We start from the raw sequence: 72,089 nt of genomic DNA, 5'->3' as shown, positions 1-72,089 counted from the left end.
CATGTTTTGTTGAAACTACTACTGAGCGGCTGACAAAAAAAACTTTAAACCAGACCATTTCAGGGTCCCAAAGCCTGAGAAAACCACCTGGTCAAAGTCAAGCCCGTTTAATTTACAAAAAGCCGGAGGAAACGCAAGTTTCTACATATTTCTGTTTCTGAGAAATTAGATTTCAAAATAAGCCTTGCAAATGATAGTATTTTTAGTATCTTTAACGGATCTCCATCTGTTCCAAAAATGCAATGCAACTATGAGTATCGCACACGGTTGGAAATTGAATGTATATTGAATCATTTTTTTTTAATTTTCCATAAATCAAAAAACTGTGTTGTAAAAAGAAACAATTGACAAATAAAATAAAAGTTACAAAACTATTATTATATTCTCCATATAACTCGTATAGTTTTCCAATAACACTGGGGTATTTAGTTAATTTTTATTCAATAAACTGAGCATGTTCTAGCCAGCAACAATGGGCCGATTTTGCTGGGTTTCAGCTTTTAAGCGTTTGTAAAGCCCTATTTATATAAGCCACACCTTTTTCGCATCCAGCTTGATGGACCGGATTTTATTTTCGTTAAAACAGAATGCATTATACGCTCTCGACATTTTCAAACGAAACTAAAACGGATTAATGTGTCGATGCGTTGAGTTAGAGTTACTCTGATATTCCACGTTCCTCGGTTGATCATTCCACTTTCCTCTTCACCACTCATTCGATATGTATCTTTTAAAGTGTGCACACTAATCTCAAATCACGGCAGCCCCCTGATTTAGCCACCATGTCGAAACAGAACTGCCGCTCACTTGTCCACATGCTGATCGATCATCCATCAAAACAATCATGAAATTTCATATTTAAACTGTGGCCGAACGATTCGATAAACCATTCAACCAGCCTGATCTATGTAAGTTTATGTCAACAAACCGATATTTGGATTACATTAAACGGCCAAAGATGTTTGAGCTCCACATCGAAGATCCCCAATAAATTTATTCCGGATGTTTTTCAACTGCAATTCCAGTGTGTTGGCACTTGGAGTTTGCTTTAGATTAGATTATCTAAAGGACCTTCAATATCAAGACAAGTCGAAAAATATTCTACTGTATTTATCATTTTCATTTTTGGAAATTTCAGGCTTTGTCTAAATCTGCTGTGTTTGCATGTAATAAGATTTATGCATTGACATACATTTGCTGCATTTTAAGTATATTTTTTCTTGGTCATTGTTCATGAAACATCAGGTAAAGCCGAGGGTAAAGAGAATAGTTCGGAACTATTTCACATTTCAAATTCCATTCAACAGTGGCATATGTCGATGCTCCCTTATGGTTAACGAACATTGCCTTATGGAAAAGCCAAAGCGATCCTTTAAATACACACTTTAAACTCATTTTCCGTCGTCCGTTATTTGCGGCCAGCTAACACTAAACCCTTTTGTTGGGTTTCCGGCCAATTGTTTCTCCCGCATGGGATATCGTAATGTTTTCGCCGGATTAAACCTGTCTGTTCGTTTTTTTATGGCTCTCGATCCGTTCAAAGCCGTTCTTATAAATTTTTCCGCCCATTGACAGAACGAGATTTGGTCACATCGAAAATATACTGGACAACGGGACAAAAACTGCAGATTTCCAGCCGGGAACAATTGATTCCCGATTGTTTAATTGAATGACGACAATTTTTATGACCGAAGGGCTGCAAGGATTTTATTCGATAATATCTCGCACTTCCCATATTCACTTAATTTCTGGTTATAGATTAAAACGATTTTGTTCTCTTGGTCAGACTGTTCGATGCGTTTTCCTGTTTCTTGATCAGCACTTCGATCTGTTGACAAAGCTTGCATGTTAATCGGTTTTTAATTCGCATGGAAAGAAGAATTATCTATGTATTAAGGAAATTGTGTACATGTAAGTTTCACATAATCAAGTTTTGGGCTTCCAGATGTAATTGTTATATTCACTGTTTTCACCTAATGGAATATTAGTCAAGGGTTAATGAGCAAGCTGCAAAACAGGTATTTGGATTCGGAATTTATTGAGCGATAAATAAATATTGCAGCATTGCGAAAGCGAGGAACGGGAATTCGAAATGAACAAATCGTTAAAACTTTTCACCCACTTGGAAAAGGTAAATTTCACGTAATATCCAGACCAGAAAATTATAAAAATAAACGTCGGACTATGACTGAACATATCCGAGGAAATTCTGCAATATTTTAAATTATTTTTGCATATTGTATCATTTGCAACATAGTATCAATCTTTGCGTATCAAAGTATTTGTCGTTAGCGCAAAAGATTGGTTTTCATTCATTTTTTGTGTTGCTCCGATTGTCTCCATTCCATTCTATTATACGTTATTTACATTGTCCTCATTTATCTAGGTGTGCAACAGCTTATTTATTATCCTTCTCACCATCTTTCTTTGCATTATTCTTCTTATACTTCAAAATATGGTTCTGTAATCCCGATGTTTACGTTAAAGCTCGCCCTTTCATGAACGATTTGATTTGATTTCTAAAGGTTGTAGATAAATAAAAGGAGCACAATAGGATGTAACGAAAGCTAAAAAAAAACAGCAAGACAATATGATAAACGCTGTAATGGAACACAATATAATTCAAGGATTTAAAAAAAGTGAGCGAAACTGATTTATTTCTGAAGTTCCAACCTATGAACTCAAGCGAATATAAACGGGAACAATAAACGGTAAACAGCCCGGTAATAGTAAAATAATACGTGCACTAAATGTTAAACAAATTAAATATTTGCGTTGGTAAAGTGTATATTATTAAGCAAACAGTTTGTATTTAGTTAGCGACCCATATTGCACTGGAGCAGCATTTAGATCAAATTGATGCTAATGCTTTAAAGACTATAAATCTATTGCGCTTGAAATTATGCATTCAAAAACAGGGTAATTTAATCTTTTAAATTGGGCTAAAATCCCTAAAACCGCAACAATATCTTGCGCGAGCTTTCAAATTCGAAGTTTCTGACCTCATTGACCCGAACATCCGTTATTTTGACTGCAGTAAAATGACAAACGTTAGGGATAATTCCGGAGTTAGAGAAAACATTATATCATTCTCTTACCGATGGTAATTGTGCGGGCAGTTTTGGGGGTAAGTTTGTGCAAGTTGAAATAAATCAGCCCGGTTGCGATTGAGATAATATTTGAAAATGCTGGCACGAACACGTGCAACTTGCGGAAGTTCGGTCTGCAATGCTTCGATCCATTTGTTTGCTGGTTTTTCTATTGCTTTGCCCCCCAAATTTCCGGACCGCAATTTAATAAAACCATAACGTCAATTTCGATTATCAAAGCTCCAAAACTTTGCAGGCTAAATCTATTTGGCGGTTAGATAAAATTACAATACAAAACACTGTCCTGACCTTCTCTAAGCAGTTTAGCTCGCGGTAACTTAATTAAGGTTCCTGTTTGCCATAAAATCCGTCTTCGAATTTTAGTGTTCCAACTCTCCTTTTTGTACATTAAGTCCCTAACTTTGTTTCATCTTAAAAGCGCCTTATTTATTATCAAGCTTAATGCGGTTGGTCTTTTACTAAGGTATTTTACTCTTCGGAGTTTGAGAAATTGTTTGTCTAGACCGTTTTCTTTTGTCTACTTGCGCAAAAGCCTTGTTTCACTGTTTTTCCCGTCAAGCAAGATATGAGATGATTAAAAGCAAGTATTTGTGTTATTAACATTAAGTTCTTCGGGCCCTCTGATACTTTAAACACTTTTTAGGTGTGTCCTTTACCCGCTTTAAACTCCCATGAAATTAACCGCCTATGTGCATTCAAATTTTCTTACAACAAAAAAAATAAACTGGTTAAAATGTCGTTTTTCATACAACAAAAAGGTATTAGGTCCAAATTTTTTGTGGATTATGGTCAAAAAACTGTGCAATTTTACATTAGGGCCGCCACTGCATAACGGCTCATTTAATTACCGAAGAAACAAAAGGTATGGTGTCGATGCAATGGTTTTGCCAGTAAGGGATTAAATCGGTTCTGAAAGGGCATTGTGCGCCCTTTGAGGTTTATCTGGTTACCGGCTTTTGGAAATTCAGCGGTGCCTGCCCCATTTATAGGTCGCCGTTAATTTTCCTCTTAACTGGAATGTATCGACCTGAATTCATCAGTAACATGTTGAAGAAATGAAGTCAGCGAGTGTATTTTTACTAGAACTTTTCGCGCAAAAAAATCAACTTTTTCCGCATCTTGCCCCATCCCATGTCTGATCGACTGGCAACTAATTAATCCGCAGGTAAAAACAGATTCATCAATTCGGTCAGGCAACAAGGAAAAGTCAATAGCATCCCTTTATCAACTGAAAAAATCTCCATTTCAGCACTCGATCAGTTTTCCGCTAATTAGATTTTCTTTGGCTTGCAGACAATAAATCAAACACTCGTAAATAAGTCATTCGTCGACGGCCAAAAACTAGATCAGGATCGTTTCATCTAGGAATAATAGAATAGAATGAAATCGATCTAGGTATGATATGGATTTGGATTTTTACGTGATTGATGATATGTCGTTCCATTAAATACGCATTTGGAACGTTTGTATACAGATTCTGTCAGTATTACCTGCACTTTCCAATATATCATTATTTCTCATGGTTGGCTTCCCAATCTCAATCAATTAAATGCATGTTGCTTGTAATAGAAAAACGTCTTTTACTAAGCGTCTCAATTAATTGTTTGGTCTGTACATTCTCTCTTTTTAAGTGGTAATCACGAACAAATAGTTCCCTATTCGATTTTAAAGGCTTCGCTATGGAGTATGTCAAAGCTAAAACAATCAGGGGATTTTTAAACGTTCAGTGGTGTAACATGAGCCGATACCTTAGTTTAGGTTCAAGTCTTTTATCTCTCTGTTCTCTGTTAAAAATAGAAGGATTGTAGAAGCGTTTTGTGCGACTGACAATATTTTTCTTGTTAACGTTAGCACTCTAGGAGGTGAAAAAACGCACCTGAAAATTAGATTTTTGGGTGCAAAATCCGAAGATACCTGCTTTTGATTTCTGTTGCAAAATTTGCAAACCGTTTGAAACACATCAACGTCCATACCAGTTTGATCATAAAGAAGCGAGGATTTCTACCACCTGAAAATTAGAGACCCCAGGTCCTTCTGATGGAAAATAACTCAAAATTATTCACTATTGTCACCTGTTTTATTTGAAACCGTCAATGCCCCTCATTTTCTAAACTAAACACCCTATACAATCAAATTCAGATGTTTCTTAAGTGAAAAATCATGGATTAAGCTAAAAAACTCATATGTGAAAAGTGGATATTTGGCCGAAATGTTAAAGCGCAACCTTCTTGTCTTCATTTCTATAGTCGATAAATAATCGTCATGATTCAACGACAAAAGAAAAATGCCTTAGTGTTTGCACCCGGATTTTGTGCTTTTGTTCAGGCCCAGAAAAGCTTTAATCAATAAGCTAACGCTGTTAAGCAACATTTTACATCTTTTGTGCACCATCCATCATCTTTCTTTACCCCTTTTAATATAAATTGATTGCCCAAAGGTAACAAAATGCTTGGATTTCAGCACCGTAAATTGAAGCTGGTTTAAGTGCGTAAACCAACAGCTTACAACTAAAATTGCTACTTTTTTCGAACATTCCTGAACTATTTCTGGAACAATTTGAGCTAAAACATCTATTATTAAAAGATGTACTCGAAAACCCTAATATGATAATACTCACACGCATTAAGAACATCTAAATGAAAAGCTGTCCTTGATTTACTGTTAATGAAATGCTTAAAGTACGCCAATGTCATAATCCCGACCGTTACAACAGGAAAAGGTGTTGAAAGGGCCTTTTCATTCCTTTCCGAGCATCCGAATAATAAAAAGAGGTTTTTGTTTTTCAATCCGCCAAGTCACGGAAACAGATTACGAGAGTACGAACTACCATGAATATTTAGATGTATGACCGAACGAAAAAAACATCAGGGGGGACAATGGATTATGGGCAACAGTCGGGACTCTTTATGATTTGCTCAAGTCATTGTACTGCCCCAAGACCAAAGAAGAGTGGGAATTGTATTTTTCAATATTTGCCTCATTTGAGAAGCACTGAGCCAATGGCAATTTTGTTTAAATCTAAAATGCTTGTAGATTTTATTGTGCACTAACCAAAAGGCGAGTGGTCATTCTAAAAGGTTTAAATGACTTTCACCTTCCGGTTATCAGTTAAACTACGGCTAAATGCTTTTCTGCTATATAAGACAATGATGCCAGGTGGCGGTCTTGTAAACCACTCAAGCCCATACAACCCGGAAAGGTTTTAAATGCCGTGAAAACTACGGTCTCTTCTAGCCTAAGAATTGTATCAGATACCTGTATTTTCAGGAATCGTAGCGTAGACAATATAATTCTTTATTCAATGATATTTTGCACGGTTTTTCTTGTGTTGAATACATTTATTAAGTTAGGAGGGAAATCGCTAATAATTGCACCAAGAATTAATTAATAATGCATTACCCATAGATATTATGCGTCTTTTCTGCTTTCAGAACGTTTGTTTTTTTGTAATATCTCAAGCTGCTGGCGCCAATCGTTGACGTGCGACATACTTTTAGATTCTTTGCATTCGAAGCCACAGTTTCTTTTATTGTTATCAGGGAATTTACATCGATTTCTCAACAATTGCGGCCTTGTGTGCTCAGTTCTGTGAAGGTCCTCTTAAATGGATTCCAAGATAGATTTATTAAACTGATGTTTACTTCCGAAAAATCTGCATTTGAGAAGATTCATTTATATATAAGGAAACTTTGATTATTATTTTATGATTATTTGAATCATTGGTGAAAAACTTCGGACTTTTTTAGAAAATCTCAATTTTTCACGTGTTCCTTATAATGTTAAAAAGTACATCAATCAAAAGTTCAATATCCTGGACTCTTAATATCCTTAAAGTTTCGATTTAATGTCTTCTCTAAAGAAAAATATATCTCTTTGCTACTCACGTTATAGCGCCAAGTTTTTTTCACTCATAATATGAATTTTGACGTGTCCAGGACGTAATCAAAATATCTGTTTCTACATGAGTACTTAATGGAAGATATAAGTCTCTGGCCGTCTAGTTCTAAGGAGCGCACTAAAGTTTTTTAATAAAATAGTTAATTTGTTAAAGCTTTGAATGGAGAACAGTGAGCTCTTTAGAATGAACTTGTACTTTCAGACATCGGACCTTTTGCTGGGAAAATAAGAACATTTTTAAGAAATTACAAACATTCACACACAAAATAACGCCGTATTTCATCAAAAAATTTAATCTATTATAAATGGAGTTTTTACGTAAAACATGTGGTAGAAGGAATGTCTTGCAAATAGTAAATGCAAATGTTTAGGATCAAGTCGTAAATATATTTAACGAAATATCACGCAAGTAATTGAATTTCACACCCCCTCGAAAATCTGCGTTTTTCTTCCAAACCTCGAATCGATTACGCATTCCATATATATCTAGGGCCCGTTAAAGTTTCAATTAATCATTTTGGTCGACCAGTGAATCATTACCTAAGTGCCCTTTTTCCGAAAATCATATGATAAATGATTGTCTGATTATACAGGAGTAGCACGGAAAATTATGAAACTTGTTCTTGTGCGATGCGTTGAGTGGCGATCGTATCAGGAGGAAATACGAACCTGCAATGATCGAGATGCTGCATTTCAAATTGCATAGAATTATGACCGTGCTGATCTGCGATTACTGTCCATGGCAATTTATATCACATTTTTAACTGCAATGCGTATAATACTAATTTCCATATACTTAGAGCTCAATTGTTTTGTCTCTTTGGCTTGAATGGTGAAAAACACGTTTCAAAAACCTCGAAATAAGACACGTCATAAACGGGAGACGAGCCTGCCAGTCGCAGCACAAAGAGGGTGATAAAATTAATGCGGATCTTTTAATAAATAATGAACGCAATCATAAATCTGTGGATTAATCTTAATCTACTATATAATTCAACATTTTCTTATCGCAGGGACGCGGAAAAACCCTCAAAAACGGAGCAGAGTTCAAACGGGACGCGCTAAAAGGGATCTTGATATTTTTAATTTTTGAAATGTTTTTCAACGTTTATAAAAATATGAACAAAGTGGTTCTTCATGGTTAAGGCTTGCGCTACAACGAAATGAGCTCAGATCCTTACTTAGGTGGAACCTGAAAGTTACAAGTTCATGTATTGAAATTTTGAAGCTGTTAAGTTTCTCAGCTCAATCACCATTAGAATTTCCATTGCAGGTCCTTTAAAATTGTTCTTTAATACGCGCCGATGGAAAATTTCAACGTAACTTGGAAGGTGTGTAAGGCAGATTGTGCCTAATTAAAATTTGAGCTTATCTTTCATGGCTTTTTGCTAACGATTTACTGTAGCTGCAATTTCAATCAATCAGCTCCTCAATTATCCACAATTTCCCGAGCGCAAGCGTTTAAAACTATACAACACTGTCTTAAACAAAATATGTTGTTATTTATTTAAAAAAACCGATAATTTGTCGTTGACATCAAGAATTTATCCAACGAAAAACAAAACATCAACATTCACCGAACGTAAAACTGGGAAATTGCAAAGCAGAGAAATTTTGCGACACTCGTAAAACTTATACGGGCCAGCAGGAAAATCAATTTTTATTTTAGTCGATTAGCAGATATATAAAATGTTTTACGATCCACGATATGTTGGTTATTGGATGATTCCGACACTTACATTGTGAGCAGGAACATTGCGAAAATAACCCGGTTTAATTTTCTTGGGGTTTTATCAGTTGAACAAGAACAGGTCGAAATAAATACAATATTCGAGGTTCGCGTTCCCTAAAAATAGCTAGATGGAATGAAACTGATTTAAACATTAAAACAACATAAAACAATGGATCATTGGACAAATAATCTGATCAATATTTCAGCCCATTTTCGTATATTATTGCACACTGTTTGTCATCCTAATTTATCCAGATTCCGAGCAGACGCATATTTCCTTTTCCTTGCTTTGGCTTTGCCAGATGGAAAAACAGTGAAGACGCCATACAATCGACGTTCCTTTTGATCAAGATTCCCAGAAACGCATTGCCGCTGCCCGCATGTAAAATTTTAATTTAATATTGTAGGGAAATTCAGCGTTTTTTCTCTGACACCTATTGAATGCAAAAATATCCCGATAAAATGGTATTTTGTTCACTGTCATTGTACGAGGGAAATTTATGGAAGATAGACCGAGTTCGGAATAAATTGGATTCTTTGGTGCTTTAACTGTTTTCAAAGCCCTGCTGTTTTTTGCGGTGAGTAATCTTTGCCATTTTGGCTTGTGGCTTGCAAGCAGCAAACCATGCAAAAATGTATGTGAACAATACTAGAACAATTGAACAGCTAGAATGTCTCAAACCAGATTAATTTCCTTTTATACGAACCAGTTTTTCATTAATGAATGGAAACCTGCACGTTTGCCCAAGGTGGCCACTTGACTGAAAGGCCAGATTAAATATCGTTGGTTACTTTTATCTGTCGAGTTCTCATGTCTCCGGATAACTTATATTTTTAATCTGGTTTTTAATTACGTAAACTGATTAGCGTTTTTTTTCCTTCAACACCGTTCACTCCTTTATAATAAGACGTTTATATTATTCGCACGCACACATTATATTAAATTATTTAAGTGCCTGTGAATTAGTAATCATAAGTCCGTAATTTTGGAGTTAAGGAATGAATCTGCTCGTTCATTGTGCAAGCCCACCTCATGCGTCCTAGAAGAATCTTATTTGCTAACACTTGATATTTTTTGTTTCAGAATTTACATCAGTATCTTGGGGTGGAAAGCTGGTGAGTTTTTACCCATTTATTTATCCAGTTCAATTTGCGTTTTTATTGTAATTTTTGTATATTATTGCAACAACAAGAGTGTTTAAATGTGGACTGCAAAAATGCCAATAAACACTACAAAATGTGCAATAAATATTTCAAAGCTGAATTGTTTGACATTTTATGCTCAGGATTAACATGCTGGTAGTTCAGGTCATTTTGAGCATTTAGTATCGTTGTTTACAAATATCCATTATTACCGCATTGAATTACAGTGGCAAAACCCGAAACACTAAACAATTAAACCCGTTTCGTGGTCAGTACAGGTATTTAACAATGTAGATCAGCAAAGGGGTGATAAAATGAGATCACTCCACAAATGTACCCGAAACATAATTCAACTTAACTGAAACTACTGTGGCATTAAAACAACTATTTCCCCATCTAAATATAAATGTTGGTGGCGATATTTTAAAAACATTAATGTCCGTAAACCCGGGACTGTTAAACAATGCCGGCCGGATTATGTAATTTGACATGCGTTTCGGGAATGGTGACATGTGTTTTGGGAATAGTTCGATAACAATTTTAACTTTTAAATATTATTTTGCGTTGAAAATTCGCAGGAAAACTGCCACTAATTGATCAATTAACCCTTTACTACCCTTTAAGTATTTATAATTTAAAATGAACTTTTTTAGCAATGCACATCAACATAAAATTGCGCCTAAAGGTTTTTGCAATTTCAATAGTTAGGAGTTTAATTAAAAACTCCGACAAACCTACATGATTGTGCGTTGATTAATTTCGGTAGACTTTAAACGTTAATTAACTCTCGCAATTAAAACATCCAATTAGTTTTGGAGTTTTACGGGAAAAAAATTCGAAAATTAGTACTTCCTTTTAAAATTAAATTCTATTGAAACCTGCCCAATGCATAATTCCATCAATCCCGGCCTAATTGGTGATAATCTCTGGGAAAGTTTTGGGTTACAAAATAAGTAATAAATACTTGGAATAAGGGGCATTAGAGTGAAATCGACAAGCGTCTCTCAACTTGAGCAATAAATTAATTAGCCGCCAGCCTTAAGGGCTCTGGGATTGGTCAAATTAAATCTTTTGGGGCTTCCCATGGAAAAAAGGTATTTGTGGTTTATATGCTACTCCACTCTGAGAAATAAAAATTACTTGTTTTTAGTCTAATGCGAGCTTCATTGCCTGTAATTCATACGACTCAGTCAGTCACTTTCTCATCACTCAATAAAAAATTCAACACGTTCCAATATCCCATGGGTGAATTGAAAAATATACCCCACCCTGCCCAAAAAAGTTTATTGAATATCAATTATAAATAATTAAATAACCCTGGAAAGCGAGAGGGGAGTTGGAGAGTTCCCGTAATAAATATCTAATTAGACCGGGAGCCTCTTAAAGCAGGTAGTCTGCTTAATGGTTTTAGTTGCTTACGTTTAATCAATCTGGCATGTTGAGGACGCTAATAAAATCGTCCGGGAAGGATTCTTGCTCTAGAAATTCCACCTGTTGATCGGAGACTTTCATATTCCGAATAGGGCCAACTGAATAATTAGCAAAACAATCAGCAAGTTAAAAAAATATTTTTTTTCACTCAAATCGAGCTCGTTGGAAGCCTTAATATTTAATGTCGTTTTAAGACGAAAAACACCTTGAGAACATTTTATGTACCTTCTCCATACCCTTTTACGTGCTTTTTTACTCTGGAAGCACTAATATTTTAATGCTGCTGTCGTCTGCGTTTCCAGGAATATTCTATAAAGAAAACAGACACGCGGAGAAATATATGGCAAATAAAGGCCAAAATCCGTTTCTTAATTGAAATTAGTGTAACATTGGCATCAAATGAGTGGACTCTACTTGAGATTTAAATGGCTCATTTTGCACATTAATGTTGATTTTATTCGATAATTGACATGGATTTATGCTTCATTTGCATACAATGTATGCTTGTGCAAAAGGTGGACATGGACATGGAATGTAAATATTCACCCAGAAACCGCATATCCAGAAAGAAATGATTCGAAATAAAACGTTGAGGTTTTTTACCTATGTTCTCATTTTTCTACCAAAAAAAATGCTTTTTTGCTTGAAAAATAAAAGTTTTTCTTACTTGGCACTGCCACGTTGCGCGGTGAAAGAAACGAGCAAGTTAAAGAATTCAGCAATTGCGGCCAAAAACATCGGGAAAGCTGCACCAACAAATAGATTTTTTCCATCTTTTATACTACCTGTTATTATCTCCTTTAAGCACAATGTAGCTCGGCCACCGGGTTTTTGACTAGTCTCAAAGCTCACCATTATCCACTAAGAGTATTATTTAGAGTTCGATTTATAGATGCGTTTCGGCTTTCGGGTTAAAATCTTGGCGCCTCCTAAAGTGCTCCAATGCGAATAAACTACGATAGTACATCTATTCTTCGAGAAGGTACAAGAGTTAATAGTGCTCCCTAGGGCGTCGCTATATAAATACATAAGACGGTAGTTTAGTGAGAATAAATGGCGTCTAGGAACTTACATTGTCGCTTTTAAAATTCATCTTTAGAACTTGCTGGTAGTAGGTGAACACTGCTGCGGCCTTCGAATATTTTACCCTTCAACAAACCTTTACATTTTCAAGTCAATCAACTTCTGTTTGATGTGCTTCTCTAAACTAGCCGGGCCAGTAAACATCTGTTATCTCGAAACGAAAGTATCGAGTCAATAGACATCTATTACCGGGAAATAAGGGTATCACCAATTAAAAGTACACTCTCTCGTTAAACATGTTCTTAATTCCAATTTCATGGGACCCTGAATCGAAAAGGGGGCATTAACTTTGTTTTAATGTGGCAGCTTTTACGCTACAACTTGCCTTGGAATGGTTTTTTAGTGCTCAACTGGATAACATTAAGACATTCTTGGATTTCATGCAGGTGGACTGTGGAATATCTCTCTTTGTAACAGTGGAAATTCACTGCTCGAAATTGCTACTTTCTTTCACTTGATCTTGCTTATCTTACTTTAGCCACTCGGTATGAACGGTTTTACCAAATTAGAGCCAATTTGTATAATAAATCAATTTTGTTCTTACTAGAATATTGAAATCCGACTATAATTACAGTCGTTATTCAAGCTGTCCCAACTCCTTAAAACGCGCCTGACTTGCGGTTAAACGGTAATGATATACTTGTTATCATTTATTTCTCTTCTACTGCATTAAAGATATGCGCTGTCAAGATATCTTATACGAGATAAGATATGCGTGCACTGTGCACCGATGGTGTGAAAAATGCAACGGAATTAATTGGTCGTATAATCAATTTATCAGAAGTGTTGTCAGATAAAATGGGGCATTTTCGTTCAATTTTGAATATCAGCACCGCTTTTTAAACTGAATTTGGTGGTGTAGAGCAAATATCAATATCATAATTTCCTTTTAGGCTTGTGAAAACAATATTGCCAATTGCAAATCTACAACTATTAATGTTATTTGATATAAACGGAAATGGCTGATGAGCGCAAATATTAAAATTGGCTTTTACATTATCTCCTAATTATACATACATATAAATTATACGTTTTAAATACTCTTTTGATGCATTAATCCCAGATTAATACCATATTTGCTATTTTATTTCCGAATTAATTTTCGTTTGTGCAAATAGATACTAATATTGGCTCCATTTATATGGGAAATAATTCACTAGCTACATTAAACGGGTTTCAATTACTAAGCGCAATGACTATAAATCAGCAATATTTTTGGCAACAAAGAGATTTTCTAATCAAACATGGAGGCGAACAAAACTGTTTTTAATAGAAACTGAAAAAATACAAGTCTAAAAGCGTGTAAAGTAACACAATTTAAATCAAATAGGCTGTAATAAGATTTCGAACAATAAGATCCATAATTAATCAAGTACCCACTAACTCGCACTTCAAGCCTGTTCGCATAAATCAAAAGCGTAGCACAAAATTGAATATTACATTTCATGAAATTTATATATGGATAAATGGCAAACATCGAAATTCGCATTTATTGATTAATTACCAGTATAAATTATACATTTTTAATGCCCGTTTAATTCATTAATGGGTCATTTGTTTATTCGGGCTTTTACCAGAGTTTATATTAAATTTCAATTATGCAAAACTGAAAAATTGGCGTTGTTGGGTGTTAGGTCCATTGTTAGAGATGGAAAAAAGTATTTTTGTTGCAATTAACAATGTTGTTTATACAACCGTTAATCTTACACAATGTTCGAGAAAATGAAATAGATTCTAAATTAGTCGTTAGCCGAGTTTTGAAACTCGAGAGACTGAAAACCAGTCAATAAAAATGTTAAGAAGCATATAAGCATAACAGCAGGTATATCATAACCAGGAAACTTTCCGGTATCCGACATGGCACAAAGAGAACATTGTTCAAAACTATATTAAAGTAGAAGTCTCAATGGAAATGGAAAATCTCATAGGTGGGCATAACACGTTCATTGCATTTTGTATGATTTGAAGACAAAAGCCCATTGTTGGGGCGTTTCAAGAACTACATATTAAAAATTCGTTCTACAACACAACTAATAGATTGTTGAAAAGGAATTCCGAAATTTTCGAAGAATTTTTGTATATAAATMATTCTGAMTACGCGCCATTTYTTATACTGGTAGAAATTACCGATTTATTGTGTCTCAACGTAAAGCGTWYTTTTTTTATTGTGTTTAAAATGTTGAAAATCTGTGTTGTMTGCAATAAGTTTAGCACATTAATAAAGARAATTAGTCGGTTTGTTAGAGGCGGAGGGAAATAATTTGGCTCGCRTGCTATTATCTAMAAATTRTTAGATGACAAGATAAAACGACAGAACGAAAGTATTGAAATTTATGTTCGTTTTACTGAAATTGCACTAATTTATTGTCAGAAAAATATCCAAGTTTAAAGTCGAGGACGGCCAAGAAGCTGATTGATTGGCACACTTCACTGGTCAATAGATTAGGGAAAAGTTGGTAGTGTAAAACAGGCACTAGAAAAACATTAGATTGAAATTGTATTTTTTTGGCAATATATTAATAGAAACCACGTTTCCAGTTAAAATTGATGTCTATTGATGGTTAGAATTTAAAAAAAAAAACAGATCAATTTGATAWTAAAGTCCATGTTAGTAAACTATCTAGTTGTTAYTAATATAWAMATMCATTAATRTATATAATTTCATCTCMGAAGYGATCCGGCAATTTTTTTAYCACTTAAGTKKCCWACCGGAATTATTTTTAAGGTTGTCGGAAAAYCACATTGGGAAGATGCATTTKCAGAACCAAAATTTTCGAACAGTTTCCTGAATAAAAATTCAGAAAYTTGGAAAAACRARAAWTTTTGAACACCACAARCAACAATTTCMATTAAATTGTTGAACAAAATTAAAATGGYAAACGTTTCATGACCTCTTAAATKAATAGACATTAAAAAAGGRTATTGGAGTCATTAGTTGWTCGTGTAAATTGTGGCGTTTYACAATTTTATTAAAAACCTGATGCTCCWATCTGTMCCTGCCCTGACAAAACTTTTATCCTCCAAACTAAAATCTAATGAAATCGCAGAAGCCGTTTACAAGCTAAAGCCATCAGCATCTCAGTGGGTAATTCGAATATCCAAAAAGAAAATATTCCCCAAGCTTTTCAAACTTTTCGCAAAATTTCCATTTTTTGTTAAATTTGCAAAATTAGCTTCAAGTTTTTTTTAGCGTCTAAACTGCTTGACCAGCGAAATTTTTGCCCTCCATTTGTCTGGACCGCAGCTTTTAAAATACGGGAGAACGCAATTTTGTACCAAACAACCTGTACCAACACGCATTTTTTATTAAATGCTTCCTTTGCGACATCGCAAACACTGTTTTAATGATTTAAAGTTGTGTTAAATGCGTAAACATGAATGCAATATGCGACCAGCTGCAGTTGCACCCGCAACTCCAAAGGCCTATAAATAATAATTAGAAAATGAATAGAAGCTGTAGCTGAAAATGTAGTCGTACCGGGTTCTTCAGAAATTTTCGCTCCAAGCACTAGACAGCCAACACTGATCAACAGAATTGTAACCAGTTCCGCAGACACTATCACCACCTTTGCCATTGTTTCACCGTAGGAATTTAGTCACAGCTGCAAACTGTTGGAAAATTAAGTCATTCACTCACTATTAACTGGCACAGTTTTGCACGCTGATCGAGGAAGAGCAAAGACCAATTTCCCGGTCACGCACAACATGCAAATGACTGCTTCAATTCCTTCGGAGAATGTCAATAGAGCATTTCCGGTATATCCTGATCAGCAATTTAATTAGAACTATCACGTCAGCTTCGCAGCTAAGCTAGAAGCTGAAATCAGCGCTGAAGCTGTCGGGGAAAACCGAACTGAGTTGGCTCGAAGTACGCGCGTAAATTCGAACTTGACGGACCGATAAGTTCCCTCCAACGTGACGAAGACAGCGTACGAATTGCCACTGCCAGGCATGGCGCTAAACGGGAGAAGAGCTGGCGCTTCTGGACCAATAGCTGGCGGCCCGATGCGTACCGAACGCCTACGATTCCTTCGGTGGTGGCTGATGGTACATCTTGGCCACTTCTTGAAGATGGCACGTTGGTAAAGAGCCTGCGGTCTGGTTGGTTAATTTGGCTCGCTTAAAATGAAGTTGTCGGTAAAGAAGCCGGAGACCGAAGAAGAGCTCCGGCTCTCGTGGTTCGGAAGCTTTTCGCCTTGCCGACGTCCTCATCGATAAATATGATTTTATTAAAAGAGCTTGTTGATTGCTTGTTAGCGCGACTAAAAAACAGCTTTTAATTGGCGGCAGCTAGAGATCCCGATTTGGAGCCACTGAAATTGACCTGTCCATAGAAAGCCGATTTTTTACACTCATAACTTAATCCCGACTTGATCATCAATAATTTATCATTGCCTGAGCTTATTTAATTAAGGCGCGAAACATGGAAGAGTTTTTTTGAATACAAACAAGCAATAAGGCAAAAGGAGCCGACTTCAGATCTGTCTTCTGAATTCCGGWGATGSCGTTGTGAAACTTAATGATAGGAGTTTTTTTGAGAAAACGGAGGCTTTTGAATAAGCGAAAGTGGAAGATAARATTTATYTCRKTTTKGATGTTTGCTAGCAGCRGACTGTGATTTTTTCAGAAAAAYGCAATYAAAAAACMCAAYAATTTTATGTGGTATGTKTTTTGATTGCAGYAAATTGGTGACTATTATTTAGTTCTGTTTTTTTTCTTTATTTATATTTTTTTACTATATTTTTTTACTATTATTTTGTTCTGTTTCTGTTTGTTGTTGTTAATTGTTCATTACTTATMGATGATTAATGTAACTAAGAAGAGCTTTTTGAAATTSAAGTTTTACAGGCAATAATTCATAAAGTTACTAATTTGTTTCCAGTTTTGTRAGGTTTTGTTTTTTTAAACAGCCGTTGCTCGCGCGGTATCAAGAAGTTTSAMTTTTGCCAATCGTTATGTTTTCTCCAATTTCTGGAAATKCAGTTTTTCWGTTCATTTCCATCAGTATGCCTTTTTGGCACTAGACAAACATCGCATAGGAATGTCCTCACTTATGTGCGAAAGTGGACACAAATCCCAAATATTTTTTCTTCTCTGGGTGTTGGAGACACTTGGAAAAAGACATTGAATATGAATTTTTAGGTAAAAAGAAAGCAAATTTTTCACGCTACCGTTAAAAAATGCTCACTGTGACACTAATTCGTCTGTTGGAAAATGGTAATATACACATTTAGAAAAACAAAATATAAATGTGAAACCTGGTAATATTCGTATGGATGTTCGGGGGTCTAAAAGACCGGAAGGTTAATATCATCTTGCTATCGAAACTTCGAACGCTTAACGTGAAAATCACGTGAGCAAGGGATACACAGGTCAAAGTACAAATTTACCACGAGAAATCGACATTCTTATCACGGCATTATTTCAAAGTGTAATAATTTAAATAATGCGACATACACGCAAGTCACAAAACATACAAATTGTCACTTTTTAAGTTCCTTAATAACTTGTCACCAAGATGAAAAGCTTCTAAGCCAGTTATGTTTTCCTAGTAGGAAAATCACATTCAACGAAACTTTATCCTCGATAACTCCAGCTTGTCATTTCACGATTCACAAAGCAAAGCAGGAACATGTTTTTATGTTATATATACAATGAACTAGCTAGGGACTAATATGTTTTCCGTTTAATTATTTTGTTTTGTTATTTAAAGCTCGCTCGCATATATGTGCTCGAACGAACTTAATTCCGGACCGGGAATTTGTAATTTTCTAAACTTCTGGATAGTGTTTCAGTTGATTTTTTTTATTCGCAACAACACGAATCAGTTACTCTGTTTCTAGCGCAAAAGCTCGTCAGCTTTCAAGGAAGTTTATCGCCGAATCTATTTGGAATTGCTCTGGGAATACAAAGAATGAGAGAATTTAAAGTTATTATTGCACAAAGACCAAGGCAAGGCACATGGAAGGGATTAAAACAAATGGAATTTTTGGACTAGAATCGAGAAGTTTGTAAACCCTACTAAGAATACCACAGTGATCACTTTAACCACTGAAGGCCCAAAAATAGGTTCAAATACTTGAAGGATTATAGAACACATTAGGAAAAGGTCCAACGTTTGCAAGATTCTGAATAGGTAGGTAGATAAACATTCGGAGACCAACAGGGATATTCGGACACAAAAGGGTAGAAATCGCAGAAGTAAATTGCGGAAATAAACATTTAAAAGCAATTTATTTTCTTCGTAGATAAGTATATGGTGTTGTACATAATGGCCAATCGGTCGGGCTCATTCAATGGTTAAAAAATACTCATAAGAATGTTAGCTATTGTATATTTAAAGGTGTGTATGTAAAAGTCCAACATACGATAAATGCCGGTGCGTTAACGGTAGCAAGTGCAGCCAGTAAGCGCCAGCTAATTCAATTAAGAAAGAAAGTTGTGTAAGAATGCGTGTAAAAATAGAATCAATGGCAGCCAACAACATTCAATAAATTATTTTTATCGCCAAAGGACGACACGCTTGGAATTAACGTTCAGTTTATTGGAAAATGAGTGACATACTTATGGATTTTTATTTTGTCAATGGTGTTCAGTGAGCTCAACGGCATCTGCAGGAACATCAACAAGAAGGTGAAATGTTGGGAAGGTTGCACAAATGAGACATTTTAGCAAGAAAAAATATGAACTTGCCCAATAATCTTTGGAAAGCGATTAAATTATTATTTAAATTATCTTAATTATTAATTTCTTACACATTTCTTTGTTTGAGTTTTTCAGTTTTTATTTGATGAGTGCTTATTTGTTTGCTCATGTTTATAAAACTGCTCCTTTGACGTAATAAATACGAACCGAAAAGGGCCCACGGTGAACCAAACATGGTAATGAAGATATTCACGTAAAAACTGTATTGTTTTTGCACACGAAAGTCGAAACGGAAACCTAAACAAACATCAATCACAACAAGTACATTTGTTTCGTATCTACATAACGACCTTATTTCGGTTAGGGAATTACAAACCCTTCTGAAATTTCACATGTATTTTCCTTCGAAAAGCCATTCAAGTGGATTCATTTACACGGTAGATTTTATTAAAGGTTAAAATTTACGCATTGCTTTGTTTTCAAATAATTATTGCTTTTATTCATCTCATCGGACTGGACTGTTTTTCGTTCATTCAGCGGTCAGCAGCTGATAAAAAACAATTATAGGAAACTGAAAAAAGTCAATATTAATCAACATCTTTTTTGGTTCGTGATACACCAGATGATGGTAATTTATCCCTCAAACATATCCCAGTTTTAATCTGGAAGCCTGCAGGCACTTTTTTCTCTTCAAACATTTACATAGGCACCTTTATGGAGATAATTTCGGGATGATGTGCTTAAATTGAACTTTAATAACACCATGTAGTGCACACGAAACCTTGTCGGCTACTAAATACACCTTTCGAAGACCTGCAATCAACATGAATGGGTTCTAGAGTTTGAAAACGGAATTTTTTTATAGTGTCTTGAACGTGATCAATTCAGAGTGTCTTGATGATTTTAGATCAAAATTGGCCGATTATGCAATCACTGCATGTAGCAGACGTTCTGCTATTCGCCCTCGGAATAACCATTAGTGTTAAGTAGGGAAAATAATAGTTTTTAAATAAATTCTCCTCATCTAGTGATCTCTTGTTGAAGTTGAGATTTTGAACGCTCAACTTTGACAATAACATTAGTTTTAATAGACACTAAAGATTAAATGCCGCATAAGACGAGAGCGAATCATTACACTTAGTTAGATCGACGGCTTAGTTTTGAAGCGATTTGATGTAGTAAGATTTTATGAAAATTAATACTTGATAATATTTTGGCAACTAAAACAAACTTAAGCCGATCATTAAAGTTGCAGGTTCCCGCACACAAATCTCCTGATCCACTTCAATTCTCAAGAGTTTCACAGCTTCACCATCCTTGTCACTAAGATTTTCATAAGCACTTCTCACACGTATTTACTGAAACAACATTTTTCTTGGCCCAGTTGCGCTTAAAGCCAAACCTGCTTAATCACAGATGTTGCAATCGGGTATTTAAAATAAAGTGTTGGGGAACAATAGGGCTCTTCATTCTAGGTCGGTCCTCTGTCATCTTCTGAACTGTGAGTGGTTTAGCACCTAGGCCCTAACGAGATGTTTCGACTAAATGTAAACCATTAGAAAGTTCCTTTTTCACAGCCGACCACCAGCCATATGTGGACCATATTACAAGGAAAACAACGGAAAGTACAGAACCTCCGTGAATTAACACCAATATTTCCATTATATTTGAGTAGCGTTTTGAAATTTTTGCTTTTTTCAGTAACGCTTTATTTTCGTTTGAATAACCCACTTTGATATGACTAGATCCAAACAGACATGTATACTTCACAATCAAAAGTTCCATTAAATCTTGCATTTGAGTATTTGTTATTCCAAACAAGAAAAATTTCCCTAAGAGATAAAATTGCGGTACAGTTGTAAATAACTGGAATGTTTGAAAGTTTTCTAAGTTGAATTAGATTGTCAGAAACGCAGAACAGTCGTAGGAACCGAACTTCCTCTCGCAGATAAGAAAATAAACTTCGGAGGAAGCAGGGATCTTTCCGTCAAATATGCACGACGAATAATAATATTCGGAATATTGTTATGAGACTAGCAATGTCCATGGTAAGTTATTTGGCTAATATGAAAGCGAATATTTTCGGTTTTCTGACTGTATTATGAAGACTTAGAATAACAGGAAGATAAGTTACGTTTTACAACCTAGTCGCTTAAGAATAGTACATTGTTATTGCCTTTATAACGTGAGAAAAAATACTAAATTAAGCACAGAACATAAAGGTACATTTGGATTTAAAACATTCAATTTTTTAAAGTCTCGTTGATATGTTTGTTGCCTCAAACAATCACATAGAATGCATGTGTTGATATCTTCCACACGGCGAATATCGGAGCGTGTTAATGATTTATATCCCTAATTCATGCAACAGGCAACAAATTTATCTGTCAAGGTAAGAAGCCCGTTCCATTTGTTGTAGAAGACAGAATTTAATTAAAACAATTTTCTCAACGCATGTCGCCCCTCATATTGTTTTCCCTTTAGTTCGGCATTAAAGCGTAATTCTATAAAACAAACTTAATGAATATTTGTCGTTCACAAAGAGTAGATTGTCTCCGGCCTTAAAGGTAATGAGAAACCTAATTAAATATGGGGCTAAACGATTCGTTTCGGTCTTTCTCGATATTATTGTTTCAGAACAGCGTTGTTGCTTTGGCTAGCATGTGACGATTTAAGCAAACGGCAGAATTATTAATCTTTTTGATTCAAAACATTCATTGATGATAAGGCATTTAGTTTGCCATGAGTGCCTAATTAAGGTAATCATTCCTTTGGCTTCGCCTTCCCTATATAGCCTGCCATGCTGATTAATTATTCTCGTATCAAGCAGAAAATATGCCATAATATTGCCGCCAGTATGAACTCTTATTTTCTCATACATATTTTATTAATTCATAATTATGCCATGGCTTGCCGAATTAATTATATAGTGCGAGCATGGTGTTGAAAACAGCGGTCTTAAGGTTTCCTTGACCATGTATTTAGAGTGTCTTAACATCAAAAACCCGCAGGATATTTTCAATTAAACGTTATTAATTGAATTTCGTACGCAATATGTCTGTTATAACACACTCTCATATTACATTTCCTCGATATTTCGTGACTTTCATGTTTGCAGTTTTGGAGAAAACACGTCCTGGGTTATTATTTGTGTCTTCTATTCACTTTTTCTAATTTAATTTAATTAAATTATATTTATGTTAAATCTGTAATTGTCATTAATTTTGAACATTTAATTTATTTATATCTATGTATTTGTCAATTAAGGTTCCAGGATTCAGACAAATTGATAACAATGTATACGGGAGAAAACAGCATTAAAGCATCAGTCAATTAAAGGCAAGTTATTGCAATAATAACCAGAAAAAATAATTAGATATTTTGATTTGAGCACATAATGTTCTAATTTTCTTGCAATTTTAGTTTTATTATTTTTAAACTTATAAATGTACTGGAAAACTTATTAATTATAATGAAACTTGCATTTGAATTTTTAGAACATTTGTTGCCTTTCTTGTTTGCGGTTTTTGAGACAGAAAGTTAATTTTGATAAACAATATTAGTTTAAATTCGATAAAAAATATACTCTCCCGGTTTTCTCATCAACAAAAATATTTTCATTTGGTTCTCTTACCCTGATGATATCGGGCTCGTTATAAGCAATAAGAAGCAATAAGATACGCAAAATTAGACAAAATTCGAACGTTTCTGCCCAATAGCCTGATAGTCTGCAGGTTAATTTACACCATAAATAAAGCATTTTCTTTGCTCATTCAGTGCTCTAAAATTCAATGTTGACGCTGTTTTAGTTTTCACGCAGTGATTTTTCTTGCAAGTGGTGTGGGAATTTTGTGTTTTTAAAATTAAACTTCATTTTGATGGTTGTTGCCTTTCAACGTTTAGAGTTGTTGGTTTGTGTTTCTTTACTCGTGCAATAGACAAATATGATACAATCTAAATATTAGAACTGAGGATAAATCCGAGCAAAGGATAAAAACAGATGAAGAAAATAACCACGGTGATTTATATTAGACACAAAATTATTGCCTACCGAAGTGTGCATTGGTTGGAAACTTCTCACCGACAATAATTTGGAGCATTTCCTGGCTGATAGTTTGTTACGCAAATTGCGTTCATTTTATGTGGCAAGAGTAGCAGGAAAGTTGGATTTTAGCGGCGATTGTTTGAAATTGGTAATTGTTCGGGTATTTAGGCCGTTATAAAATCAATTTCTTCCGATGGAAAGAAAGTTATTCCTAAAAAATAATTTCTTTCACCAGTTCAAAAATAGCTTCAAAAGATTCAAATATTTTAAATTTGCCAGTCCAAAATCTCCTATAAATAAATGAATAAAGTTTAATTCCTTTGAATTTTTTGATCCTCATTAATAACTGAACTAATAAGTTAACCAAAAGTGACCAGTGATTATTATCAGGAATCCGGAAGTCGAATATGAAAATCACAAGTCCGATTTGGGTTCTAATCGCCCTTTGATGTCTCTAGCTGTTTAGTAGAGCTGGACTGATCTGTTCAAATTCCCTTGTTTCGCACTTCAGCTAATAAATTAATTAGAGCCAGGTCGAGTAGGGGCATGTAGCAAAAGGACAAGATTGACCCCGGCTCTTAAACAACCGCTAACTTGTCATGTCTCATTGCATCGTATTGAACACCCTGCAAATAGAGCGGAGATGTTCTCATGCTGGTTTGCACACAGTCCAACACACCTTGAACCGTTCGGAAAATGATTAACTTTTAGCTGAATTCTACACACAATTTTGCTAAATTGCCAGTTCAAAAGGAGCTTATTCAATGCAAATTGCTTAATAGCTAGTTGAATTTGAATAAAAATTTTAACTTTGCTGTAAAGATGTGCTTTTCCACAGCAGCATGCCTGTACTTTATGAAAAGGTCTCCATTTCATGAATTATGAAGGAAAGAAATTGCCACTTGCGCTTTGATCTATACAACGTCGGCACGTACGACGTCCCTCTTTCGTGCACGTTTTGCTTCTATGTCATATTAATAAATAATATCATCTCCGAAATGCTCCGAAAATATTCTGGTGGAAAATATATAAATATATTTAATTCCAGTTTGTTTGGGAGCTGAATATTTGCAGTATTTGTTTGATTTTCATTGGAATTAAAAATATATATATATTTCATCTGAAACGGATGCAGCAGCTCACTAGTAGCTTTGTTTGTTGCAACCGAAACAACCAATTCGCGATTTCCATTACAACGTCGGCAAAATTCCAGATTTATAAGTCAGACTTTGATGCCCAGAAAAACAGGCCCTTCATTAAGGCAAATTAATGCCGCTCTTCCATATTTTCCCGCAAGCAGGAGGGCGTTTATTCCCCAGCCATTCTATAATCGGGTTTCACCTCGGAGCCATGATATACTTTCAGTTGTCAAAAATACGTTTTGGTCTTAGACGTATCACATGGCCCAAATTGCCCTTTTTAGCTTGTCAAACAAGACCCATATTGAATTACCGGCAACGTAAACATGGAGAAATTTGGAAAGAAGAAGGCAAAGCGAATTAATTGTTTCTAATAAATGGTCTTTTCTTCTGATCAATTGATGGGTGATTGCCATTGGGGGAAAAAACAACATTTCCTTAGTCATCTATTCGATAAATCCAGCGGCCCGAATCATTCATCATTCATTTTTAACGGTTTCGGACAAATTCATTTTGCTCACAACGTTATCCTCCGCGCGAAGTAAACAGCGGATTCCCAATCCGTCTCTAAATCTTTTTCTGCAGCTCGAGGCTCCTCTAGATGCTGATAGTTATTAAAAGAGCTTTTTTAGTTTCAGCTCACGTTTTTCCTTGTTCCGACCGATGAACCGTTATGAATTACCTTTTTCCGCTCGGTCATGAAATTTAAGACGAAATATTGCACTTTTGGTAATGGCTGATCGATTTCAGGGCATTTGTTTTTTTACTCATTAGTCATAGCTTTTCAACCATTATATGTTTTATCTATTTATATTCTTCTGATGATTTTACTCAATGTGCCTTAAAGTCCTGCAAATTGTTGCCATTCTCGCTTCAATTTTGTGTCTGGACACATTTGCGCGGTTTGGAGCACATATGGAAAGTTATTTTTTGAAGGGGCTAAATTATTTTTCGATTAGTTTTTCCAGCTCAGAATGCCTCAAATACACAATTTTTATGACCTAAAGTGATGAATACAACAAGCCCAACGAAAAACGCTTGAAACTTTTCAGAGACGAAATAGCCGAAAATTATGTCCCGAATTGAGCAAAAATCACCGAATGTTCAACTTTAAAAATTTGGCCGGCTTTAAGATAGCTGATTAACTGTGCAAAGTAAGGAGAATCATGTAAAGAGAGAAACAAAGTTTAAATTGATTCCATCATGTCGAATAGATTTCTAACTAGGATAATTATCAGGGCAGAATGGGTGGCAACTATCCCAGAGGTCTGAACAAACCAAATATAATGATTCTACGAGGATTAATGATTCTATATCAGATTTAGTCCCGGTTGTAGCTGAAGCTCCTGTAAACCTGGGCCATAAAAATAATTGATGGCTACTTTTAAACATGTTTAAGAGTTATTAATCACCTGAATGGGTAATGGCCTTTGTTTGGTTTGTTGAGGCCCATCGGAAAAACTTGCACGTAAAATCCATCGAAGATTTTTATAATTGTGTTGTTTTTCAAACTATTTCAAATATCAAATTCCAGTGACTCCAAGGTTTGAGCATTAACTTAATTAAATTAACTAGACAACTTCCACTGTTATTATTCAATATCGAGTCGTTGAAAGTTCACAAACTCATTAGACAAGCAAGTTTAAAAAGTCTCAGTTCTCATTAAGATTTCGTTTCTGATTCAAATCAAAGTGCAGAAGTTTTGTGAACTTCTACGTTTACATAGTACAAGTTCAATTGCACTAATTCGGTTTTTTTGCAACGAAGCGAGCTTAATTTTCTATATTTTTTTAACTGCGAAGTATCATTTCCGGCGGAAAGTTTAATTACTTCGGAAAAGTTGGTTATCGACGTGCCATTCGATGTCAGATAGCACTCCCACGTGAGTACAAGAAACATCGAGATATTTAATTGGATCTTTTATTTCGATATTTTCTATATTGGATGGTTTTATATGATTTAGGCTTTACGTGGATTCATATATTTTTAAGTGGTGTGGTTTCATTCGGAATGAAAACCATTTACCTTGACTGAATACAGAGCGTGTTGGTTCATTAAATCAAAGTTTCAACTTGTGAAACTTTAGAAAAATTATCAAAAGAGTTGATTTTCGCGACCTTTGCTTGAAACAGATGAATTTTTGGGACTTTTGCGTCAACGTGGAATATAATTTCTTTTTGCTAACAATTTTAAACAATTTTCGAGAATATTTTTTTATGATTTAGCGTAGGTACCACTTTCTCCCAAATACTTCATATATGAACATTGGGAAACTTTTTGGGAGCCAAACAATCCACGGAGATCAGAAGAAACATGCTTGTTGAATTTTGAGTTCTTACCAAAAATTTCATAAAGGGTAGAGGTGTATTTTTTCATAAAGATTCATTTGTCTCAAAGTGCCTCAAATTTTTATCTTACTTTAATCTGACGTTAAAAGCTAGAAATTTGGAATAATGGACATTTTTGGCCCATTTGAAGCAGGTTTTGAGCATTCACATTATGTTCATATTGGGTCTTCTTAGATCGGAACTAACCCGCTGAGCTAAAAAACACACTTGTAAAATTTAGATTTCTGACTGATACGTCGATTTTTAAATTAAAAGTCRATCTCTCAAGATGTCTCAACTTTTACATCATATTCATCTCACGTTAGCGAGGAACACAATGAGATTATTGAAATATACGCTAGAACTGTTAGATCCGAAATAATCGTGKTTTTCTGAAACCGTTTTCTAAATCCGAAAATATCTTCTTTATTGGACAACGAAACTAAAATAYTCGGCAGTTTCTTTAGGTCGGAAACAATCCAATGATTTCAAACAACTTGCATGTAAAATCTTGAATAAGTTTTATTGCAAAAAAAATAATAAATTGATGATCGTGAGAATCGAAACGTACGAACAACGCAATTGAATCGGATGTTGAGTAGAAATTTGAATATTGTAGGCTTTCGTGGGAAATCCCTGATGATGCAACCATCCAAAGGTCCTAAAAAGTAATCAGTTTAGATAAAATTTTATATGGTTATAGTAAAAATTTTTTTACTTCAACTCAATTTGCTGAAAATTGTCACTAAGAAAACCATCTCGCATTAACTAATTAGTTAAACCCAATTGCTCAATTTTGAAGTCGGGCTGAATAAACTTAAAACCTGATATTTCGCGTTGTTGAAATCTGAAGTTTCGAGATCAATTCAATTATTCTCAAACGTTTTGATGCTTAAAACTGGATAATTTTTGCGAAAGTCGGCGCAAAAATCTTATTTATGGATCATAATAGTGTGTTCGACGGTGCTCGAAATCGTTCAATGTTCTGGAATGAAAAGTATTATAATAAAAGATGAGTTTGCGTCCGGTTCAGTGAGTTTTGTTGCGGTCGAACCGGACAACTTCCGCCGTGGATTATATGGATCGTTTGAGAAGTCAAGTGAATATGTTGAAACTTTTTTTTAACCGCGTTTCCATAAGTTACAGATTCCATCTGCCTCATGGGTTGTGGATGGCAAAAGTTGAACACCCGATTAATCCACCCCCTATTCAGGTAGAGCTGAATATTAACCAGTTTGTATTGATTAGGCATTGATTGCACGCATTTTTTCCTCTTTGGCCGTGCACCTGCTCTTGCATACCAAAACGCATTCTCCGGCCCGTTTCAGAAGCAATCAAGTTGTACGGAACTAAAAATAAAAAAACACCGAGAATTTATTGGTGTCTAAGGTTGCCGTCGAGTGGCTTAATTTTGATTATCCGATGGTGCTGTTGGAATGTTCTTTTATTGTGAATTGGACGAGATTTATTAACCTAATGTTATGGTTCCTTAATTGCGACCAGCAGGAGGATTTTTGTTAATGTGCCGGGAGTTTGTGTGTTTTAGTCGAGATTTCTTCGATATGAATGAAGATTAAGGAGTTCTGGGGTCACTCATAAGGAGTCATTTAATTAAACCAAGTACGAAAAGCTGTAGTTGTATAAACTGATGGTATAATTTTGAGTTTATTTAAACGTTTACTTTGTTATATAAACTAGATGGTTTCCTTGAATCATTCCTGTAGACATATTATTATTGTCCTTCTCGTATTGTGCACCGTCAACAATTTTGGAAAGCAAGTTACTTAACTCTAGTACGATAGTGAATTTTTAATACTTTTTACTTGCAGGCGACTAGTGAGTTTAAAATAGTTCGAATTCTGTTTCCTTTCGTAACTAAGGCGCAATTTAAATGCATTAACAGCCAATAAAAAGTCCACTACCGTCAGTAAATGAAGACTTTCTGAAAAATGCCTTCTTTGTTATATTGGCTATTAAATTAAATCCGACGTGCTCTAGCGACAAAATTTACATAGTCAGATAAAAACTATCAAAATTTGATAGCTGCATCGCAAAGCTAAGTGGATTTGGGCCATTTCAAAATAAAACTAATTAATTAAAAGCGCCGGATTGGAATAGCAGTGGCTACCTGAGTAAATCATCCATTATATGAACAACGTCAACTTAATGATTCATATCGTAAATGATAGCCAAGAACATTAATTTGATTTAGTCCAATTGATGTAACTGTTTGGATATTTTCGTTCTCTGATAAATCGATTAGAAAATTTGGGAATTTAATTATTTTTCTCATTAAACCCTACCTTCTATTGGCTACAGAAGTAGGATGTCGTCATTAGATTTTATTGCTTTAGATTTCACCGTAATATGAAGGCATTGAGTAAGCTTTTTCAAAATTAATAAGCAAATAAAATTGAATAGACAGGCGTTTTTTTGTATATAATTTCTCAACAAATGGAGCTTATTTAAGCTCCCGGTCTATCACTGATTTCAACATATAAATGACCAGAAGCTTTCCAGAAAGTTACGCTTTCGGTCCAGTTGATTGAAAGGACATCTAATAATGCAGACGATGTTGTCACTGTGCACAAATTGTCCATCCATGTCAACGGCAGATCGACTACGTAACGACTGCAATAAATTGACCCTCATTTGAAGGATGGTTTGGAATAACGTTTGATTTACGTATTTACTGCATTTGGTAAAATTTTGATTTGTTATGTTCAGTGAGACCGGACTAATAATCACTCAATTAAGCCCATGCAAATTGGGCTCAATTTGGATTTATTGACCAATATTTCCACTCAGGTGTGTTTAATAAGTGAATGAAGTTTGATTGATAACTGTATGGAGAAATGAAGTTTTCTCGGTAGGGATATTGCAAACTTTTCAGCAGGAAAATGACAATCAAAGTTGGTATTAATTTTTTGATTCGTATGGTACAGATCAAAAGTATCAGATATAAAGTTCATTCGAAGTCAACACCAAAATTTCACATTTTATCTGTAAATCATGTAAGGACTATGAGGGGCAGTAGAATTACGTAAAGATGAACTGGATTAGAGAATAAGTGAAAATTAATAGGATTTTGGCAAAAGAAATGTACGGCAAAAGAAAAGTATTTGGAAAAGGCTTCATCATCAAGCTACAAGATGTTTTTTTCATGCGGTATCGGAAATTTTCGGTTTCTTATGTTCAGTTGCTTACCTCAATTTTCAAGTTTTTTGAAAAATAGATCAATGCTGCTGATCCAGGAGCAGTAATTTTTATGTTGATTATTTTCCTCTTAACAGTTGATAAGGCTCAAAAAGAAAAAAATTCCTACTGATGTTCTATTGTGATTCTAGATGATGAAAGAAATGAGCGTCTTAGTACAAATTTTGCCTCAGTTGTGAGGAAAGAGGTAGAGTCATATTTGAAACGATGACATTATCTTGTAGCAAAATGAGCCATTCCTTCTGGCAGAACCGTCAATATATCTGAACTTTAGTTGCATTTGCCAAATGAGTTTTTATCTCTGTATCCAGTGACAAAAAAAGAACGCCAGTGGGTCTAAGGATAAGTCTAGCCAAAAAGGCGACTTTTCCGTTCTGCAAAATTAAGCATATCGCGTAAAACAAAATGTGGAAATGCGGATGTTATGTGAACATTACCAATACTTTTCAAGTGATGTTTACTTTTACAAATCTGCTTTTTTAATCTCTATTTAGCATGGTGTAAAAATGAGAGCGTATGCTCAATTTGTTGCTAAGATATGAGCAAAAAGGTGGAGTCATGTTTAAAACGAGGGCCTTGATATTCCGCTTTCTTTGTGAAAACTGCTAATATTTCCTAACTAATCCTTCACTTGGCTAGTGGGTTCTTCAATACTCTATTGATTGGCAGGATAAACGATAATGTGGCTCAAATGGTTCTTCACATATGTTCAAAAAGGATCACAATTTATCTAAAAACGCCGGACACCTTAGTGTCTAACTAACTATTTTAAAATTTTGTTTTGCCTGTGCAAACTGCCAATATTTTTCAAACGATGTTCCATTTCAAAAATAGTTTCATTCTCTATCCAGTGGTGTATAACCGAGCGCGCTAGCTCATTTTGCTCTGATAAAATGATACAAAAGATGAAGACAGTGTTAAAAAGATTGCTTTTTCTCTTTTTTTTCTCAAATGTTCTTGAAATGTAATAAAAAAGTGACCATGTTCACACCGATGGTTAAATTTTGTCTTTTTGGAAAAAAAATCAACTCAGTTCCATTTGGAAACTTTTCAATGGCTGAATTTATTGACTTTCAATCGATGTACGGAAAAAAAGTTTTAAAGCAGTAAAACTTTTGAGGAACTAGATATTTTGCGATTTTGTAAAAATTCCTGAGACAAAGTGTAATATGGTGGTTTCACTTCGTGAATGACCTTTGAAATTCGTTATTCAGTGCTAAGAAAACGAAAACTGCACCTCAAATGGTTTCTCAGATATGAGATATAAATGAGCAATGGATAAATTTTGCAAATACCGCGTATAACTGAAAATAATGTAATTTTTTTGTGAAAACTGCAGATATTTTTTAAATAACTTTACTTTCGAAAATCCGTTATTTAATGCTCTATCCAGTAGTGTTTAAATCTGGGTGCCATCTCAATATGCTTCTGCGATATGAGCAAAAACGTGATGCCATGTTTAAAGTGATGCAGTTATCTCGTACCTAAATGTATACGGTTCAAATGTCTTTTATTGTACGAAAACTGTTTGCCAATCACTTGCTAAAGAGGTTTTTGTAACAGCGATCGCTCTAGCGCTAATTTTCCTTGAGCTGTAAGTAAAAACTGTTTAAAACTGGTAAAAACCAAAAAAATTCTGTTTGAAACGATTACTTTATCTGGTACCCCTTTGAAAAAAGGTACTTTGTAAAAGACGAATTATGCTCGCTATATACAAGCATCAAACAAGCAACTTTACAGTAAAATCATTTAGTAATCACTTTGAAAATAAAATCGAATTACATGGTCAAAACGGGGGTTTGAGTGTGAAACCCAACAGGAACATTGTAACCCTATTTTCAAGGGCCTTGGCCATTCTACCGTAAACTGGCTAGTTGTACATAGTTTAACTATCTCTGGGCGAGTCCTGTTGTTACGCACACTGGTCAAACTTGCTTCAGCTAATCAATTAATAAGAAAGTGGTGATATTACAACGCTTTGGATGTGCCCAAACTTTAGCTCACAATGAAGAGTTTGTTGAGCTGTCGTCCTTCGGCTTAATGGCTTTATAATACTATTAACTCACGTAAAAAAAACGACTGAAATTTGCTGCTGAATCATTTCATACAACTGATGTAATGCTTTTCATTAAATGAGGGTCGTGATGATATTATAATGGCTGTGTAAACTAGCGTCAGGCGGCGCTTTTCATTTTTAAATAAAAAGTTTCATTTTATTGCCCATTTAATTGTTGTTGGGTAAAAGTGGGACAATAAACTCATTATATTTGTCATTCATTGCAAAGTTCAAAATGCTATTGATTATCCTTTCTAAAATTCACTCTATTGAAACAGCTATTTGTGTCCAGTAAGTTTTCTTTTGAGCTCTCATCGTTGTCCTCTAGAAGCATTATTCCGAAAATTTTTCCATATATTATTAGGGCTTTAACTGAGCTGCCGTCTTATAGGTGAAGAAATAACCCACTTTTATTTTCCCCTAAATCATGCAACATAATCTGAAGGTGATTTTATTCGAAACCCTGCCGCGCTGGTAATTTACACACATGGAGCTGCGTACTGATTTATCGCCATCTCTTTAGAATGTTAAACAATGAGGCTGCCTATTCGCTTACAAAATAATAATGGAACGGTTCAGTCATCTATTCGAAAAATCTAAAGAACCAGCTTAAGAGCGCCCACATACTTTTGTGCATTTTATTAGTGGTGTTGGATTACTCGACGGTTTTTTTCTCGTCATCTATGCCTTTAAAGTGTTTTTTAATATGCTGATAAGCGCTCTTTGTATGCGCGGTTGCGCAAAATCATTAGCAAACCCATAAGAAACTATTATCACCGGAATGTGGAATTGCCGCCCCTTGTTTCGGAAGTATTTGTTATTTGTTCAAGCAGCCGCCACAACTGTTGCATTCAAGATCTTAAAGGTAAATAATTTAAGCAAATATACCAGTGCTGTCCAGGTAACATGAAGAAAATGTGGGCCAAAGTAATTTTCCGGCAGCTAACAAACAGACGTTAGTGAGTTGCGACAATGCCCCATAGTCATTACAAGTACTTTAGCAACTGAACAAGGGATTAACAGCACCAGGAATCCTATTACTCTGGCTTATTTAGCAGTATATTTAATATTCAGAAGTCGTGGACCTATTTTACATCACTGTCCCATCCTTGTTCGGAACTTTAAACGGTAACAGCCAGGACAGATTTAAACTAGTGCTCTTTACAAAATTACCGAGGACGAGAACAAAGTGCCCTTTGAATTTCTGGGGCTTGGACCCCATTATCATGATTAAATCAAGCCACATCTTCCATACTTGACATCAATCTGATCTAATCAGGTTGTTTGCAACAGCGTCCACATAGCTAGGGACTTCCTTCCAATGCAATCGAGGCAATAATTTGTTTCCTTTAGCTCGAACCTGCTATTCAAGCCCGATCTATTTCGATTAAAGTCAACAATTTTTCAGTTTTCAGCCAAAACTAGATACCGTTTCTGAAGCCATTTTGGTGAAAAACTGCAGGATATTTTAAACTTTGCTTATTTAGAAGTCGATTTCCAAAAATAAATTAGCCGTAAAACTGAATATAAAAATTTTATTAGCCACCTTTGCCGCCTATAAATTCCCAGTTTATAATCATAAACGTCTAAAAGTGCCGAACCTAATTAATTTAATTGGCATTAATTTGGCTTTGGAAGGTTTCCGAAATTATTAACCACTTTATTAAAATACGATTCGAGCACTGTGAAATAACTAATGAATAATATATGTGTAATGAAATCCAATAGAAAAATCGTTTAGATATTAATTAGATATATATTGATTTTTAAATGTTCCATATGTATTTAAATAATTTGGAAATTTGTGGTGATTGAACTGATTTGACTGGGTGAATTTAAAGAAAATTTAATGTCGTCTCTTCTCTTCTTCTTCGTTACTTCTCGAACCTTTCCCTCTTTCCACGCTATTGCTTAATTGAAACTTCATAATTTCAAGATTATTCATTGTTTAATTTTSCTCGTCAAATAGTTCTCMCTTTTTCACTGATTATCATTTTTTTGTATCAACATTATGGGCTCTTGTACCCTAGTTCYAAGYCTAAATCCGCTCTGTGATTGTTCTAGGTTTCAGTGTCTGYCCCAAGTTTCTGCAACTATTTGACACAKAAATTTTGCTAGCTTTACTTATCAATATCTCCTATTAYRGTTAGGGCAGTCTTTTTAATGTTTCTTAAGTGGCACTATCAGTGTCATTTTTCATTTGTAKATAAATTCTTYCTGCACTCATGCTTCATTGTACAGATTCTAGCGTTGTGTCTTTCTTTTCTTGTTATGCATTTTTCATCTTTTCTRTTTTYAGTTTATCATATMCTTTGTCTGTTATAWTTGRATTACAAACCATATTTATTCACAATTAACCTTTTGTTCSGCAGAAATAACGAGAASAGGCTACTAGTACCACTAGTACTASTGTGGTCTGTTCTCGTTACTTCTGCAGAAAAACATGTTAATCGTGAATAAATGTTGTGTGTAATCCAGGACAAATAAATTATGATCAAACATTGTAACTAAAAGATTAAATATTTCATCAAACTGTGCAAAAAATGATAGAAGGTAGTCTGCTCTCGTTATTTCTGCAGAAAAAAACATGTTAATCGTGAATAAATGTTGTGTGTGATTCAAGGCAAATAAATTGTGACCAAACAATGTAACTAAAAGATTAAATATTTCATCAAACTGTACAAAAAATGATAACATATTCTGGAAGGTTCCTTGCCTTCTTATGGTCAAACAAATAACACCCTGAGGAAGGAGACAATAAATTGCCGAAMGCTTCGTAGCTGAAAAATTTYMTYGAAAATTGAAAATTGMAAAAATCRCCACTGCCCAAACCGAATTCGCAAGAAAATTAAYCATCTTGCAATTATTCGATATCGGTCAAGAAAYTGAACTTATTTTCTTATTATGGACTAAACACTTTATCTTTGCATATTGGAAAGCTTGGMATATCGGAAAAAATGCGTTAAACTTAYAGATTACATCTGTAAAATTTAAATTTTTGACCGAAAAATATGTGCTGGAGGTGGATTTCTTGAAAAAATATCAAGGCTCTTAAAAGGCCGTATATCTTACGTCATTTACATCTCACGTAATCGACGAATGTAACTAGCTCTTTGAAATACCCCCTAAAATCATCAGATCTAAAATAATCGACATTTTTGGCACATTTTAACGATTTTTGAGCATTTGGGAGCATTAACTGAGGTTACTTTCCTTGCTATAAACCCAAGAATTTCATGTCTGCATATTGGTGCGCTTCTAATATCGGAAACAATCCACATAAATTATTTTCACTTCACGCAGGTGAGGAATGTGCACGCTAAATGCTTTTTAAGAAAGGAAATCATTTTTGGCGCATTTTCACCCTTTTTGTGGGCAGTTACGATTCTTAACTGCGAATATTTATTCTTATTGTAGAACACTTTATAAAAGTACATTGGTGCTTTAGGTTTTTCCTGCACTCTGCGCCTTAGGTTTTAAAGCTAACGCATCTACCAAGTTATATACCTATTGGACTGATGATAATTCATCGTCTAAAATAACATTTGATAATCCCCTTAACTCAATTTTCATGAGCTACAAAATGCCACTTTCAGTGAAGGAAACAAAACCTACTTAAATTTCCTTTATTAAGATATTTTGGAGGCAACGACGTATAACTGTTTGAAATAGCTGAAAAGAATCGAAATTTTGTTCAGGGACCTATAATCGGCTTATGGGTGTAATTCTTGTCAAAATACTTGGCTCTTTATGGAACTGGCACTTACACGGGTAATAATTCCTGCTTTGGAACCGATGATAAATGGGCATCTTGTAACATTTTCATTGTATGTCCTCTGTTCATACATTTTTAGATTGGTTAATATTGTTCTTGAAGCCTCAATGCTCTCCACCTCATTGGGAAAACATCAAAGTTTACTTTTCAAGAATATATCCATCATGATTGCTAAACGATAAAGTGAGCTGTTGCCTAAGCAGCTGACACTGACCGATGGCTTCATCAATGGGGTCGATGTATTTCGAAAATTTTATTCGTATTCTCTACTACTAGTGAAATACTTCTATTACACGTTTTCATGGCTGATTTTTGACCGTTTTACTGGATTAAGAAAAATTGAAAAACTGCCCCCAAGATTCAGCACTAACTTTCAGCTTTGTAAAAATTTCCCTATCCGAAGCGAATTTCGGACTTTTTACCCGACTTTTAGTACACACAGCAGTTCGAGCCATCACTGTTTGAGATCCGCTTCTCAGTGATATTCACTAGGGAGATATAAAACTAGTCAAATAAGTTTTATATCCAGCTAAAATGGTATCAGGAATCAGCTGGATTTTATCCTCTTTGCACTTCAGCCAGCGCAACCTCGATGGCTTCATAAAAAGAATTCAATGGTGCTCAAGTTAAAACGTTTATTCGTTTTCTGCACCGCAGAAAGACACAATGGGAATAAAGTATCTTAAACAAACGGTTTTATTGGGGTCATGGAGGCTTGCTTGAATGGTTATTCCTGGGGGTCGAAATTTGAATGAATTTAAACCGTTCACAGTACCAGCTAAATGGCCTGTTCAAATCCCCGCTTTTGCCTCAGCAAGAGCTCTTATTACTAGCAAAAAGTTTAAAATAAAATGCAATATTGTTCGCTAACTTCTTCCAGATGGTTATGAAATATTAATTTTAAACTGTTAAACTTTCTTATCACAAATTATGCGTTTGGGGTTTTTCTGATGTCTAAATCTAAAATCCACAAACAACTTCGTTCGATAAAACGCGGCATAAAAGTGCAAACCGATATCGTAATAAAAGATCCGTGAAAAGATTCCTATTCAGAGCGTCGTGGAGATTTTAGGTTTTTAATTATCCTCGCGGGCTAGAGAGCAAACAAGTTGTCGCTGGTTTATCGCTTTCCCCCTTTCTGGGCACTGAAATTAAAATCATTGACGGGTCCGCATAAGGCAAAAAGCACGCAATTGAACGAAGCCAACCGCAAAAGAGTGTATTGATTATTTAAAAGTTTATCTAAATTTAAACCATTGGTTGTTTCTAATCAATTAGTGGAATATAAGAGAGCACAATTTTTTTAGGAAATTTTGCGTGGGTTGTTATATTGTTGAATTTCAATGCTTTTTCAATGAAGGTAGTTGAATGTATGGAAAAAAATACATATACATATAGGTAAAGCTTGTTATGTATATTATGGCTCATAAAGCACTATTTTGCCAAGTTCTTACAACTGAATCGTCGAAAACAAGTCGCAAAAGTCACAACATTAAAACGCCCATAAAATTCCTTAATGTATTTGATTTATATCTCGTCCCAGATTAAACTGAGAGATAAGTGATAAGTTTTTTATTCCTTTTTTGGCCCGGAAAAATGAAATTGAAACTCGATTTTATTGGGCTGTTTGTTCCGGCTAACTTCGTCGTAAATAATAAAAAAGTGTCGCTCCATGATAAACAGGGCTTAGCGATCGCGCTAAACTTTACTAGGAGATATTGTTTTTTCTGTCTGAGTTCTGATCTTTTAAATTAGGCAAAGCACAGTGCCATAAAATGGGATAGACTGGATTAATTTATATAAGCGCAAATTGCTTATAATCGCTTGTCTGCATTTATTTTTTAATTCTACCCTCGAGGATTATCATTTAATGGGGTTTTATTTTTAACCACCGAAAAGAGTAGATTTACACATACAACATACAATTAATACTTGGGGGACGACTACATAATCTAGATCCATTTGAGGATTTAACGGCAGCATTATTTGAAAATCACACCGGGCTTTATTAGAAAAATATAGGAATTTTAAATTGACGATACTTTTAACTCTTTAGTTGAAATCATACATAAACAATCATAATGCTTAAACGTTTGCTTCATTCCCATCCATTTATGATCGATCGATCATGCTTTAATTTCGAGTTTGGACCTGAGATGACTTGGAAAGATTAGAAACCTGAGTTAAAACGTAGAATTGATCGAATAGAAGAAATTAAGCGGACCGATTAGGCGAATTAGCAACACTGAGGGCCACAAAAGAAACCGACCTGTAGTGATGATGTTTTTTCATTTCGACTGCTTTTCAAAGGGACCGTTTCGTGCCCGAAGAATCGACCTGCCATTCGTTAGAGTTTATTTAAGCTGGAATTAATGGTGTCTTTGATCGCTGCACAGTGTTAAGGGGGTTCGATTATGCCGTTTTAGTTCTATGTAAATTAGTGGCGGTTTTTTCTCGGTCTGTTGTCTTTTAATAACCCGTTTTTAATTTAGTTTAGTCGTCCTTCATCGAAAATATTCAATGTTACAGTGTTTTAACCAGCACCAGCAATCAACAGTTTGTACACTAAAACCATCATTTTTGAACTGGACGTTAAATGAAGATGCTTGAAGAAACGTGCAGTTCAAGCAGCATGAAGTGGAAAGCGAGCCATTGAAACTCACACTCCATCTGAACACTCAAAGAAACTTTGCTAAAGCATCATCATTTATGACTCGGGAGTTTTTTCCTTCAAAACTTTAGGTCAAACACTTTTATTACACTGGTAAATTGAAGGAATCTGTTAAAAAGGACTGCAAAAACAAAAATTCAGATCAAAACTTCGATTGCTCTAATATGCCTTCTTAATGGATTGATCTTGTTTCAATAAGATTCTTGTAATAATATGCTGAATCCTTTAGAGTCCTGGTCAAGTTTGTGCTGTCAAAGTCCACCTCGACCAATCCAAACTTGGACCTTTAAAGGAAAAATTTGGAAAAAAAATGTACAGTAAATCTCGAATTTTCTTACGTGTAGTAACTGTTCCACTCGAATGAGTCCAGTAAACTCCAGTACATGTATCCAGAAACGTTGACATCATCCAGGCACATAGAAACGCGCACCTGCTGCAGTTGTCCCTAAATTTCAAATATTTCACAGTTTGCAATTTATTAGTATAATTAAATGCTGAACCTGTATGAAACGAATTCTGTCTTGATCGGTCAAATTGCCTTTGTTGGAATATCCGTTTTCCGTTATGATAATTTCCGGATCGTTGTAATTATCCTTGATGTGTTTTAGAATCTTCCTCTGCTAGCTGGTGGATATATCTAAAACATCCTCAAATGCTACTAAAGAAAATAACCAATTTATTCAATTTCTCACCACAAAACCAACATTAGTCACAGGAAGAACGGTGTTTTCGACATATGTGACCTGCCTATCATTCTCCCATGTTAATTCATCACTGGGCTCTGCCAGTGTTACGTTATCAAAGCTGTAATTGTTGAGATAAAACAAGTCAAAAGATCCCCGTAATAGAGTGCGTTCATGAAAAGAAAAGCTCGGCAACCTGGACGAGGAAAAGTTTTGCGCTTTGCTTCTGTTAGCAACAATTTGCTTCATTTCCTCAGGATAGTCGCCAAATACTATGGGGTTCGCAAACCAGCCCAGCTGAAGGAACGATTTAGTTTCATCAGCGCACAAAATGATTGTCGATTATACTCACATCGAATAAATATGCTCTCTCAACTGCCTCAGCATCCTCACTGGAATTGGAGGCAGGTAGCTTTGGAGAGGCACTTATCACCATTCCCATTTTGCCTTTAAGAAAAATAAATCTTAAAATGCGTCCAAACTTTTAAGTGTTCCTACCTTGCTGGGTTTTCTTATACTTGCGTTGGTACAATCGATACGTTTTAGCGTGAGCGAGTAGCACATGATGGCCACAAAGGTACTCAAACACACCGCTAGGTAGTTCTGGAAAAAGCGCATCTCTAATCAGTTCGGGAATTTCCTGGCAAATTGATAAAGGTTCATTGATTGTGCCCCAAAGCTTCACCTGTACCCAGAAAAGTTCCGAATTGGGAAAAATTCACGGATTTATTTCTTAGAGAAAATATTACCCGGTCGCCAAACAGTTCAAAAGCCAAATCTGCGTAGTTGACAAAGTACTCTACTATTTTTGGATTCGTCCAGTCGCCAAGATAACTGAAAACGTATGGTGTATCCCAGTGGAAAAGAGTCACCAAGGGCTCGATTCCAACTTCCACTAGGGCGTCGATTAGATTATTGTAGTAGTCCACTCCAGCTTGATTGATATCATTTGTGAATCCTGCAAAGTAGTAAGTATTGTTCATCTTACAACCTTCGTCGCCTCAGTATCTAGAACCTTTTGGCAGTATCCTGGTCCACGAAATCGAAAATCTATAATGTGTAACTCCAATTTCCGCTAAAGCATCCACATCTTCCTGATACTTGTGATAGGAATCGCATGCAACATTTCCATTTTCCGATAGGTAAGTGTTGGCAAACCAATCCCACCAGCTTCGGCCTTTTCCATCATCTAAATAGCCGCCTTCCACCTGGTAAGCCGAAGAACCGGCTCCAAATTTGAAATCATCTGGAAATGTGGTGAGGTTGCAAGCTGCTGTCGAGTTTTCAGATGACGAACCGAGCCTGAAACGCAAAATACTGAAAGTTTGTTTGATTGGAAGTTTGTATACTGTTTGATTGAAAGATGGATTCATTCAAGTGGGTGTTAGGTGAAAATGCAGAATTGAAGCTATTTGATAAAAATTAATTCGTCATATATATAACGTGAAACGTGAAAATTAAATAATTATTTATCGAATTCGCAAATATTTATTAACCATGTTACAGCAAACCTGTCTTTAGTTCCAATTCTTAATTCGCGTGTCCTCTTTCTGGAAGAATCAGTTCATTTACAACTAGAAGACAAATACTATATTTATTAACGTGCACTGTTGATCAATTTTAGCAGCTTTTGCTCAAAAACTGAGGGAACTAGAAAATAGGAATTACTCTAAAAAGTAAAATAGTGATGAATAACAAACTTGGCTAGTGAGTAGGCGCTGATCGAGCAATTTGCTAAGAGTGTTCAAAATCTTACCCAATACCAGCAGTAAGAATTAAGAAGGTCAGCAACATGTTTCCTATCGTGCGCAGTGAATCGTGCTTTTTCCAGTACTACGCTGAGAACATTTTTTAGCTGCATAATATATAAACTTGAAAATCTGGATGTTTAATTAATTAATCTACTCATAATGTAGAAAAATAATGCTTTGTTCATGATACGTGGTTGGAAAGACTGTCGCGTGTTTGGATAAGACTTTTTATCAATCAAATAACACGCTGTTACTATGGCAAGCTTATGCAAAGAAATCTTATTTGCCCAGATCTCTTTCTGGAAAATGGTCCTCAATATCAAAATATTTATCGGTGGAAAGTGCGTTTGAACTGATTTGAACTTGAACTGAACACATTTACTCAATAGATTCCAACGTGTCCATGGTGAGCATTTATCAAAATCTACAGCACCAAACTATATGTATTGCTGTTGAAAATATTTTGACTATAAGAAGTGCTTTCCCCTTACTGGAGTATCTAGTATATTAATACCAAATGAAGCTATTTTGGAATGATCAGTTTTGAAGAATCAAATGTTTATCTAAAATCGGATACACCGATAAATACTTACGAAAATGACACAGGCTGAAAGATACGAGAGTTCTTTTAGAGAGAGAAAATAGGAAAACGGAACTGTTTGGAACAGAACTGGTAGAAACGCATGAAGTGAAATCCGTTATTATGGTACGATTTCGTTGTTATCATTAGGTATAGATATGAGAATATCGAAGACCAAAACTGCTTTGAACTAATAATAAATGTTTGGTTGAAAATTAAGTTGTGAGGTGCCCAATCGTGGTAAATGCTATTGAAACAAATGTTGGATGATCTGCAGTTGATCCGATCAAGCCAAAATTCGATATTTTGCGGCTCATTTCTATTTATTTTATGTGCTTATTTAAAAAAAAATAAGTCATAAATTGGCCCTTGAAGCCATTGAAGCCATTGATGAAGAATGGTAGCTTCTACTACACCACTAAAACTGTGTCAATTATTTTTTTCTAAAATCTTTTATCTAGACTTACACGACAATAACTTTTTACAGTAGTTGTAAGCCGCTCATTGTAGCACTAGTAATGTAAAGTATTTTTCTTAAAAGGAAAGCAACAGAGAAATTCTGTAAGCAGTTTCGGTTTATAATAGCAGAAAGTGGTGATATAAAGTCACCCAGCGCCTCCACTCTTTGCTTGAAGACAATTCGTCCGTGCGAAACGCATATTCGCATGCTCCCATTTTATAACCTTTTTATCGGTGCATTTGTGCGAACAATGCGCATTTTATAATATTTACTATATTTAAAGAGTTTGTTAATTGATAAGAATGCCGTTTTGATTGTCGTTGCGTAAAATAGTTGGATTGAGGGGATTAAAATTAATGTTTATATGAACAAATGGGTTAGTTAACGTACTAAATATATGCGATAGTGAGTTGTATAAAATGCGCTTATGCTCTCTTACGTATTGTACTTCAAAGTAAATATTTATTTCACACTTTAAGACTCTTATTGAAAACAACTATAAGACAATATAAAATGTGATTATAATAATGAATCCTTTAATAGTGAAATTATGCTCATATTGGGTGTTACAATTTACCCCATCTAGTTACAATCCATCTAAGTGGGTACGACCTGATTCACACTCATCGCTAAAAGAACGCGATTGAAAGGCTTTTATCCAAAACATTAAAAAAATCGCCTACAATCAGATTTCATTTTACTTACTATTCACTTACTGCTTGGCTTTTCTTTCCTATGACCGTTTTGACTCCCCGGTATGTAGAAAAACTGTTATCATTTTCTACTACCTATTTCTAATTGTGTTTATATACTAAATGATCGAAATTTATATTACCGATATTACCACTAGCGTACTATAAAAAGACATAAAGATAAGTAGCATGCATTAACTGATGCTTTTATGGAAAGAACCAATTTAAGTTTTAAATTTTATTTTTTAGATAAATTGGTGGGTGTAAGCATCCCAATAAAAATACGCATTGTCTGATATTCAAAGCAAAATTTAAAAATCTTAGCAGACTTTCTGGCTTTGTTAGTTTCATTGCATTGACTGGGCACCATCCATGTTTTTTATGAGCCCAACTGTACTACTGGGATTAGCAAATTTCTTCTCCAGACTGGCAGAGTGCGTTTGTTCTAGAAGGAAGCGTAAACTCGTTTGGGCGAAATAAGCCGGGCTTTCAGTCTGGTCAATAAAATAAAACATAACTTTCCAAAGTAAGCCTACAAAGGAAAGCAAATTTCATGAAAGGCTTCGGGTCAATCCTTAGATGGTCGCCTATAAATCAGACGAAGGCGAAGTAACGCAGAGCCCTCGCTTCGCCATATATAACACCCCAAACAAATTAAAAAGATATCCGGCAGTTTCGGAAAAGGTTCAAATGTGGGGATAAATAAGAATTTGTTGGTGTATAAGACGCATAAAAATTCACTCGGCAAAAAATATAAATATATTTGTGCCAGGCTGTATTTCGAAACCCGCCCCAAGGGAAATGCACATCTATTCTATGGGATTGGGTCGTTTAGTTGATCTGCTGGAATTTAGTAACTGAGGGTGGTAAATCGCATTTAGTTCCGTACATTTTTGCGGCTTTTTGCGCTTAAAAGAGTATGCTGGCGGTACTGACAGTTAATTTTTATACTATTGTACTTTAGCCTTCAAACCGATGGCCGATTTTGAATGGGACATTTATAGAACAAAACGTATTTTGCTTAGTCACGCGTATAGGCCGCTGAAATTTGTTTAAATCGCAGATCTTTATGATTATGTTTTCATTTAATAAACGTAATCCTTCTAAATCACATTTTACGATATTCTGCTAATAAAAAAATCTCATTGTTAGATCATTGCATTTCTGTCTCATTTATTAAACAACAATGAGCTTAGTGAATGCTTGCTAGCCATGGTGAAAATTTTCGTTGTATTGCTACTAATTTTCGAAATACGGTAAGACAAACATACATCCAAATAAATTGTGCAGTTTTGTTGGCCATTCAAGGTTTAGTCAGAGTTTATCTTTCAGACATTCAGAAGCCGAAAATTCCTCCACATGTTCTCTTACATCGTTTCCTGCAGATTTTAAATTTGCCACCGCATCCTCTGCTTACCAGGTGGAAGGTGGTTACTTGGATGATGGAAAAGGGCGTAATTGGTGGGACTGGTTTGCCAACATTTACCTAAAGGCAAATGGAAACAACGCCAGCAATTCCTATCATAAATATCTGGATGATGTGAATGCGTTAAAGGATATTGGAGTGGACTATTACAGGTTTTCTTTGTCTTGGACCAGAATATTGCCCAAGGGTTGTGGCTGACTAGGAAATGTTTCCAGGCTGAATAACACCAAAGTTTTTAGGATTTCGATATGAAGTCAATGAGGCCGGAGTGGAATATTACAATAATCTCATCAATGCCCTATTGGAAGCCGGAATTGAGCCCTTGGTGACAATTTTTCACTGGGACACGCCCTACACATTCAGTTATGTTGGAGAGTGGGCTAATCCCAAAATAGTGGACTACTTTGTCGATTTTGCTGATTTGGCTTTCGAATTGTTTGGAGACAGGGTATATTAGTTGTCTTGAATAGTATTGATCCCTCTTGATTCTGAACGTTTTGTGATTTCCCTCTCAAGGTGAAACTTTGGGCTACAATTAATGAACCGAGAACGTTTTGCCAGGATGTTCCCAATACAATAACAGAATATTTTTTCACTGAACTTCCACTGGGAATCTACGAATATCTTTGTGGTCATCACGTGCTACTGGCTCATGCCAAAACTTACCGACTGTATGAAAGTAAATACCAGAAAATGCAAAATGGTAAATATATATACAATGTGTTGAGTGGCTTTTTGAAAAAGCTTTTAGGAAAGATAGGGATTGTGCTAAATTTGGACGAAAATGTGCCATACTCCAATTCTACGGAGGATGATGAGGCTGCCGAAAGAGCGAATTTATTCGATGTAAGTTGCGGCAAAATTGACTGGCCATTCATTCTATCACCAATCAAAATTTTCAAATTGAACATTACATCAAATTCAGAACATTTTAGTTGAAATAATGGGTAATCTTCTAATTAAACAAACATTGTTATCTATCATCGCTGGTGATTAGAATTACCACCTATTTTGCTGGAAACTTGTTGGAAAACGCCCGAATTTTCTATACTACATTCGAGAATATATTTCACCTGGATCCCTTTTGCAAAATCAGCTATTTTTCTTTAGTTAGGCTGGTTAGCTAATCCCATTGTATACGGCGATTACCCCCAAGACCTCAAGAACCTTTTAGCTAATAAAAGCGCAGCTCAAAATTTCTCAAGCTCGAGATTACCGAAGTTCTCCTGCTTGGAACGTCGCATTTTAAAGGGCACATTCGACCTGTTTTTTCTGAATCATTATTCCGTTAATCATGTCACTCCTGCCCCGTACACCAATGAACTATCTTGGGAGAATGATCGACAAGTAACCCGTATGGAAAATATCGACCTACCGCAGAGTAATATCGGATTTGTGGTGAGCATTTTTTTACGCTTGGAAGAAAAGCTTGGAAAGTACATGATATGCTTTTAAGCTGCATGCACCAGCATTGAGAAGCGTGCTGAAGCATATTAAGGACACTTATGGCGACCCAGAGATTTTTATTACGGAAAATGGATATTCTAGTGATGGAAATTTGACCGATTGGGATCGGATCCAGTTTATCCAGGTGCTGTATTTAGTGCTATTGTTTCAGAAGGAAGATTGAAGAATGTTCGTTGCAGGACTCTTTGGAGCAGGTGCGACTTTCCATGTGTGCAGATGGGGTTAATGTTGTAGGCTACACTTACTGGAGTTTGCTGGATTCGTTCGAATGGAACAGCTACTATAAGTAGGATTTTCAACCAATGTTTTGTGCACATTTGAATTTGGAACGTTCATAGGGCAAAGTTTGGGCTGGTTCATGTCGACTTCGACAGCAGCAACTTCACAAGAACGCTAAGGGATTCAGCTTATTATTATCGAAATCTCATCCAAACTCGCTTGATTAATGCCACTGTTGGCTGAATTTTTAGGTGTTTTGAAGAAAATCTATTAGATGGGAAACGGGGCCTCATTTGCAGCTAATAGTTTTACTTAAATTCCCAACTTCTAATAAAAAAACATCCATTCCATAAACATCGTACCTAAACCCGACTAAAGCAAACGTTCAACACACACAGACAAAGTCTAGATGTTATTGAAATAAATGTCCCAGACACGTACTTGGAGAATGAAAAATGCGACCACTTAGAAGACGGAGTTCATTACCCCTCGGACCACTTCAATTATTGTTTGAACCACCAAGCCCGTTCATAAATTATATCTGTGGATGAAGGGCGTTAGTGGCTATCCAGACGCTTCGAAGGGACTAAACTGCTTCGTCGTGCTTGATTTATATGTAGGTGAGGTTTGGTGACACCGATCTTTAGCTGAAAAGCGACGCAAAACGACGAAATATTCTAGTGGCTTTCAGTAGCGGATCTTTTCATGTTTCCTAATAGCTTCCAGGTGGAGAACTACAGATATAATAGATTAAAATTTAATTGAAAATACACATAAATAAAGAGGTTTCATTAAACTGAACAATATCAGGTTTGATCAAAGGGAACAATCAAATGAATTGAAAGTCTGTAAAAGCCGCAAAGCTGAAGCTAAAAGAATCAAACTTCCTCACCTGCCAGCGATTGATTTATCGCTTAACTTTGCTTCTATGCGGTGTCCAAGCCGGAATCGTTTATGAAGGGCCCACAGCGGGACTCATTTTAAAGTGGCCCCACTAAATGTTTTTAATTTGAATTTTTAATCGGTTACCTTAACAAGGATGATAAATTTCATGGCCTAGCCAGGGCCCAAAGGGTAGGTTTAATGTTGCACGGTCTGGGAATTTTCTTAGAATTGGCCATAAATCACATAAAATTATGTTTGATTAAAGCATTTTTTTTCAAGTTAATGTTGCTATTTTTCGTTCAATATAATGAGGTTTCTGAGTAGTACTTGCCCTGATAAGGTTCTTGATTAAATTGCATCGCTCACAAGGAGCGACAAAAACATTTTTATTATCAATATAAGTTAAGTGTGTTTTCGCCTTCGGTATAAATCACTTGATTTCATTGCGATCCTATTATAGATCAATGTGTTTCAGTTTGAGCAAATAATTGGAACTTATCACGACACGAAATTGTGATTTTCCAATAAACAATTAGAGCATGTTAATTATGATGATGAATCGTTTACCGATTAATAGAAATATGAGATGCGTTTAGATTGAATGGGTTTGTTTGTCGTATTTAATTGCCAGCACTAAACAGGAATATGTCCTTTAATTTAATTTGTCCAGTTCCTTTGGCTATTCAAACCATCTTCATCAAACTAATTAACTATTAATTTTTCAAACGCTAATTTTATTTGACTAGCCACATTTGCAAAATTAAGTGCGACTGTAAATCTTTTGCCTAATCAAAATGTTGAATAAAAATGAGCTTTTCTGCAAAATTCTGCAGTTTTCAATCGTACTAAATCTCTATCTTCTCATTATGGACAAAGCAAATGATAACTCCTGCTCGATCACTTGTTCGTTTCCACAGGAAAAAATCCATAAGCTAAGCCAATTTAACGGCAAATATTCGCAAGAAATCCAGCCCTAATATATATTGCGAGCAATAAAGTTTCCTCATTGTTATAAAGAAATATTTGACTGGCGTAATTTACAATTCAGACGCAGTAGAATTCTAACACAGTTATCGTAAGTTAAAGTGTAATATTCGCAAAAAGTTTATATTACACTGCTACGAGAATAGAATTTTAGAGTTTGCCGTGCTTCCCTATAAGATATTACTTCTATGGCTTGGAAAGAAGTATTTTATTCCAAGATATTATTATATATATATTCTCAACTTTAGTAGGAATCTGAATATGGAATCACTGTTATTTGGCTGCTGGTTGCTGTTATTACATTTTATATAGATCTGCAAGGTTCTTCGCAAATTGCAATTTTTTCTCTGGATAGTTGATTGCAACCCCCACTAGAACGGTGAACGCCCTCAATCAGAGTTTGTCAGCGAATTTGTCTTTACAACCATTCCCCGGTTCAATTAAATCCGTTCAAAGGTCAGAGCAGCCCTTCTTAAGCGTCTCCAAGCCCTTATCGTCAAACTACACATTAATAAAGCCCTAGAACACTTCTGACCTTTCGAAGGTGGCAATTTATCACTGGTGATCGTAGCAGTTTATTTACCGTCGATAACAAAAGATGGGTGAAACACCTGAGGACCGTCTCAATTCTCCATATAATAGCTATTCACATGGGAAAGCCGCGTATTTTGTATAAAAATCTCATAACAATAACTCCCCAATAGGTTTTGTATTCACATCTTGTTCTTAAGCCGGTGATAAAGTGAGTATATTATTATCTCTGCGGGATTTACGCTAGTTTTAAGAGCGGTTTTCAAATTAGAATTAACAGGCGCTTGCTTTAATAACTTAATTTTTATTTTACTGCCGCGCGCTTTAGTGCTCACATATAAGTTTTATTGAGATTGTTTTACCAGCCGGAAATTGACCATCGGTTGAAATAATTGGTCCTTACGGTATTTCAATAGTTATAGCTATAGATAATGCTAAATTTTGCATCCCCAGGCCAAGAAAATTGCAAGCGTCTCAGCTGGCAGGAGGATTCCTAAAAGGCGGGGTAAGTGAACAAACATTGCTACCGATTCACATTAGCACTCAAATACCCTCATTACTCACATTATACCAACATAATAATTACCATATTAAAGTAAACTAACATCACGCTGAACTCTCACGTACATAATCACAACACTTAGTTAAATATCTACGATGGGGAACAAACTAGGCACATTTGTGTGCAACATAAATGGAAAACACATAGAGCGCTCCTATTTACCATAATTAGCAATCTATTCTCTTCCCGCCGCTAATATTAAAGCCCAAGAGTGTCAGAAACGTCTTCACCGTAGGTGTTCTAATTATTAATTGCCAGCTAGATTAACAAGCGCAGTTGTTTCTGAAAAAGTCTTCTTCGATGAAAACTCCCAAGCAGCTTAATCTGAAAGTTTCAATACTAGCCAATAATATGATGGACACATAAGCGCTCAGCAGATAACTGTTCTTATAAGAATAGCGAAAATATAACAACTCAGTGATGCAGAAGCGAAGATAACCGTTTGAGTGGCTGAGTTAGTGGCTGGCCGTAGACAAATGGTATTATGTTCGGATGATTTCTTCTCCAAACCCTTTAAGTGAAAAGTCGTTTGAGAGAGTTGAGAGATATTATCGTTTTTTTCTTGTGAAAATAATTAATCACTTCAGTAAGCATAAGCTGGAGTTCAAAATTGTTCTGTAATTTTCAGACAATACAAACGAGTTCCTGTTGTTTTGATTGTAAAAGTAAAACGGCCAAGAAAATTTTGTCTCCATTATCAAAAAAGCCTCGAAATCAGCAGCAGCATGATGCACCTTCTTGTTTACGCACGGTTTTAAGTTTTTTTATATACTTAATCTTCATTTCTCTATTATTCTAATGCTCTGTTAAACCTCCATGAGCTTTTATTTATTTTAATAAAGCTCGGTTTTAAATAGAATTATTTCTGCTCAGTTACGGGCAGATTAAATGGAACTATTTACATCACTGAACAAAGAGTCTATATAAAATATCAGATCGCAATTATGTACAAATATTTATATTAGTCGTCTATGTTTAATTTGTTTTTAAGACTCTACTGAGGTTCGCAAAATTGTTGAAGCTTGAAAGTTAAGCGAATGATTAAAAATCCTATTGGTGTCGATAAATGTTAGTAAATCCTGAAATTGCCAATTAAATCCTCTAAGAGTGGCGTCTGCATTGTTTACCGACAAGGAAAATCAGTAAATAAAACCAACTTTGTACATGGACCAAACATTACTAGCCAACGATCAAATTTTTCCAAAGAAAACATTTTGTCAAAGAATGTTTAAATTTCCTTAATTGACAAATGTTTGACTGAAATTGAAAATCTATAATTAAAACCAAATGAAAATAACTCAATGACAAACTGTTTGATTTCATTTATTCCGGGACTTTAACATAAATTCAACATTGAAACGTCATCTCCAAAACTACAAATACAATTATAAGCAAAATTTCAAAAGTAAAAAATTATGACAAAATTAAAAATTCAAAATACTCCCTTTATAAAAATATAAAATTTGTATAGGGAAAACAAGACAATTAAATATCCACCACTCATAAAGAAAAACAAATAATTTTATAGATCATATAATTCTCAACTTGCATTTGATAATTGCCACAAAATTCGACAAAAAAAAAGGTGCTTCAACAAATTTCGGCAAGAAACTATTAACAAAACCATGTAAAGTTAAGGAAGATGCATTCATTTATAGAGCAAGAGAATTGTGTTCTTCTCTTGATGTTCATTTAATTTCAGCGCTACATGGTTTCTTATGCTAAAATTTGAATTAGATCAAAGAAACATACATTTGAATTTAATGTAATTTGATTAACTGACATACAAAAGTTACTTTTTAATCTTTGTATTTTAAATAATGTGATTTAAGTGGGGGCGAAAAATTGACAATTTGAAATAAAACGAAAAGTTAAAAGAAATTTTAACAGATTTGTATTAATTGAGCCCTGTTTATCAATTTATTAGAATGTTCGTTTTTAATTTCTATACAAATTTAAATTTTGCTTGAGCATACAAGCAAAGCATATCAGCTTGAGTATACATAAGTGTCAAAGAATTCCCTCTAGATGATATTTCGTTATTACCTTTTGATTAAAAATTCGTTTTTAATGTGACATTTGCTGTGTCTTTATGATTTAGGAAAAACACTCAACAATAAGATTTTGACAACCAATTTTGTCCGAAAAAAAGAAGATTTTTGCTTCTATTTCTGACCAAGGCAGGCATAACATTTTGTATGTTCAAGGTGGACTTACTTTCAAATTAAATTTTGAGATGTTGAACGTTTATCAGAAGATAGCCATTCGTGGCCAACAAAGTTTTATCGTTCCTCCCTAATTCGACGTTATTTTGTTAGCAGCGTAAGCGCTCCTTCCCCATAACAACTTTATCGGGATGTCCTGCTCCATTGTACTTTCCAAGATTTATGCACTTTTTCCCACCAATCTTAAAGTGCCCAGATCAGTGCTGCTTAGAACTGCAAACACCACAATGTCATAAATAAACTCCCCATCTGCCGTGTCTCGTTCAAAACCGAACAAAATAAGTAGATAGCGTTTTCATGTCGTGCCGGCATATCTTGCAAGATTAGTAGTTCAGAATCGTATTACTTGATGCCAGAATTCGGTAATACAAGACACGGTTTCTTAAAATAGTAATGAGGGAGCCGCTTCTGCTACGTATCCGATCCGATCTAATTTGTTTCGGATCAAGACTATGACACTATGGGGGTTAATTCTATTGCTTTTCGCTTTTGGATCATGTTTTTTGGGCATCGCTTATGGAAAAAATTACTTTCGCTCTATCAAAATCACATCTTGAATAATTAACCGCATATGAATCGCACTGTTGGGATCTGAGCTCTCGGATAGTGCACAACCTAAATCGAAAGCCAGCGTTTCGCTGTAATAAAGAAACTTAGTCAATTAGTCCACAACTTAGTTCTATAATTAAATAATTTGTTGCCAGTTTAGTTTCTATTACCTTTTGGATTAAATCCTGTTGTTTTTCATGGAAGCAACCTAAAATTTCTTCATGTAATGGAAATTAGAAAGCGGAGTTGCCATAATTTTTTGCAATTTTTATTAGAATTGTTATGAAACTTTTTTTGTCATTTTTAGAATCTAAAGATGGTGAAAACGTCAAGTTTTTGCCTGCTTTAGTTTGCAAGTTATCCATTTTTAAATGAGGAAGCGCAGTTGAGTACACACTTCCATTTTGAGGCCCTGTTTTAACAAGGTGGCAAAAAGCAAATTTCAAAGTGGTTTTAAAGAAACTTGCGGCGTCTTTAGAGAGATTTAGATCCTCTAAGGATACTGAACATTTCACACCCAGTTGCCTTAGTTTAGAATATCAAAAAGGAAAACGCACAGTTGGATACAAAGACAGTTGGATACAAGTTGGATACGCGTCCAATAGGACAGCGGTATTTACTAAGCTAGCAAAACTAAGCATTTTAGTTGATTTTCGTTAGACTTTCAGTATCTTCCGCGTCGGTCATCGGCTAATGATGGTGAAGATTGCAAGTTACTACTTACTTTGCTTTAACTATGCGAATGTTTAAGAGAGGGCGGAGTTAGATACGAACATCCATTTTGAGAGCGACGTTTGTTCCACTGGGAAAAGACAGAATGGCGCGATTTTTAAAAAACTTGTAGTGTTTTTAGACTGACCCGTTTTCTAAGGATGGTAAAAGTTTCAAGTGCCTACTTAATTTCGTTCAGAAGATCCGAATGTTTAAACGAAAGAGCGCAGTTAGATAGAAACATCGATTTTCAGAGCGATGTTTGCTACACTGACAAAAAGCTGGATGATAACTTGCTGGGTTTTTAGAGTGAAGTATCTTCTAAAGATGATAAGAGTTTCAAATTCTTACTTTCTTTGCTTCAGAAGATGGTAATGTTTAAATGAAAGAGCGCAGTTAGATAAAATGGCTATTTTGAGAGCGATGTTTGCTACACTCACAAAATGCAGACAAAATTCAATTTGCTATTCGCTTTAGTTTGAAAAATGCAGATTTTTTACACGACAAAGTATGACCTACCCCAAGGTTTCAGCACAACTTTTTTGCGAAAGAAAAGGGCGTTTGTTGTGCCGAAGCGTTCGTTCACGACACTGACTGAATGGCAAAAGTTACCAAAGGCGTAAAATTTAGACTATTTTTCGCGTCGAAGCCAGTGTCGTGCTCGAATCGGCAATCTTGAAATTAAACAGACTTCAACACGTTTGTCCTACAAAAGCTATTTTAATCACTAATTTTGAGCATCTAATTACGAGTCAAAATAAACGTTAAGATACTTGTCCGCAAACAAGAACGATGATTGCTATTTACAGCGAAGAATGAGCAGTCGATTCTATTGAATAGTATCTAATTAGAAGGCTCCAAAGGAGTGAGCTTGATTGTCGATCCAAAATTGAGCCAGATCTTTACATGGGGAGTGGCCCGAAATGGTAATTGAGGATGGCGATAATGGCAATGTTAAGGAGGGTCTAAACTCCATAGTTAATTGACTTGTAATAGTGTGTAATAATATGGTTACGTAATAATTGAAGGGGCCTCATGGAGAACATCAATACTAGCCAGTTACAGTTTGTTTCCATTTGTGTGCAGAAAAATACAAACCTAAATTTTCCCACTGATTTAACATGTAGATTTACTATGTAGACCTATAAAGTGGAAAAATCTAAAAGTTGTCATGCATAAACCTCGAACGATATGTCGGCGCGAGATTTATGAAGTACGTTCCTGAAACTTCTGATACTTGCGGAAGCATTAAAAATGTTGCTCGGAATTTTACAACTTCAACGTTAAGATTGATGCCAATAGGAAAGACGTAAAGCATCGAAGATATTTCGCGTTTCCAGTTCGATCGAAAGTGCTTTTTATGCAACTTTCAGTTCAGCTAAGTTCCATTATTTCGCATCGATTAATATCCACGAGACCATTAATGTTAAGTCCAGACTGCGAATTATTATGCGAACCAGCCTGATTATTCGATGGAAAATAAAATGTTTTATGAATCTAAATGTTGATAAATGGCAGTACGCCCTTGTCAATAAAATCGCTTCCAAATGCCTAATTCATTTAGTAGATAACCCAAAGCGAATTGGCGCTGTACACCTACATTTGTCAATGGATCCGAAGCCATTAATCAGTTTGAGTAATACCTTGTTGCTGAAGCGAATCACCCGAAGCTTCGACTGAATTCATGTAAATAAATATGCAGCAACCAACTCCGATTCTGTTATCGTATATCAAAGGATTTCGATTGTTCCGATTTAAAAAGAAAACGCGCTTTTTATTTATTTTATGGCAATGGAATATTAGAAAACTCAAAAGTGTAAACTGGCAATAACTTGAATGTATGCCACAGCTAGAAGTAGCCAATAGGGGCAAGGACTTCAAAGACATCAATTTAAAGGGACAAAATCGACGCGGCAGAATAGCTGCGATTTATTGAATTTTACACAATTCATGAACAAAAAGCGACTAAATAGTTGAAATCAATACAAACGCACAGACAAGGGCGGTTTCGTAAACAGCATAAACTTTCTGTTAAATTTTTCGTTTCTTCGACGAACTGGTTTGTGAAAACCATATTCCCCCAACAAACAAAATCGTTTAGCCTTCCATTCTAACCAACAGCAATTAACAAGCCTTTTCCCCGATAAATCCCCATCTACTGCAAACTATTGTAATTGTTATCCACTCTGCAAGTGGGGAAAATAGAACAAAATTGAATTCAATCTTCCTTAATTCCACTTTCATCGGATGCATCGTCTAAAAATATCATCAAATTTGAATAATCCCACTATATAAATGCATCAGCCGACGCACTAAAGGTTCAATAGTTTGTTGAAAATAAGTGTCTTAATATTGAATTTTGTAAACACTGAATTTAACATGAGCCGCGTGTGTAAATCAGTATCTATTAATTAAACGTTTCGGTTTGTCCTTATTTAGTTGCGCCTGACATAAATATCGTTATAATTGTTTCGGACTGGTGAATTATGTTAATACAACCTTTTTTCAAATAGCTAAAGTTAGTTTGTTTATTTAATTAATTAAGTTATTAAGTTCTGACCCAATCTGCATTTTAAATGCTTTCAGATTTCTTTTGAATCAGCTCCTCAGTCTTAAGTTACAGAACATAGAATACAGATAGTTGATTAAAAAAAACTTTGAATTTCATAGTTCCACTTTATGTGTATTTATGGACCTTTTTCTGCATGTCTGGTTCAATAATTTGTTCCATTTGTCGTCCTGTGTCACTTTTCATTTTATGCAAATTAATTCGACTTTTTTCTTTCAGCCAATGTGTTTATCATGGTCGGAACAATAGAGGCATGAAAACAGATTAACTGAACATGGTAAGTCGATTTTCTTTATTAATAATCCCCTAGGGGTTGAAGAAATATAGCCAGCCACCGTGTTGCTTAATTAAGTAAACATTCCAACAAAAGGGCCGCCGCTTTGTTTTGTCAACATTTTCCGAATTACACCTCACGCACCAAATATAAAACCTGGATAAAGCTCGAAACACCCCTTTTCCAGAGACTTTTCTGTCAGGTGGAAAATAAGAAGCTTAAATTACTTTCACATAATTAACTGAGAAAAGGGACCGCTTGACACTTTGCACCCCAATTTTAATACGCCGACCATCGCAAATGGGCTTTTTTCACAGCTGAATTTAAACGAAGGAAAGAATGTGTCATTAATTAACAATCAAACAATGTATAAAATGTGGCATCAATTATCCAGGACGTTTGCAATACAAATTAAGTGCAGACAAGTTCGCTTTCGTCTAGCTTTCACTGGCTTTTCACGAAATGCTCCCTCGGACACGAAATAATTTATTTCTTTTCATGACAGGCAATAATTTATATGTCGACTAAATTTGTAAAGAGAAATATAGTTTAGAGACATCATAAATGGACAGAAAAACAGTTGCCGGTTTTTATTCGGATATGCGAGGGTTTTTTGTTTCGGTTTGATAAATGCGTCTTAGCAGTTTATTTGCTGTCAAATGTTAACAGAATTTAAAATTATATTTTCAAAGCGTTAAAGTATATTTGAGGAACTTGTATTGTTGTTTTACGTATTTTATGGCTATGTAAACATTTTCCAGAAGAATTTATTAAAAATATTAACTGGATTCTTGCATTAATTTACAGCCAATGACAATGTTTAGCATAATTAAATTTAAAACGCCTTTGATACAGTTACATAACTAGGTAAACTGCGAATTTTCAGGATTTTTAAACGCGGTCCGAATTGTCAATGTGAAATAAATCGGGACTACCTGCTGGCCAATGGGATTTTTTGTATTCTTACAATGCTCCTCCTACCTGAAATTATGTTTAGCAAATAATTTTGGGATACTTTGACAAAGAAACCCAATAGAAAAAAATCTAGTACTTAGGGATAAAAGGTTGTTTTGGCTGTTGCCTGAAAACTTTCCATATCTAGTGAAATTTTACAGCTACACAATGATTTTCCAGAATTGTTTTTATATTCTCGTCGAACGTCCAACACTCTTTAGCTCAACATTTTTTAGCAGATTTTCAATCTGAGTAACCTGGAAGAAGGTAAATTTTCAAATTTCAAACGCATCTTCAACAGCACAATTTTTACTTAATTTCTGTTATGTTAATACTTTGCCAAAAATTGGTTTTGGATTTTTTCTCCTGAACTTCAACATTTTTTTTAAAAGGACGTGAGGTAGAAACTATCAATGAACCGTTACTATATTCGTTTTCTATGATTTTTTCTATCAAAGCTTATCCATCTGCACCATAAATTGTTGTTTGCATTCCACACTGAAAAGAGTCGATTTTGTGTCAGCTTTTGCAAATGTTTGATAGAAAGTCGGAAGCAAAGACAAGACGTCAATAATATACGAGTATTGAAACTGTAATCTATTATCCTCCGTTTATTCTTCAAACCATCCCCAAGTTTCCAATTACAAGTGCTCTTATGTCGCGTAAATGGAAACACAAACCCCCCGCTGGATTACCATAATTAGTAATCTGTTTTCTGTCGAGAACTAATATTAACCAGAGAGGGTGACAGGAACGTTTTCTATTTTATGTCAGTGAATCTAATACTGTTTAATTAAAGTTTGAGGGAAAATTGACGATTACATTTTGCCCCATCAACGTTGCGAATAAAAACGGTCGCAAAGGTATAATAAATAAGATTTCGTGCACAAACATTGGTGGTCCGGCTGGACGACTTGAACGAACCCATTTGCAACTCTCTCTCAAACTAATGGAACCTGACAAAAACACAAAATATTGATAAATGCATCGTATCAATTTTAAAAACTCTCAAGCGTTGGCCAACTTCAAGTGGTCATTTATATTTGAAATTTTTGCACTGCGGACTTCCACATAAACAGCAGTAAACATGCCATAAAAACCGCTTTAAAATTGATCGACTACCATGGATTTTCGCGATTTAGAGTGGAAAGCTTTTCGATGTTTTGCCCATGGAAATTTCGAGTGGACAAAGTGCTCAGGTTTTACGGAAGCTTCATAAATGTTTTGAAACGTCACTTACCCATGAAACTGTGCTTATTTTGCGTGCAAGTTTTGCGTACTAACCTGCATATTTATTGCGGTAATAACCAGTTAAGTACAGGTAAAAGTACCTACCTGCTTTGTGAATGCAGGAAACCGTTGCAAGGTCGCAAATGAGCAGAAAACTTGTATGAAATGTGCAGTTTACTATCACTCGAGGGCTATCAGTTAAGATAACGGTAAATTGATAAAGTAATTATACAGACTTTTATAAAATATAAAATTATTGATAAGTCTGGTATAATTATAAACACAGTATGACTCCGTGGCGCAACGGTAGCGCGTCTGACTCCAGATCAGAAGGTTGCGTGTTCAAATCACGTCGGGGTCAGAAAACATTTTTGCCTGGTAGAACAAGCATCAATTTTTGCAAACATATTTACATTTTGCCGCAAATTACCTAGAATTGTTCATAACTTGCAATTTCATTATTGGACGGAACAAAATCGGTTTCAGCAGGAATTTTTTTTGGTTTGATCGCTTGTGTTCTGATCTGATCCAGGCGTTCAATGATCCTAAATAAGGTCCTCAAAATGCGAGATTTTCGGAGGTCAGCGTGCACGTTTTGAAGGTCTGTTAACTATGCTGAGAGCATGAATTTGTTTTGAGGCTTTGAACTTGCCAAATTTTAATTATAATTTTACTTCTAAATCAACATTAATCATGTTTCAAAATGGTTTCAAGTTCAGGGATTATTTGGAAAACTTGGCAATATTATGCCACCTAAAATATGTTTTATACAGAAAGTGAGGTTGAAATGCAATGAAATAGGTTGCAAACACACATGGGGCCATTTCAAAATAATAGTGATTAACAGGTTAAAGGGGTAATTTTTCCTGATTTAAAAAATTAGTGGTCCGTTTAGGCCACGAAAAATTATCCCTTTAATTGAATATTTTCGGACGCTAAAGGATCTTCAGGTGTTATCTTTAAAAAATCGAACCGACTAACTTGACTGCACATTATGAACCCTTTGTGAGATCTAAAAGGGTCTAAACTGGCAAAATTTGCTTCCATTTCTTTAGATGTTAGGCATTTCTGTGAAACGCCAAACAGTTAAAAGTTTGTCCAAAAAGAAATTTCAGGTACCTCAAAGAAGGGAAAGTTCAAATTGAAACTTCAATAGCTTCATACCAAAATCAAGCTTAAACAATGTTTTTTCAAAATGGTTCTTTGGACAGATACAAAATTTGCAGTTCTTTTCAAGGTGTCGATTGGTTTCACGATTCTGTTTCAATGCGGCACTCGAGTATCGAGTCACATAAAAACGCGATACAAAAAACTTTGCACAGAAAAAAAATTATAAAAATATTAAATGCATTTACAGACTTCATGGAAAATCAGATTTTGCCATGGGAAATAAATTGGTTTGGTAAAATTTCACCGCCCGACAGTTACAAGAAATTTATTAGCAACTAAAATTGGTGTTTATTTTTGCCGAAGCTTTTCGAAGCAAAATTGTATGCCTGAAAACTTCTCAGTTTAAATTTTAATTATACTTCGTTATTATTCTTGCAACACAGTTTTTCAAATTTCACCCTGTATATATTATTCACAATGAATCAATTAATCGTCTCTAATCAATCACGACGGTTTCTTGCTCCATTTTCTCTTAAAACAGTTTTATTATATAAACAGCACGGCACAAAATAGCCGCGCAGCTGATTTATTAACCGCTCCAAACGAAGTGAAATAAACTGCGAAGATTAACATTCAGCTGCTCGCAAGCTATATTTACCTTAAAAACCAATTTGCATATTTTATAATATAGAACGCACCATAAAGTCCTTTATTTTGCATAGAAATGCGAGAATTGTATTTTTTTGCTCCGTCTCTTTTGGAGGCTTTTTTTAATTATTATTATTGCGTTACGTCTCGCGGTGTTGTTTTTCACCGTCAAAGCAACAGTGTTGTAAATGTTTAATGGGCTTTTGAGGAAATGACGTCGGTATTTTGACTTGGTCTTAGCCAATGGTATTAGCGGAACATTTTTTTTGGCCAGCTCGACACTTACCAATCTTCGCCTCTAAACCTCAACAGTGTTCTCAGATTCAGATCTCTAATCTGAAATGGATGTACCTGCCCCAATGCGATTGCTAAAATTTAATATTAATATAAAAGAGATATTTTCGGAGAACCCAGCGGAATTTTAAAAAGCTTAATCTATTTAAATCCCACGTCTTTTTCCGTAGTCAATCCAAATATTTTCCCGGTTAGTTTAATGAGAGCAGGTAAACTTTCCGGCTATATTCATTTAGTTGGCTACTTCTTAAAGTTTAAATTCAATTAGCGTCCTTTTTAACAAGTGCCGTCCTTTCGAATCTTGGAAGGAAAATTTTCCGAGCAAACTTTCGTTGACGGCGTCGACTAATTTGTTTGCTTTTTTCGCAATCTTGATGGGTATCGCTTAAATAATAACCAGCAAACTCCAAACCAAACACTTTATGATAGGGTTAATTAATTAAAATGTGCTCAAGTCGGATTGATGAAAATTTGCTCGTCCGTATACGCAATCAGGCCATCAGCTGGCGCACTGAAATGTTCGAAGAAAATTATGCTGTTGTCGCCGTTGACTAGAAATGGTGCTGGAAGATACAGAGCAAATTGTGGCCCGATGGCTGCATATCGGCCCAAAGCAAATCCGTTGACGAATACCATTCCTGAAACAAAACAAAATGAGCCATGGGCAAACGATTACTTTTTGGCGTTGCTCCAACCTTTGCCCCAGCCTCTTGTATCAATATAAGTATCTCTGGGCTCTTCAAGAATTGACAAAGTTGCCTTGTACATTCCTGGACCTGAAGATTCAGTACTGAACTCAGACCATCCTTTCAGTTCATTTATCCATTGCTTCTTCAGTTCCAGAGGCACAACTTCCCAATCGTAGATGTTTCTTTGATTGATAGTTACGTTTCCTTAAATTGTTTTCCATAAGTGCGACTCTTGCCCTTGCAAGCGGTAAAAAGAAGCAAATACCTTGCCATAACCCTTTGAAAGTGTGATTATATTGATAAATCCCAGCTCCATGCACTCGTCCCATATTCTCCACCAATAGGGTGATTGTTGATTGAAATTTCGGTTCTTCGTTGATTTGCACTGAAGAGTCTTTGAGCCTCCAGTAGCCGAAGCCATCCAAATCGGCCAAGGAGCTTAATTTTGTCGGCGCCACTAGATCTCCATCAACCAGAACCAGGACAGTGTCGCAAACATTACCTGCCAACTAATCATTTACAGGCTCTTGGATTCAGCCAAAGATCTTCCCACCTTCAATAGTCAACACTGAATTTTCCTCCAAATCCACGTTGTCCTTCTGGTAGACGATGTATCCATTGTTCTGCCCTGATCCATCGTTGATGTCTAGCATCTCCATGGGGAGCAGTTGCTCGCTTCGAATGGATATAGGAGAATTTTCTTCCAGCAGAGTTCTTAATGGGAGAAACTGCTCAATTCGCGAGCTTTCGTAGGCCAGAGGCTCGATATATTCGGGAGCTTCTGGTGTGAAAGTCTGAACTGGATTGTCTGCGGCCACCAGCTCCTTGACTATGAAGTATTTGTTGCGATATCCTCCGCTTTCGCTAATGGGGGCGTCGTAGTCGTAGCTGGTTGTTATTGCAGTGTATCCAGAATTATCCATTAAGTCATTGTCTGGAATTTGACTATTACCACTCAAAGCTCAGTGAACTCAGGAGAAAAATTCTACCTAGATTTGCTCCATTATTGAACCAGAAGTTCGTCCCTCCATGGAACATGTATGCGTTGAAGGAGGCATTTTTGCTGAAAATGTCCTCCAGAACCCTTCGGGAGTCTTCATCGGACTTAACGGAGTGCTCGCCCCCCACATTGTCAAACCAACCTATCCAATACTCCATTACCATTAACGGCCTGCCTGGTTGAAACTCCTCCAGTTTATTCAGCTGATTTACCGCATTATCTCCGAAATTCGCTGTTTGAAACAGCTCCCCCGGCAATGTACCTGATTGATTGTTGAAAAACTGAAAATCGATTTGAGTATTGGTTTCATTATTGGTCCTACCCGAAGTTCCTTTCCACAGTGGACTATCCGCACTAGTCAAAAGTTCCACTATGCCATTTTTTAGGAACAGCTGGCGCAATTCCTCCATGTAAACCTTGTCTGGCTGAAAAGCCGCTCCATTTTCCAAATTGCCGTATTCATTCTCCACTTGGAAAGCGATCACTGGGCCTCCTAGTTGAAACTGAAAGGCTGCTAGAAGAGTCAAAACAAGATTGAAGAATCTGCAAGAAGTTGTTAATCGTATGAGAGAAACAGAGTTTTGAGGGTTATCCAACCTTGTGACAAACTTCATATAATTTTCCTCTGATGTCCGAAATCCCATGGGTTTTTCCCGCAACAGCCAGCTGGGGAATCCTCCCGAGTTGTACTCGGAGCAAATATAGGGGCCTGTTCTTAATATAACAAACAAATCCTCTTCTTTGGCTGCGTTCAAAAATTCCTCCAGATGCAGGAAGTCTTCAAACTCCGAGCCTCCTTCGCCGAAATCGAATTTACCTTTGCAACAGTAAAAATTAACTCTTCAGCTTGCTATATAGTCGCTGGGAAGAAGAATGCAGTGGGTTTCTTCAGAAATTCCTGCAAACGCCGCTTACCATTTTCCGGTTCATGCAGGTTCCATGGAACGTACGTTTCTACAGTATTCAAACCGGCAGCCCTAATCTTCCTCAAGCGGTCCCTCCAGTATGGTCGGGGTACTCGAAAGTAGTGCATTGCACCACTGTAAATCTTAATCAGCTTATCATTGAGGGTGAAAAAGCTCTGGTTGGCATTGAGTCCCGAGTTTATTCCTGTAGAAGTGTAATACTCGTAATTGGTGGGCAAAGAAGCCGTAAAACCTGCCGATAGAGCCATTGTCGAATTGAAACTAATTTATTATTTTAACTATTTAATTAAAAAGGCGAGTTATCTGTGCACTTGTACACAGTGGGAATTTCCGTACACTTGCGCCTTTATCTTGTTGTTTTCAAAAATCAAGTACCTGCTACGTGGATGAATACTTTTTAGTCCAATTAATCACGTTGAGAGTTTGTGCTGAATGTATGTTTTCAATAAAGATTCGGCTGCAATATCTCATTTGAAGATCCTGGAAAAACGCGAATCAAAAACCTCTCAAAAAATAATTAAGAGCACTTAGGCTCGTTAAGAGCGGGCCTGTCCGAGCCACTATAAATACAAGTAAGAACTTATGAATTATAGCTTTAAGCATACACGAGACTTCCATGAAAAGGCTTGTAATAACTCATTGTCAACCCATCTGCTACATTTTCTGAAGTGGCAACTTTTTTGCTCTTTTCTATATTCGCTCGCAATATCCTTCGGTGAATTTCGTGATATGAAATATTTTATTTTCCCGGCTTTATGTCTTGCATGTTAACTGCCGACCGTTCGTCGATTTAAATTAAATGTCGTCGAGTTTGGGAAATTCGTATTAATAAGGGAAACATCAAATCGTGTGTCAGTGCCATTTGCAAAACGCAATTGTTGTTCAATGAAGCATTCATGCTTTCATTTCCAGTGGTGTTGAGTGAACTTTAGCTCTTTGTGTCACATTTTGAAAACATTGTGACAATTGGAGGAAGAAATTTCAGCTTAAAAATGCTCCGCATTCTTTTCAGAACTTTCGTTGTTTCTTTGGAAGACCAACATTGATTAAGTAATGATAATTTCTAGTGATGCAATAAAGTAAATCGAAGCTTTCACACAAAAAAATATAAATCTTTCCAAAAGGAACGATTTAGATGATGTGTCATGGAACGATTTCCATTCGACGAACTAATTCCAGCCAAGTCAAATTTATTCCACCGTCTTCTCCAATCCTGGAAAGTTTCCATTGGAACTGGCGCATCTCCGATTCGTCTCCATAAAAAGAAAGATTGTTGAATATGCCCAAAAATATGGGCCATGTTCGTCTTTGTCTCCTCCGGAATGGCATCACGTTGAAACGATACGTCATTGAACATTATCGAGGAATACGGCATTCCTTCACTTATAAGCTACAAATATACGAAAGTTTTTGAAGAAATCTTCCGGTGCCTCGTGTCGGATATTAGTTTTCTTTTACGCTTCGCCTACGGGGACTTATACAATCACAGAAACTGCTTTTGAGACGATTCGCTTTGTTTTAAGGTTTAACGTAACTTCTGCTGCTAGTTCGGCTTCTGTTCATTCCATTATTATTTATTACGTTCCAATTCATTTAAGCTTTCTAGCAATTTATGCAATAAATAAACAATAATATTGCTCTTACAGGAGTAATTTCCTCACAGCAAAGTTGACTGCTACGAATTTAAAGCTCTATATTGACCTACAAATGTATCCATTTAAAAACGTGTCTCGAAAAGGAACATCACTCTTTGGGCACATTTATCTACGGATTGTCAATCAGTTTTCTGAAAAAGCTCCCATAAAACAACAACCAGTTACCTGCAACGTATTTCAACTCTTGGATGGATTGATGTGAATGGCGCTTTTGGTCTTATCTTCCATCGACAAACAGTATAGACAACCGGATGGGTACGATCGCAAAATAAATACACGTTAAATTATCTGCGATGTAAAGTAAAATTGGTTTTGTTTAATTTGTGTCGTTATCGCATTGGTCATTGCCTCAAATTAGCTTCTAATTTCCACAATTTAACACGAATGTTACCTGGAGACTATTTAAAAAGACTGCAATAAATTTGGTTTTTTATCGAGCTTAAGCGCTTTACATGCAAGTACCTTCTAGTCGTCATCACTGTCCGATTTCCACAATGAATTATGACTCCACTTTTTGTGTTTAATCCTCAATTGAAGAACTCATTCTTCAATTGAAGCTGAATATTGGACATTACGGTATGGGCGTATTGGTCGCGTGTGACTTCAGACTTCTTGAAGCTTTTGCCAGTTTGTTCTCTTTTTGATTATTATTTTTCAGGGTTTGTGCTTCAAATTTTATCATTTTAGTTTTTATTACTCTACTACTGTACTTTAGTAGAGCTAAATAACAGTTGCTTCATTTAATCAGACGGTTTCAAGCGGGTTTTGAGCTTTAAAGTGGACACTACAGAACAAGAAAATATTTGCAGGTGTTGTTTTCAATTAATATCGAATTAGGACAAACAAACGTTATCAGAATGTTGGTTATTCATCAAACAATTAATTATTAAACAATCATTTGTACATTGACTGGACTTGATAGAACTGAATTATGATTCAAATCTGCAATTTGGCGGAAATTGTTTGTTCTATTCTATTTTTCATTTGCTCAATCCTTGTTAAGTTTCTCTTTGCCCTTTTCGCCATTATCTCTAAAAGTGTTCTCATATTTTGCAATTGGAAAGCCGACAAACCTTTTGCTGAAAAATTCATATTCCATTTTGTTTCAAGGGAATTATTGAAACGGCAAAAAATGCACATTTTCGCTAAAGGAATTAACTGTGTCCATGGGAGATCGAGTACTAATCACCTTACCGAAAATGTTAATGAGTTCCACATAGAAATGGGAATGAGTTCGAAAGCCATTATTTTCTTTTATATTTTTAATTTTTTCGATAGTATTCTGATTAAGCGGGCATTGACGGCGATAGATTTGTCTCATTAGTCACAAAGCTTTACATACACCCAATGTTTCTGGAATATTTTTCCGTTGTTCATGGCGCATAATTTCATTTTTAAACCTTTTTCAATATTTAACTGTTTTTTACTTAGTGTTCAAGCAAGTTGAAGCAGCCACTTTGCACCATAATTGCTATGATTTCTGCGATATTTAGAAATTTGAAAAAATAGTTTTTTCAAGAGCCTATTAGTTTTTGAAAAGTCAGAAACTACTCCGACTGATATTAATTTGCTGCAAAATGCATCTTTCGTTCGACGAGAAAAATACGTTGAAATATCAAAATTCCGCCCATCAACAACGAAGCTAAAGATTTGCTCACTTATTTGGGTTCGTTTCTATGTTTTAAAACAAAAAATGAAATCATACACTTCTCAAGCATTAAGACTTAAACAGATAATAAAAAACGACGCCGAAAGAAGACGAAAATTACAGCACTGCGACGCACAGAAAACATTCGCCAAATAAACAATTTTAAAGGCAATTGAATATTGTCTAAAATAAAATAACCCGATTAGTTAAAATTTAATGAGTCTAAGCAAAGCACGATAATCTAACCAAACTCATGATAGAAAAAATAGGACAAACAATAAACGATCTGAAAGATGAAGATCCACTAATTAGAAAACTGAATTTTCGGAAGCTGCAGTTTTTATTAAGACAAATTTATAATACCCGATTGACTGCAGAGTTTTCTAGCAAATATGAATCCAATATGTAATAATATTTTTATTAAACCATGGCTAATCTATTCAGCAGAAATTTTCATTGATCAGTGAGACGTTTTTATTGAATTTTTAATGTGCACTTTAAGTGTGCCGTCCGATGCGATTCCTGTCCATTTCCCAACTGGATGATCTCGGAAAACGTCAGGCCGAAACTGGAAATCAAAGACGCATTATCGACGAAAAATCATTCACGTTAAGGATTCGATTTAAGAAGCGGACACGGCCGTCAATTATGTTCAGTTTGGTGCACATCTTCAGCGACATGTAAATGGGAGACATAACTCGCATCTCAATGAGTCGTTATACAAACGCCAGTCGTTCGGACTACCGTATCATTGATGATTGTTGAATTTACATAATTGGATTTTTCCCAGTTTTGTTTAATTTTTTCTGTGTCTTAGCATACATGTGTAAAACTCTGCAAAGCGGTGGAACATGAATGGATTATTAAGTCGATAGAAAAATTTATAGGCAACTTTCCAGTTGCATCATTCGAATGCCCTCCGAAGACATTTCGAATTTAAAGGCAATGTTTCACAACCACGACGCCTCACTATCTACAGTTATTCATGCACGTATGTCAATAGATATATTTAAATATTCTCGAAATGTTTTTCTCTTCCTTCGAACTGTTTGCAGATTCCTCTACAGTTCCAATATATTGCATGTCAATGAAATACGCGGGTTGAGATAAAACTTGTCCGAAACTTGAAGAGAATTTACTTTATATGCAAATCACTTCTTCGAGAAGCTGAGTTTTTCCCCATGGTTTTCGAACATATGAAATATGTTAGTTTTGGAGTGTCTATAGAAAGAAAGTGAGTCCTCGACTATTGTCCAACTATTTCCAGCTGATAAAATCAGCAAGCTACTAAGCGAATGGTTATTTCCGTGCACTTAACAACATTGTCAGTTGCAGTGATTTGAATAATTGAAGATTCAATACGAAATCTGTACCAGGTACAAACTACCCCCCTTATCTGGGCGTTTTATGTCCCCGATTGGCCAGTAAATCACTGTAGCGAAACGTGTCCTCATTACATGGTAAAAATAAGTAAAAACGTTCTTGGACATTTCGAAGTTGGTTCCGAAACGGGACAAAAACAGCATAAATCCTACTTCGAGGCCATAAATATGTCCGATTCTTGCGGTGGCTAAAAGGCGCAGACTAAAAAATAAGCGTGACCACCAGACTTTTCCAGATTTGCTGATAATATAGAATACGTACGTGTGAAGTCTGATTTACGCGCTCAGCGCTAAAATAACGGCCGATAGTTGTGAAAAGTTTTGCAATGGACAGATTTTTATTCGAATGATCTTTGGCTTCGATGGTTTATTACCTTTAGCGGTGTGCTCTCATAAAATGCAGATTTTTCAGCTCAGAATTGATCGTCAAATATTTTCTTCGTCAAATTTACTGGAAAGAATGGGAACGCTTTTGCTGATGTCATTCAACGCTCGACAATTGAAATTAATTGGTTAAATTAAAAAACAAATATGGCTGCTATTCGCTCGGTTCTGTATGATTTTGACTCAAGTGCAACGATTAGCAATTTTTCTCATTGGGTTGCCTTTGCTCGATTGTATTAAATTTGAAGAGAACTTTGGAAAAAGTCACGAGAAAACATCGAATATCTATACAGTTGGGTACATGGCTTTCATTGCTGAAATTTCCAATTGAAAACTCAGTAATTTAAATGCTTCAGAGGCTTTGAAATTACAAAAGATGCCAGTCACATTGCAGCTGAAATATCCGATAATTTGTTTGAAGAATATCAGTCCAACCCTTGATTAACCTAATCAAACATTCTATTTACTTTGTGTCTCGTGAAAGCTAATTATTTTCTACGGCATAAAATCCAGCTTTAAACCGAGCTCGTCCGTTGGAAGCCGAGCCACTACTTCTAGTTTACCCCTTTTTGTTTGCCTCATTATCTAAGTTTGTAAAACCCTTTGAAGGATACAGATTAACCGGATGGTACTAATTAGCGACTGCGTAATTGCTGATTATCAATTTCAATCAGAGCGCGTTTTGCGATTAAATTCAACGAGAGCACCCAGTTTTCATTGCAGTTGTTTTTTATTCAAATTTAACATTGTTTTATTCATGTTTCAGTTGGCATGGAAAAGCTCCGAACTTTTAGCCAATGTAGGTATTTTAATAGATTTGTTTGATTTTTATCGGTCGGTTTTGCGCTGAATCAGCACAGATCGCAATGAGAAGTTTTAAAATACATTTTATTTATTTTCGAAATTATTCGATAATAAGCTTCATTGGGTTTCCTACCGTTAATCATGTCTCGATGTAAAGTCATGACTATTGGCATGTTTATGTAATTTTACAATGGCATTTATTTGACTAGTTGTGGCTGATAAATGGAATTATTTGGATTTCTGGGGAAATGCAATTAATAAAATATATACGTTGCGTATACGCAGGGTGCGTGGAAATAATGAGCCAAAAATTCAAAGGATTTATTGTCTGAAGTTCATAAAACAGTTAGGTACATTTTATTTATATAGCGAAATTTTCTTTTTTGCCTAATAATGGCTTTGGTCAGTTTTTCAACATCATCCAGAGCAGTACGGTCTACTGAAGTCGTAACATCGAAAAGCCCCAGAAGGAAAAATCCATTGGCTTTAAAATGGGTGAACTTGTTCAACAAACTCAGCTCGTCCTGTTCATCTTTCATAAATGAGTCTTGTTGGCTTGAAGTAAGATCCATCCAAGTGATTTCCTATGATGCCATAGTGCCCACAAATTCACTCACGGAAAAATTGTTTGTAATTTCCTTTCAACAATCAAGTGAGGATTTTCATCAGGTCATGAAGATTCATTTTTCTCTAAATTCAGCTTCATCCATCATAAAAAGCAAAAATTTCAAGAAACTTGCAGAAGCATGATTCTATTGAACAGTTCTATCCTTATAGCAAGGTGTTTATGATTTGAAAAAAACACTTTAAATCCGCTTGATTTTTACTTGTGGAGATATTGCAAGACTCTTGTGAAGACGAATGGACATTTTAGGCCGCATTCGAATTTCTATGCGAACGAGACCAAGTGCTTGTAATTTGGCCGAGGCAGGACATTCAAACAAATTATTTAAGTTAATTTTTTTAAAATTAAAAACGAAACAATCTTTTTTAAAAACTAGGACATTCATGTATTAAAAGTAGGTATTAAAAAATGTATTTCAGAGCAATTCAGGTTGCACAATTATGATGAAGCAAACACTTTACTAACTTTAAAACGTAGTTGAAATGAGTTCTTAACGTGCCTAAGTAAAAACTGTATGTATTTTGCTTTAGCAAAAATTTCAGCAGGATGTTTCTTCGAGTTCGAGTTCCAATTTGAGTTAGGTACTTAATTCAAAAACCCACCAGAGGTTTCAATGTCAAATATTTCGAATAGTTTGTAAATAACTATAACAAAATAATAATAGTAAAACGTCACTATTTAATTATTTGCAGACGTTTCGACCTTTCTTGGGGTCTAGGTTATTATGTATAATCTCAGTCTGCAGTGCAGAATTCCATTCCATACTACTAATTGTGTGCCTTTTCCAGACTAATACTGGAAATGGCACACAATTAGTAGTATTTCTATAGTGGAACTTTTTTTCGTTTCACCTTCTAAAACATCACCACCTAAAAAGAAGGTGCGAAGAGAAAAGTTTTCTTCACTATAATGAATCTACTCACCCAGAACGTTAACACATAATTTGAGCCTTGACGAAGACCCAACGAAAGGTCGAAACGACCGCAAATTATTAACTAGTATTAGTTTATACGAGTGTTAGGAATATGAATTAATTTTAGAATAAGCTGGGCTAAGGCACAAACCCAACTGAACTAAGACCTGTTTGTTTTGTAAGCCAATAATTTTTTTTATCACTGATTAGTTTATACGAGTGTTAGGAATAGGAATTAATTTTAGAATAAGCCAGGCTAGGACACGTATGTACTACACAAGGGCAGAAAGATCGATTGGGTCGATAACCTTTTTCTGTAGGAAATAAAGATTATTTATATATATATAATTAACTAGTGTCGTTTTCATCATTCTTCCGCACCTACCACCTTCAATTTAATTTCGAATAGTTAGAAATATCGACTTGGAGCAAGCACTCATTTTCTGTTAAGAAATATCGAAGAAAATCATTTATTAAAAGTAAATAAAAATATTTATACTTAAACACCCTGTACCTGGAACTAATAACTTTCTAATAAGACAAATTTTTCTGAAACGAAATAATTTTGCAAAAACAATTTGTCAGTGAATTATCTCACATTAGTTGAATACCATTGTATTTAAGGTTGTGGACGCAGAAAAGAATTAACACAGTTCGTTACGAATAAAACCCACTTAACTGTTTAACAATTTAAATTTACCGTGAATTCTAAAGTACCATCGAAAGATCATTTAACATTGGAAACAAATCGTACAACTCACCTTTGGCACCACTAACGGAAAAATCGAGTCTATCAATAGCGACGCAAAGGCAATAAAAAGGCTTTAGCCTCGAGAAGTAGCTATTCCACGACCACAGCTATTTTCAAGTGGAAGCTGGAAAATTTACGATTCGGTTCAATTTAGCTAATGAAGGCTGAGATATATATATATAAATCTCCCTAAGAAGAAACCCAAAACAATTGGCCATAACTCAAGAAAATCGCACAACAAGGCTAACTTAGCATAGGTGGAGACCTAAAAGCCTATGCGGCCAATTGCCATTAGTGGAATAGTTTACAAATGAAAACATCCCGATTATTTATTAGTTTCCATAAAATCATCATTAAATGGAAACTAGCCCAGAAATAAAAAAATATATTATTTGGATTATCTGCTCAAAGGGTTTCTAAGATAATTTGAGAACAATTGATTTTTTCATGAAATATTCGAATCCAATTAATTAATCACACCAAACCGAAACCAGCACCTAAAATAATAGGCAATTAGGTCGACTGAAAGCATTTAACCAAATTTTAATTTGCGCAAATGTCTCCTGCTACGTTGCAGTTAACTAAACTAACACGGTTCCTCATTAAAACTTTGCTGTTTAAGGCAGCTTTCCAGGAATTACTTGTATTTTCTTCAGGGCTGTTTTACTTTGTACAATATGCACGAAAGTTCTTACTCGAGTTTTAATAATTAAAGATATACGTTTCACTACCGGAATGTAACGTTTGGGGAACATTACCTTGAATATATTAGACAGAGTTTTGAATTAATTTTAATTTAACGATGTCACCGAACATTGGATAGTTGCAGCTTGACAGAGAAGCACATTTGTTAATGGTGAAGCGAACTTGCAATGGCAATTCCCGTTTGAATTGGCTTTAAGAATGTGTAGCAACGTAGTAAATTGGGACATTTCACTCAATAAACCTGTCATAATAAATCGCAAAGAGCTGAAAAGCTTAACTGTATTGTTTCTTTTACGTGTGCTCCCTTCCATTAATGGAAATTCATTGGGCAGCCCTTAGGTTGCCGCATATGCTAAAAGACTATTCGCATTGACTTAGAGCCGGATTTATTTGATTCATTTTCCAAATTACGAGTGCTTTTGTTTTTTAAACACCTCTGCTTACCTAAGTTGAACTACAATCCTAGACACTGTTTGCTTAGCTTTCTACATTCCCTCGTAGCATAGACTTATAAATATCTACACCATTTATACTTCCGCTGAAATATAAATTTTTTGCGTTCTCTGCAATTTTTACGGTCCGGAAGAAACGATGCTTCCGGAACAAACAAATAGCAGCAAAATATCCTAATGCGACAAAACATAAAATTTACTGTGTTGCTGCTTTATTTTTGTCCGTACCGCAAAAGGAAAAATCGGAAATGGTTATTAATAAAAATAAACAAAAATGTTAGTGCGGACCAACTGTGAGTCGGAAACAGCCCATATACTTTGGCAAATTCATGGATATGTTCATGATATGTAGACTTATTTATTAACATTTTTAAATTTTGCTTTTAAACCGAGTTAATTTTGCTTCTATACTGCCCTTCTATTCCACAGAGTTCTAAACCCGCTACAAATTCAAAGCTAAATAGAATATTAGCACGGTCCAAAAACCTCATATGAGAGTTGCACATAATAAAACGAGTTTCTGAGTACCTGGGGCCTAAATGGGTATTTTAGTGCTCGAAAAAATATTTAGTTTGCGTTGTGGATAACTTTACACCACACCAAAATTAAACTAAAGTTAAAATAAACATCACACCGCATTGAATTGGTAAAAACAACGACCAAGTAAACCCATAAACAAACCCAACACAAATAATGCTCCAATATATTAGAAATAATTCCCATTTGCGCAATTAACAGCAACAATAATAAATATTCATTGTATCGGCATGATTCCAAGCCTAAACCAGAGATAATTTACTAGGATGCATCCCTCTGGACACTGCTATTAAACATTTACCTAAATCTGAATTATATATTTTCACGTTAGCAGTCAAATTATTTTATTAAAATAGCGTTAACGTGAAATTTCGAGCTTGGAAAAATGCAGGTTTCAAAATGAAAACCCTTTAAAGCAGCCCATAAATTACCATGGCGTGGCATATAAAGCGAATTCGAGCCCTAATTCCTACACCGGCCCTTAATATGTAACGTGACACGTGTTCTTGAAATATTTATAAGAAAAAGCACCCGTATGTTTAGC

General features: G+C 35.4%; 4 protein-coding genes and 1 non-coding gene across 7 annotated transcripts in view; 2 read left to right on the top strand and 3 right to left on the bottom strand.

The window, feature by feature from the left end:
• The window catches only part of LOC109540512 (synaptogenesis protein syg-2), a 203,298-nt gene extending 186,951 nt beyond the window's left edge, over positions 1–16,347 (bottom strand). For all 3 annotated transcript variants that reach the window (XM_019908931.2, XM_019908932.2, XM_019908935.2), the window contains exon 1: positions 15,875–16,347. In XM_019908931.2, the coding sequence (XP_019764490.1) occupies positions 15,875–15,971 (97 nt within the window). In that variant the 5' untranslated portion in view covers positions 15,972–16,347. The remainder of the gene's footprint in view (positions 1–15,874) is intronic.
• A 22,067-nt stretch (positions 16,348–38,414) lies between these two features.
• LOC109540528 (myrosinase 1) lies at positions 38,415–40,810 on the bottom strand. The gene is made up of 9 exons (XM_048667267.1): positions 40,710–40,810; positions 39,969–40,255; positions 39,703–39,911; positions 39,452–39,638; positions 39,306–39,400; positions 38,963–39,250; positions 38,771–38,887; positions 38,609–38,715; positions 38,415–38,554 (listed from the first exon to the last, which is right to left on the bottom strand). Exons 1-9 carry the CDS (start codon positions 40,745–40,747, stop codon positions 38,443–38,445), a joined length of 1,440 nt encoding a protein of 479 aa, XP_048523224.1. The 5' UTR covers positions 40,748–40,810; the 3' UTR covers positions 38,415–38,442.
• Positions 40,811–43,429: 2,619 nt separating this feature from the next.
• LOC109540526 (myrosinase 1) lies at positions 43,430–45,846 on the top strand. The gene is made up of 9 exons (XM_019908952.2): positions 43,430–43,692; positions 43,769–44,049; positions 44,102–44,310; positions 44,379–44,565; positions 44,614–44,708; positions 44,973–45,260; positions 45,319–45,453; positions 45,509–45,615; positions 45,668–45,846. Exons 1-9 carry the CDS (start codon positions 43,649–43,651, stop codon positions 45,789–45,791), a joined length of 1,470 nt encoding a protein of 489 aa, XP_019764511.2. The 5' UTR covers positions 43,430–43,648; the 3' UTR covers positions 45,792–45,846.
• Positions 45,847–57,311: 11,465 nt separating this feature from the next.
• Trnaw-cca lies at positions 57,312–57,383 on the top strand. Its single transcript has one exon. It is a non-coding gene; the product is annotated as a tRNA-Trp (tRNA).
• A 2,096-nt stretch (positions 57,384–59,479) lies between these two features.
• LOC109540541 (beta-galactosidase-1-like protein 3) lies at positions 59,480–61,972 on the bottom strand. Its single transcript, XM_019908971.2, has 8 exons — positions 61,679–61,972; positions 61,361–61,580; positions 61,086–61,306; positions 60,753–61,025; positions 60,317–60,697; positions 60,029–60,265; positions 59,770–59,967; positions 59,480–59,712 (listed from the first exon to the last, which is right to left on the bottom strand). The coding sequence occupies exons 1-8, from the start codon at positions 61,935–61,937 to the stop codon at positions 59,525–59,527; spliced, it is 1,977 nt and encodes a 658-aa protein (XP_019764530.2). The 5' UTR covers positions 61,938–61,972; the 3' UTR covers positions 59,480–59,524.
• Positions 61,973–72,089: the final 10,117 nt, after the last annotated feature.

Source organism: Dendroctonus ponderosae, unplaced genomic scaffold (assembly GCF_020466585.1).
Source record: "Dendroctonus ponderosae isolate FM_Combo_2020 unplaced genomic scaffold, Dpon_F_20191213v2 Dpon_F_20191213_6, whole genome shotgun sequence".
Taxonomy (NCBI): domain Eukaryota; kingdom Metazoa; phylum Arthropoda; class Insecta; order Coleoptera; family Curculionidae; genus Dendroctonus; species Dendroctonus ponderosae.
The sequence above is the reverse complement of the archived record's forward strand: the minus strand, read 5'-3'. Positions and strand labels throughout refer to the sequence as shown.

Excerpts from the sequence above, each read along its gene's own strand:
- LOC109540541 (XM_019908971.2), bottom strand. The coding sequence starts at position 61,937 with ATGGCTCTATCGGCAGGTTTTACGGCTTCTTTGCCCACCAATTACGAG. Across the intron at positions 60,266-60,316 it reads TTCAGTGTTGACTATTGAAG|GTAATGTTTGCGACACTGTC; the intron begins GTGGGAAGATCT and ends ATTAGTTGGCAG. Across the intron at positions 59,968-60,028 it reads TTTCAAAGGGTTATGGCAAG|GAAACGTAACTATCAATCAA; the intron begins GTATTTGCTTCT and ends AAACAATTTAAG.
- LOC109540528 (XM_048667267.1), bottom strand. The coding sequence starts at position 40,747 with ATGTTGCTGACCTTCTTAATTCTTACTGCTGGTATTGG. Across the intron at positions 39,912-39,968 it reads GACCAGGATACTGCCAAAAG|GATTCACAAATGATATCAAT; the intron begins GTTCTAGATACT and ends ACTACTTTGCAG. Across the intron at positions 38,716-38,770 it reads ACAGAATTCGTTTCATACAG|GGACAACTGCAGCAGGTGCG; the intron begins GTTCAGCATTTA and ends TTTGAAATTTAG.
- LOC109540526 (XM_019908952.2), top strand. The coding sequence starts at position 43,649 with ATGGTGAAAATTTTCGTTGTATTGCTACTAATTTTCGAAATACG. Across the intron at positions 44,050-44,101 it reads GACCAGAATATTGCCCAAGG|GATTTCGATATGAAGTCAAT; the intron begins GTTGTGGCTGAC and ends CAAAGTTTTTAG. Across the intron at positions 44,709-44,972 it reads AAAGAGCGAATTTATTCGAT|TTAGGCTGGTTAGCTAATCC; the intron begins GTAAGTTGCGGC and ends ATTTTTCTTTAG.